The 72,089-nt window shown below is 38.3% G+C and overlaps 2 protein-coding genes across 5 annotated transcripts; one reads left to right on the top strand and one right to left on the bottom strand.

Annotated features, from left to right (window-relative positions):
• Positions 1-3,364: 3,364 nt before the first annotated feature.
• On the bottom strand, positions 3,365-10,848 carry ATP23 (ATP23 metallopeptidase and ATP synthase assembly factor homolog). Of its 2 annotated transcripts, none has more exons than XM_030960968.1 (6): positions 10,623-10,848; positions 9,356-9,401; positions 9,167-9,248; positions 8,754-8,891; positions 6,354-6,437; positions 3,365-5,398 (listed from the first exon to the last, which is right to left on the bottom strand). In XM_030960968.1, the coding sequence occupies exons 1-6, from the start codon at positions 10,804-10,806 to the stop codon at positions 5,195-5,197; spliced, it is 738 nt and encodes a 245-aa protein (XP_030816828.1). In that variant the 5' UTR covers positions 10,807-10,848; the 3' UTR covers positions 3,365-5,194. The 2 variants fall into 2 exon arrangements, with proteins under 2 accessions (XP_030816828.1, XP_030816829.1); XM_030960969.1 differs by having other exon boundaries at positions 9,356-9,454; positions 10,623-10,805.
• An 87-nt stretch (positions 10,849-10,935) lies between these two features.
• RPAP3 (RNA polymerase II associated protein 3) lies at positions 10,936-29,784 on the top strand. Of its 3 annotated transcripts, none has more exons than XM_030960622.1 (18): positions 10,937-10,993; positions 12,699-12,741; positions 12,835-12,993; positions 13,582-13,722; positions 14,124-14,246; positions 15,455-15,582; positions 16,125-16,246; positions 16,578-16,648; positions 17,655-17,786; positions 19,155-19,282; positions 20,903-21,024; positions 22,440-22,510; positions 22,674-22,790; positions 24,481-24,692; positions 25,818-26,013; positions 26,611-26,708; positions 28,109-28,209; positions 29,296-29,784. In XM_030960622.1, exons 3-18 carry the CDS (start codon positions 12,838-12,840, stop codon positions 29,385-29,387), a joined length of 2,010 nt encoding a protein of 669 aa, XP_030816482.1. In that variant the 5' UTR covers positions 10,937-10,993; positions 12,699-12,741; positions 12,835-12,837; the 3' UTR covers positions 29,388-29,784. The 3 variants fall into 3 exon arrangements, with proteins under 3 accessions (XP_030816483.1, XP_030816482.1, XP_030816484.1); XM_030960624.1 differs by having other exon boundaries at positions 10,941-10,993; positions 12,808-12,993; positions 29,296-29,576; XM_030960623.1 differs by lacking the exon at positions 12,699-12,741 and having other exon boundaries at positions 10,936-10,993; positions 29,296-29,576.
• The last annotated feature ends 42,305 nt before the right edge of the window (positions 29,785-72,089 follow it).

Below are 72,089 nucleotides of genomic sequence, written 5' to 3' on the forward strand. Positions count from 1 at the left end.
TCTCTAAGACAGTTTTAAAAAACTACTATCAATATATGAAGGCTCCTCTGGTAACTGACACACATCCATGCAACTGAGAGCTAGGTGCTACAAACTTCAAAAGAACTCTGCCAAGCAGCTATTGAGCGACGTATGTCACAGCTAGAACTTCCTCTCTAGCAGAAATAAAATAACTGAAGGTTCTTTATTAAACTACTCTTCTGGGCAAAATTATGTATCTTTACTATTTGGACAATGATGCCCTTTTCTTTTGGTCAAAACTTGAAAATCTTTCAGATTTGAGAAAAAATTGTAATATTCTGAAAAGTCAGGCATGAGGAATAAGGAATTAAGCTAATGTAATTTCATAATTGTTATTACCAATGATGGGTCTTTACAGCTTTAACGTTTTGGTCTGCCACATGCATCCCAGCATTTATCTAAGTATCCCTGTGAACACAATCACACTCCAAAACAGCACAGATGGCAAAAGTATTTCCATACATGTTTTGCAGTTTTCTTCTAATGGAAGCAAATATTCTTCAGAAACAGGGGAAAAAGAGGAATTGAAATATAGCTTAATTTTGAACCTCTTTTAATATTAAAGTTATGCAAGTTTGATTAAAATAGAAATTTTAACCAAGAGTGAACTGCTCACTGAAGAACAGCTGTGTATAGTCTGCAGCTGATTTTCCACAACAGCATGCTATTCCATAGTCCTTCAGCTCCCTCTGCTGCTTATTCGATTCACAAATTTTTCATATTTGCATGGAGTTTTTACTTGGTTTTTTAACCTCTTTTTTGATGAGAAAAAATGATGCAGGTTAAAATTGCACCTGAAGCAATGAAATGATTGCTCAAATTGATAAACAGTGTGTGCAAAGTTCCATGTAATTATTGTCCCTCCTTTTCTCAAGGAATGAGAAGAAGCCCATTAGACTGTCCTGATTATTTTCTGGTGACTTGCTGTGCATATATTCTGCCATTATAATTTGACTTGGTATAACTGACAAGTATCTGCTGCTTAAACTGACTTTTTCTGGATATGCAATTTTATTTCATAGAAATTATTACAGAGAATCAAAGAATCATTTGAGTTGGAAAGATCATTCAGTCTGACTGTTAAAATAAGAATGCCAAGTCCACCACTAAACATGTCTTCTAAACACTTTCAGGTATGGTGACTCAACCATTGCCCTGGACAACCTGTTCCAATGCTTGACAATCATTTCTATGAAGTATCTCCTAATATCTAATCCAAACCTCTCCGGGTACACCTTGAGGTTGTTTCCTTTTGTCCTGTCACTTGTTTGGGAAAAGAGACCAAGCCCCACCTGGCTACAACCTGCAGTAGTCATACAGAGAGATAAAGTTTCCCCCAGGCCCCCTTTTCTTCATGATAAAGAAGCCAAATTTCTTCACCTGCTTTTTATATGTCTTGTGCTCTAGATGCTTCATCAGCCCTATTTCCCTTTTCTGAATATGCTCCAGCACTTGAAGTGAGGGGCTCAAAACTGAGCACAGGATTCAAGGTGTGGCCTCACTAGTGCTGAATATAAGGGGATGATCATTGCCCTGGTCCTGCTGGCCTCACTATTTCTGATACACACCAGGATGCCATTGACCTTCTTGGCCACCTGGGTACACACTGGCTCATGTTCAGACAACTCTCAACCAACACCCCCAAGTGCATCTTTCCAGACACTCTCCCCCCAGCCTGTAGTGCTGCACAGGGTTGTTGTGACCCACCAGCAGGACCTGGCTATTCGCCTTCACGAACCTCATGCCGTTGACCTTGACCCATCAATCCAGCCTGACCAGATCCCTCTACAGAGCCTTCCTACCCTCCAGTAAATCAACACTGCTGCCCAGCTTGGTGTCATCTGCAAACTTGCTGAGGGTGCACTTGATCCCCTCATCCAGGTCCTCAAAAAAGATATTACACAGGACTAGCCCCAATACTGAACCTTGGGGAACATCATGACTGTCCTGCAGCCAGCTGGGTGTAGCACCATTCACCCAACTCTCTGGGTGCAGCCACCCAGGTGAACAGTGCACCTATCCAAGCCAAGAGCAGCCAGTTTCTCCAGGAGAACATTGTGAGACAGTGTGAAAGGCTTTACCAAAGACCAGGTAGACTGCATCCAGTAGGTCACCTTGTCACAGAAGGAGATCAGGTTAGTCAAGAGGGACCTGCCTTTCATAAACCATGCTGGCTGGGCCTGACCCCTCATTGTGGCCACATATATGCCACATTGTGGCCACATATATGCCACATCATGGCACTCAAGATGATCTGCTCCATGACCTTCCCCACCTCAAAGACAAGTCCAACAAGTCTCTAGTTCCCTGGATCCTTTCAACCCTACTTGTAACTGGGCATCACATTTGCTAACCTCCAGTCAACTGTGGCCTTCCCATTAGGCCATGAATGCTGATAAATGATGGAAGATATTTCAGTGAGCACTTCTGCCTGCTCCCTCAGTATGCATGGCTGGATTCCATCCAGTCCCAGGGAATTGTGTCTAAATGGTGTTGCAGGTCACTGACTGTTTCCCCTTTGATCATGAGGGCTTCATTCTGTTCCATGCTCCTGTCTCCCAGATCAGGGGGGTGGGATCTCAGAGAACAACTGGTCTTACTACTAAAGACTGAGGCAAAAAAGGCATTGAGTACCTCAGCCTTTTCCTCACTGTTACTGTGTTTCCCCTCCCATCCAATAAAGCATCAAGTTTCCTTAGCCCCCCTTTTGTCACAAAGGTATTGATTGAAACACTTTTATTTTACACAATAGCCGATTAAGTTCTAGCTGGGCTTTGGCCCTTCTAATTTGCTCACTGCAAGACCTCATGACATCCTTGTAGTCCTCCTGAGAGGCCTGGCCCTTCTTCTAACTCTCCTGTTTTCCCCAATTTCCAGCAAAAGCTCCCTGTTCAGTCAGTCTGGCCTGCTCCAGCCCCTTGACAATTTCCTTCTTGAAGAATGTCCAGCCTTCTTGGACTCCTTTGCCCTTCAGGACTGCCCCCCAAGGTACCCTGCCGACCAACCTCCTAAACAGGATGAAGTCTGCCCTCTGGAAGTCGAAGGTAGCAGTTCTGCTGAGTCCCCTCTTTACTTCTCCAAGAATTGCACAAAATCAAACATTTTGTGGTTACAGTGCCCAACATGGTCTCCAACTGTTTCACAGTGATATACTATGAAACACACTATATGTTAAGATACACTATGAAACATACAATACCTTAAGAATTGTGCCTTTCTATAGCTCCATGTCCTCTTTACTAGCAATATTTCCTGTAGCTATGTCTGGAATACTTTCTTTCCAAGATTTTCATAATGTTCACCTATCAAAAATATTAAAAAAAAAAAAAGGCAGCTTGTATACTTGCCTTTTCTAGTTTTTATTGGTATATTTTTCATTTCTAAGTAGACTTCATAAAGCTTATCCCAGATAGAAGACAAATGTATATATACAAAATATGTATTGGTCAAAATACAATATAAATGCAAACACACACACATTCATTACAGCAGAACTTTGGTTAATAAGGTATAATGAAGGGAAGGCATTATCTGCCAAAATATGGCAGAACTATAAAAAAACACAGCATCATACATCATACTGACTAAAACAGTGACTTGAAGAGCAGTAAAGGTTAAGGGAATATCAACACATATTATTATGCAGTTTTCAAGGCATCTCTGATCCTCAGAGGATTTTGGAAACTGCAGGTCTATAGAGACTGCATGGATAATGGGAAGCCTAGAACTCAATGTGTAATTTTCTCCAGAGGTATCTAGGTTATTATACCCATTTTTTTCTGTTCAGATATTCAGCCATAAGATTATGTCAGTCACTGATGAATTACCCCAGAAAAATAAGATTATGAAATTTCCATTTGAAATTCTGAAAACTGAAAGCACAGGTTTGAAGAATCTTAGTCAAGACCTAACTTCCTCCAGTACAATGGGGATGACTTTGTGAGGGATCTACATCAATGCTTAGCCCCAGAAGCAATGGTTCCTGTAGGTATGAATTATGCTACACCTGGAAATAAATGCAACCCACACACAGTCCAACACAAACAGAACTCAGGCAATTCAGGTTTGATCTGCTCTCTCAGGCACTTTGTGTCTGTTCTGCTCTGTGCTTTGTGAGGACTGTGCTTACATTTTAATCTTCTCAAAGTGATGCTGCTGATCAGGAAAAGGCTGTATTCACTGTTGTCACCTTCAGGCACCTTGTTCCTGAGTGACACCTTAGAAGCAGGACCAGTGGGGTTGGAGACTTATTACGTGACTGAATATTTCCCGGGAGGGAATTACAGAATGATGGTCAAATCCAAAACGTTGTAGGCATGTGAAATAAATAGGTGGATTGCAGGAGCCCAAGTCTACAGTCAAAGACTGTAGGCCCTGTCAAAGGCTGCCAAATTCTGGAGGTACTTGGGATTACTTCCCCATTTTGGCTGCAGCATGTCAGGCTCTTGAAATTGATGCATGTGCTGACATTTCCCTTCCTGAGCAGTTCAGTGACTCATTGCAGCTCCAGCTCAAGTCTCACTAGAGTCTCCTGCACCACTACAGTCAAATTATGTATTGCCCAAAAAAGCTTCATACATTGACAGTCCTGTTGTCACAAAACATTTTGGAAGACAGAACAAGAGAAGGCAACACTGATCATCATGCCTGGTCCTCCAATACCAGACAATAAGGACATGAGCAGCAAATGTGGCAGTTCCTAAATTTTGGGTTTACCCATAGTTATTAAATCTAGAGCACAGAGCTGTAGTTCAGGTGCCCATCTTTTAAAATAAAGTGATGAAGATTATCAAGTTCATTACTGTGTATCGAAGACAGGAAAAACATGAAGATTTTATGGAAAGATTTATTCAGTGGCAACAAAATTTTAGAAACCAAGTCCTAGTCAGTCAGAGTGAAAAAATTTAAAGCACATTGAATTGTATTTGACGAGTCATTTGGCATACTAAATTATCTTTCTGGAATAACAGGTGAGCAAGCACCGTTTTTAGTCTTGTTCATTTACCCCATTTACTTCCATGGAAGTTGGCTCACGAAAAATGTCTAAAAAATTAATTAATATGCTTGATAGATTTGCCCTTTCCTTGTGCACTGTGGGCATAGACTACAACTCCAGATGTTATTGAACAATCAGATATTAATGTAATTTCTCATGTGGCTTTCGCCCCCACCCTTACAAATTAGCAGTATAGCGATCTCTGTTCTGAAAGTCTCTGTAAGCACGTTTTGCATCTGCCTTGCTGTGTGGGATTCTTCCAAAAGGTTCCAGATCATTGAAGCAGGCATCAAAAACTTCATCCACAGCTTTTTCTGCTGTTTCTTTGCTAACTTTTCTAACAGCCAGAATGGAACGAATTGCTCTGTCTCGTACACAAGTCTAAAACGAAAAAAAAAAAATCTGTCATTAGCGTAACTTTTTTCCAGATTTTGTCAAGTATTAACTCCTATTATATAGGCAACAATTTTGTATGAAAGAAGAGTCAAACAGTGCCTGTAGTAAGCATTAAAGTACATTTTAGTTCCATCCTGTGTAAAATATGCACTTTAGTTTTCCATGTACACATAAACCATGAAATAATTAAAAGACATTTAAACCATGAAATAATTAAAAGACATTCCTTAGAACAGGAATTAAAATACAATTTGGAATTTTTGTAGGTATTAACTATTTGTAAAACTTACCTGGACACAAAAAAAAGGTTAGAAAGAAACAGACACAAATACAAGTTAGGTTCTTTACAAACTGAAATGCTGTAAAGCAATGGAATTACTTCTCTACTGGCCTTCATTTTGGTATTTCTCCTCATGGTAACTTTTTCTTACCGTTTATTTGCCAAAAGACCAAAACATATGGAAACATCACCTACAAGCTAACTGCCACTCTAAAATGAGCAACTACTTGGGTCTCAATCTGTAGACTTCATTACTATTCACAAAAATAATTCCTACAAGACTTAATACACATGATTATTTAGAAATCTTCTTATTTTGCTTCCTTCAGTTTTCAATAACTTTTTAAGAGTGTCAACCACTTAAAGCGGATAAGGTATTTCCACTACATTTCCTACAAGTCCTGCTTTTTGTTTGGTTATATTAGCCATCCATTGTCAGTGGTAATGCTTTAAAACATGACTAAATGTTCAGGGACTTCAATAAAAATAACAAGGTGGGGAAAAAAATCTCACACTGATCATTAAGGGTTAGTTAAGAGGAAACGGCAACTCCATGGCATCTATTTCTTTTTCTAAAGTTTTCAGCTATGAAAGCTCAGAAGGCTAAGACCAAGTAGGTAACATAACAAATTATTAGATTTCAATAGCCACAGTTTTTACCTGATGGTGCCCTTTCAATCCAAATTTAAACCTGGCTATTTCATTCATCAAAGTACAGTCTCCACTGAGATTAGCAGCTCGAATCTATTGAGAAAAATAAACAATCACAAGATCAGAGAAACACATGAAAACACAAAGTCAAAGAAATTGTAATAAACATTTTTCTTCAGTATATTTCTGGTGACTGTTGGTAGGGGATATTCCCGAGGCCACTTTAACTTCTTAAGCACCTGTTACTACCATATCCTTTACATCCATCTCAGCCTCAGTGAACTACAACAACCTTCAGGTTTCCCCAGGAACTACCTCTCACACATCCCTAAAATTTAAATAAATGAGCAGTAGAGATTATATGTATGTATATAGATGAACTGCTAGAAGAATATGGAAATTAATATTCCCTCCAATCTATATCAGAATCTGTTACAGCAGTCAGGAAGAAAGGCGTAACTCATCTGTTTTGCAAAAAGCTACATTTAAATGAGCATGTATGCTTTAGCTTAACTGTCTTGTCCTGTACACTAGAATTTCTTTTTTCTGCTAAATATTTTATACCCTACACAGTCTGTTAGGAAATGTAAATAAATCCTGATTTCCTATAATTAAGTACCAGAGTGAAAATAAATGCATGGAAAATATGAAAAAGTAAGAATTTAAAAAGCCATCAACAAAAAAAGTAAATACCATAAAATTAAGTAATCAAAAGACCTGAAGTGAACAAATAATCCTGACAAGAGCAAGAACAGGCACAATCTTGATTTATATAAAACTTATGTTTGAGGTTTACGTGCTTTATTCTGCACTGTGGAAATGCTTGGACAAAAAAAAAATAAAATATATGACAGTTAATTATTAAGAATTACTGTATTGAGTTTACATAACAAAATGTTGGCAGTGAGGGGCCTCCCAGGGTGGCTTCTGTGAGACTAGAGAAGTGGCTGAGCCTATGTCAGACAGAGACTGTTTTAACTGGTTTTAAAACAGACCCACCATTACTGGTGCTGATTGTATCTCTATGATGATGCATTCAAGAAAAGTTTAAAAAACCTACAGGGCAGCTGTGAGACAGAGGAGTGATGAAAATGTGAGGGAAACAGCCCCTCTGACACTGAGGAAGGATGGGGAGAAGATGCTGCAGGCATCAGAGAAGACCATGGAGAGAGAGGTTGTCTCCCTGTTCCTGTGAAGGAACACAGCAGAGCAGATATCCACACTGCAGTCCAAGGAAGACATTGTGACATGAGAGACAAACATGCCCTGGAAAAAGCAGCAGCCCATAGAGAGCCCATGCAGGAGTACATTTTCTGTCAGGAACTGTGGGCCTTGGGGGACCAATGCTGGAGCAGTCCATTCTTGAAAGACTGTATGCTGTGGAAAGAACTCAAGGTGGAGCAGGTATTGAAGAACAGCAGCCCAAGCGAAAGACTAATGTTGAAGCAGCTCATGAAGGACTGTGTTTCGTGGGAAGGGCCTCAAGCTGGAGTAGGGAAAGAGTGCAAGGATGAAGGAGCAGCAGAGACAAAGCGTTATGAAACGACCACAGCTCACATTCCCTGGCTTCCTGTGCCACTTGGCAGGGAAGGAGATAGAAAAATCAGAAATGAAAGAGTGAAGCTAAGCCTGTGACAAACTCTTCTGTGACAAAATGATACGGATTACACCAGAAATCAAATAAAAACCTGCAGATTCATACACACAACACCTGTGTCACATACACAAGAGGAATCCCTCCCAGCCTGTGCTCCATTTAATTTCACCTCCTGAAGTGTCAAGTGTTAAGGCCCTTAATAGTCAAATGTCCTCTGAAACCACAGAATCATAGCATGGTTTGGGTTGTAAGGGGCCTTAAGGATCACCAAGTTCTTATCTCCCTGCCATGGGCAGGGACACCTTCCACTAGACCAAGTTACTCAGAACCTCACCCAAAGGTGATGGATTCATAACTACAGTGTACTAGCAGCAATACCACAATTACTCAAAAAATGAATGTTACAGGAAAAGACAAGTTTGTTGTTAATCAAAAAAACCTAAGCAAAACCACGGTTAATGTGATAACCACGCAACATACCATGACTTGCATGGGATAAAAAGAATTCTATAAGCATTTGATTACCATGTGAATGTGTTCTCACTTCTAACAACTCTCTTATTTGTCAATAACAATTTCTTACATTCACAGTGATCACATTCTACTTAGTATGACATTAACTTACTAATATTTGTGAAAACTAAGTATTTGTTTTCTGAACAAAACTATTTAGGCTGACCTGACAGAAAGGACAAAATGTATTAACAGGATTAAAACAAATTACTTGTGTGTAACAGACTATGTAACACAAAGCAGCCCTAATAACCAGCAGTAATTAATAAAATGACAACATTAGAAGCATTTTAACTTACCTCTGAACATGCTAAGTGTTTGACATTTTTAAACCAGTCAACATGCGCACGGCAGTGATCAAATGCATGAATCAATTCATGTGTGACCACCCGGTTCATATGGGATTGTTGGCGAATGTTGTTCTGACACAGAACAATCTGCAGAAGAAGAGATACAGGTAGTCTTTTCACTAAGTTTCAACCCCTCCCTTACTTCTAAGAGACACACCACAGGCAGCATTTAGGGTCCTTGGATTGATGTTTTTCAACATTAACAGCCTTATCATACTGAAGTGTACTAGTTCCAATGACATGGAACATCTTTCTCTTGCTTTCATGATCAACTCAGGTATCAGCATGGGTAGATTTAATCCTAGCCACAAAATACTAAAAAAATTGCAGTCATTTGAAAGGGTACTATGTCCAGCACCTACCTGAGATGTGGCAGCATCAAAACCCCCACTGACACAGCCATCACAGTTTTCACAAGAAAAGTGCCGGTCATTGAAGACAGTGCTGAAAGGCCCAAACAAACAAAATCACAGAAAAGAACTTGAAAAACTTCAGTCACTACTTATCACAGTGACATTACTACACAGAACAAGACAAATTAGTTTACATACCAACCAGATTGCTTCAGAGCCTCAAGAAGAAGTCGAGCATACGGATCTAGAAAAACATTGCTGCAATCAATTTCTCTAGACAAAAGTTTTGAAAATCATCTATAAACAAAATATAAAGACAGTCAAGGAAAAAAATCAAGAAAAGCTCTATACACACATTTATACTTTGCAATATTTAATCCTACTACAATGCAACTGGCATCTATCAGACTATGTGATATAGAATCATAGAACAGTTTGAGCTGGAAGGGAGCTTAGAGATAACTAGTTCCAATCCCCCTGCCTTGAGCAAGGACACATTCCACTCGACCAGGCTCCTCAGAGCCCTATCTAACTGGGCCTTGGAACACGCCCAGATGGTGCAACCACAGCTTTTCTGGGAAACTATCCCAGTGCCTCACCATCCTCACAGTAAAAAATTTCTTCTGTGTATCTAACCTAAATTTGCCCTGTTGCAGTTTGAACTCGTTAGTCTTTATCTTATCACTGCAGCTCTTGATGAGGAGTCTCTGTCTGGTTTCCACGTATGCCCCTTCAGACACTCTGGTTGCTCTGAGGTTTCCATGCAGCCTTCTCTTCTGTAGGCTGAACAGCCCCAGCTTTCTCAGCCTGTCTTTGCAGGGGAGGTGCTCCAGTCCCTTTCATAGCTCTGTTCTAGACTCACTCCAACAGTTCCATCTTCTTCTTATGCTGAGGGCACCAGACCTGCCTGCAGTACTACAGGTGGGGTCCCAGGAGAGCAAACAGAGGGGGAGAATGACCTCCATTGACCCGTTGGCCATGGTCTTTTTTATGTAGCCCAGAATACAGAGTAAAAGCTGTTCAAGAATCAAGTCATTCCTGACATTATTTTATTACTAATAAACATAAATACAGCGGCCTATAGTGACATCGTTGTTTGCTGTCAACACTCACAGTCCACATCAAACAGTGCAAGGGGCACGAACGCACAGACACTGACAAATCATCTCAATTTCTCAGGGAAAAAAAAAGTGCACGAGAACCTTCTTCTAAGTTGCTCTCTCAGCAACTTTCGAAATTGTATTTTGTCTTAACCAAAATCAGCGTGTTCCTAAATGAGCAGCCCCACCCCGCCACCGGCTCGGGCCCAGTCCGGCGGACGCGGGGGTGCTGCGGCAGGAGGGCAGGGCCCTCCCCGGGACCCGCGGCACAAGGTCACCGCCGCTGGCGGCCGCGGGCAGCCCGGGCACGGCCTGGCACCTCTCCTGCGCGCGGCCGGGCCCGCGGGAGGACGCGGAGCGCTTACTCGTTTCCAGGGTCAGCCTCAGCATCAGCTGGCACTTGTTGTGGAAGGTGAAGAGGCTGCGGACCAGGAAGCTCTGTGGCTTCTTATTCCGGTCCGGGAAGAGCCGGTAGCCAAAATCATCCTCCTCCTCCTCCGCCCCTTTCTTCTCTGCCGCCGGCGGCGAATCCGCCTCCCCTTGCCCCATGTCCGGCCGTGCGGGCCCGCGCCTGCCGGGGGCGGCGGGGCCCGGGGCCGCGCCAATCGCTGGCCGTGCTCCCGGCACGTGGGAGGGGGGCCGCGCGCGCAGGCGCAGTTGGCTCCCGGCGCCGGGGGCGCGCGCGGCAGCCTGGGAGCGGGCTGGGCAGCGCGGGAGGAGGCGCGGCGCGGCGCAGGTGAGGCCACGGGGGGACGGGGGGAGTGCGGCGTGCCGTGCTCGGGAGGCGCCGTCCCGCGGCCGCATCCCCACCCCTGTGGGTCCGCGGGCAGCTTGGCCGCGCGGGGTGGCGAGGCATGGCGTGGGGGAGCGCACCCTGATGGAGTCAAGGCCTCGCTTGCAGCTTGCGGGCGGTGCGGAGGCGGTGCTGGGGCTCGCCGGGGCTGCTCTGCCTCAGGGCCTCCTGCGGCGCGGCCTCGGGACCCGCTCCAGGGCCGGCCCGCGCTGCCCGCCGGGCCGCCGGCGAGGTGCGGCCGCTCCAGGGGAGTCGCTGGGAGCAGCAGCCTTCGGGTGCTGGGAGCGCTCAGCGTTGAGAGTCGAATAAAAGTGCCCTGAAGGGTGTAAGGGCTGTGCCGCCGAGGCTGCTGTTCAGTGCGTGGGTTAAAGTCGTCGCTAAGTTGTGTGCGGCTGCTGGGTAACGGAGCACTTTGACTTTATACACTTTAGCAGGATGCTTTAGAGTGACAGATAACAATCAGCCAGATTTCATGTTAGGTTTTTGCCTGCGTGAGAATATTGTTTTAGTCAGACATAGGAAAAAGAAAAGTTCAACAGATTATATGGTATTTTTTTGCATATTTTGGTACCTTGTTCTACCTACCTAGAAATGCTAAAGTGTATGGAATATTTGATGTGTCCCTGCCCAAGTTGCACGAAATTAACAGACTGAATATTACAGTGGTAGTTCGGCGTGGGACAGCAGTTGAAGGTGAACAGTAAGCTGCTGGACTGGAAACGTGATGAAAGCTATGTGTTTTTGGCTTCACTGAAAGTTTCTTTCTGTTTTGTTTCAAATAGACCTAATACATTGCTCAAGATAATTGTCACCTCCTGTGCATGAACCAGGGAGAAACAAACTGCTGCAGCAGGGCGTCTACTTAGCTGCTTATTCCTGAGCATGTAAAAACATTTCTGCTTTGGTAGCATCGGTTCAGTAGTAATCGTGCAGTGTGTTTTTCTCTCTCTTTGAGACCCTTGTTTGTAATTCTGGATGGCACATTGTACCACAGAAATCATTAGCTTTGTTTGGCTCATAAATTTTTATATTGTTGTGCTACTAGGTTATTGCACAGATGTGAAAAATAACGTTAAATAAAGCATGTGAAATAGCTTAGATCTTTTTCTTCCTTAAAAGCTTTATGTGTAGTATCTCTACAAATAGCCTATTTATATTTCAGTGAGGCTTATAACAGATCCTGAAGCTTGCCATCAAGAGGTTAAAGTTAGCAACCATTCATAACTCTCTTTGTCTAAGTTTGTATTTAGCTTATCGTCAGTTACTTAATCGTGATTGTTTTCAAAACATGTTTGCCTCATCCTTTCTGATTTTTGTGCTACAAATGGGAGGTTTCTTTTTTTCAGAATTGTAACCAAAATTTATAAGGTTACTTTTTAATTGTGAATTGATATTTTTGTGATAATAAAACTTCTTTCACTTAAGACAACAAAATCTATGAAGACAATCAAGTGTTAATAATTATACAACCATGTTTTAGGGACTTGTTTGCAGTTTCAGGATTACCATTGACTTGTTGGGTGCTTTACCTTATAGTTAGGAAAACATGAATTGCTGTTTGTTATTATATAGTTTGTTTTATCTGAATAATATGGCTTCACTTCATTTTTTCAAAGATATTTAAACTGTGTTTTTCTTTGTCTCTTAGTGTTTGATGTTCCTACTATGCTATTGGGAAGTCTGACTGGCATGTAAGTCAGGCTTGTTAATTTTGAAGTAGCTTCCTTCACTACATACTTCCAATATTTTTTTAGTAGAAGGCTATTTTCCTTGAATTTTGGCAGATTATGATGAGTGCACCAAGTAAAGCGGTAGAACTGCAGCTGCAAGTGAAGCAAAATGCTGAAGAGCTGCAGGATTTCATGAGAGAATTGGAGAGCTGGGAAAAAGATATTAAAGAAGTGGATTCTGAACTCAGGAAACAGAGTGGGGTCCCAGAAGAGGTAAGAAAACACAAGACCAGTGTCAACTCAGCTATTCATACTGTGATAGTGTTTATAATAATTGTGTTTTACATTAGCAAAATGACATTTTTTTACTTAAAATATCTGAATAGAGGGCATAAACTAATCCATGATGTGTTCTTACCTGAAGTAAATGAGAGATTCCTCTGTAAACTGCACCACCCACAGAGCCGTGGGCCAGTAGCCCCTGAAGGTGATGAGGCCAGTAAATTTTTTATCGGTTCTGGGTAGATCTATGGGAATATTTCTGTTTGCAGCATCAGTATTGGTAATTTACTGCTGACATTTAGCATATTTAAGTGATTCTTTAGTGATACTCTGAAGACAGTAGTCTTCTAAAACTCAGTTTTATATCATACATGTAATATTCACTATTAAGTCTTTAAAGATTTATGCTTGTAGTTCTTAGTGGTTTTGTAGAGCTCATGAGAACAGCTTGCTGGATGGATTTCTAAAATAAAACTAACCACTAGATAAATATTCTGTCTAGATACAGATGTTGTAGATTCTTCAGTGCAAGTGATTTCCACACATCTGTTTTATAATAAGTTACTTAATTCTATTTAGAATTTGCCACCAATTCGAAACAAGACTTTTAAGAAAAAGAAGAAAAGCAAAAATAAAGTCCCCTCAAAGATAACCTCTGAGGAAAACAAGAAAAACAAGATCAAGTCTTACGATTATGAAGCATGGGGAAAACTTGATGTGGTGAGTCTTAAGATTTGCTTTGTTGCTACTCTTGTCCCCAGTTGATTCTGTGTTAAATAAAATTTTGTTACAGCGCTGAGAATTCAGTCCACTAGTCAGTATCTTACTGTGCTGGGTACTGTATAGGGTGGCTTTCTCCCAAAAAGATTACAAATTTAATATTTGGAATATTGATAAATACTTGTTTTTTTATTGACTGTGCTTTCATCCAGCAGATTGAATTTTAGTTTGAGGGAAAAAAATCTGTTTTAACAATAAGCCTATTAAAAGGTCATAATTATAGTAGAATATAAGACTAAGCACAACTGTCAGTATTGACATTAATAAAATCTTACTTGTATTATTTTGTGCTGTTAAATTATAATGAAGATAACAATTTGACTTTTTGTTTCTGATTCCAGGATAAAATACTTGAAGAACTTGATAAAGAAGATAGTACTCATGATTCTGTATCTCCAGAATCAGACTCTGAAGAGGATGGAATTCATGTAGATGCTGAAAAGGCTCTTGCAGAGAAGGAAAAGGTTATAGAATTATAGATGTTTATTATTGGTAAAGAAGAAATTTAGGTATAGGAGTATTTGCAATTTTCTTTTAAAAGATCATCTACTGAGACCACATATCTAGTAAAAGAATTGCCAGTTTGGAAGTCTTTCTGTCTGCTTCCCTGCCCATTATTCCAAAATAGAAAATTCTCACTGCAGTTCCATTTCTTCTCATTGTCAGTAGCAGCAAGCTTGGCAGATTCTAATTAATGTATGCCTGTGATGACAAATGTATTGGTGATGTTTTGCTTTGAGAGGTTGAATGGCTGTATAGAATTGCTATATAGAGCAAACTGGTTTTTACCTGAGCACAACATCTGAATGCCCCAAACTAAATCTGCAAGAACTTAAAAATACTTCCTTTGTCAAGGCAGTAAATCTGGGAATGGTCGGTGAACATCATTGCTTTAATAACGGAAAGTTCATACCACTTCAGTTTTACCTAATAGAGTAGGATATAGAAAGAGATCTGTCTCAGGCTTCATTGCCATAAGAAGTAGCTGTGTAGCAGCTTCTGTGTTTTTGATAAACTTCTCTGTTTGTAAGCAATCACCTAACCCATCTGCCAGTCAATATTGACTTCAGTAGTTCTAGCTTTGGTTTGGGTTTTTGTGGGATGAGTTGATTGGTTTTTTGCTTGTTTTTAACTGTCTGTGTGGATGGTATTTGTGTTGTATTCCTGCTGCTGTGGGAATTCCTTCACATGCAGTCTGCACTGAGAAGCTGAGGTATCCTTTGGCCATTATTATCTTGGCTGCAGTGAGGTCATTGAGGGTGTGTGAGGTAAAAGTTGTGTCCCAGAGGAGGCAGAAATGAAAATGTTGACTTGGAAAGCAAAGATGACAAACCTAGTTACTGAAAACTTAACCTCATTTGGTAATTTAAGTAGGTATGTATATGCTTGTTACACGTTTCTAGAAATTACCTAGAGATACTGAAAATGAATATTTTATAGACCTCTGTTAGAGAATATATAATGAAAATTATTTAATATGGTGCACTTAGAATATGTTAGCATATTTCATAGTAAAGCAGTATTTTGTGAGGAATGTTGAACAAAAATATGTAAGCATTTCTAGAATACTTTGAATTTTTAGGGTTTTTAATTAGCATTGTAGCTGCCAATATATAGTAACTTGCTGAAAATTCTGAAAAATGCTGAAAAACTTGCTCTTTTCTATTCACAGGGGAATAAATACTTCAAACAAGGAAACTTTGATGAAGCTATAAAATGCTATACTAGAGGGATGCATTCTGATCCGTACAATCCAGTATTGCCCACAAACAGAGCATCAGCTTTTTATAGAATGAAAAAGTAAGACTTGCATTGTTAAATCTGTAATAGTTTTGTACTTGAAATGCTACCTTCAGATTTTTGGTCTAGTTTTAATTCTTGATTTATGCATCATGCTGTGTTGTTGCAACCTGCCTTCCAGTTTCAAAGTAAAATAGGAATCACCAGGAGAAATCATCTGGTAGTCTCCCTCATCAATTTTTCCTTAGCTTGCACACTAGCAGTTCACCATCTTCTGTGTTAACAGTGTAAGACTTCAAGAAAAAAGAGGACGAGAAAGTTAAATTGCCTTTCACATTCAGTGAGCTCTGTTTCTAAGACTTTGATTTGTTTTGGGTGAAGAAAGGGGACTTGGTTATTCTTCTGTGGCAGTAGAGATTCTTTTCTGTTGTTAATGTATTCAGAATCAAGAAACGTGTAAGTACTTGGTTTGTGCCCCTTCTGAAGCATGTAAGATTACCATCTTATCAAGAACCTGGTGACGCGTAGAGTAAGATGAACTGCTGAAATCTTGGGGTTTGAAACCTAGATGTGTCCAAACTACTCATTCATTTTTTTGATAGGTTTTCTGTTGCGGAATCTGACTGCAATTTAGCACTTGCTTTAGATAAAAATTACGTAAAGGCTTATGCGAGAAGAGGGGCCGCTCGCTTTGCTTTGAAAAATCTTCAGGGTGCTAAAGAAGGTGGGTCTTCTTAAAATTCTTTTGTTAAAATACATACAGACTTGTGTGATCTACTTCTTTAGTGTAGGAATTTAATTTTCATTTCCTATAAACAAAGAAATACCATGTTGCATATTCTTCTGGCAAGGTAAAATTCAAGTAGCAAGTCCAAATTATAGTGGTAGATGTTAGTAGTTATTGAATAATTCAGCTTTAACTGTTCTAGAATGATTTATTACTTGAAATATCCCAGGCTTCTTGGGTAATTACAAAAAAGGTTTATCTTAAAAAAATGCTCTTCTTACTGGTCTGTGCTTGCTCCCTGAAACATAGTTTTCTGGTCTTCTGATAGATTATGAAAAAGTTTTGGAGCTGGATGCCAACAACTTTGAAGCAAAAAATGAACTGAAGAAAATTGATCAGGTAAAAAGGTTAATAGACTCTACCATAAATTAATACACCCTGTTCCATTTATGTCTGTGCCAATTTTTATAACAAGAACTGATTCAATAAATTACCAATAAAGATGCTTTTTCTGGCATCTGAAGTTCTTTGAGGTCAAAATCTTTAATGGAGTTTCTTTTGGAGAAACTCACACATCTGCAAATATCAGTGTAGTATTGGATCCCAGATTAAGACTACATGTGTGCACCATGTGGTGTCTTTCGGACTTTTTTGTTGTTTTGGACTTTTTTTTGTTGTTGGTTGGGTTTTGGTGGGCTGGTTGATTGGTTTATTTTTTAATTTTCCCCAATTTTCTACCTCCTATGTTAATGCTTTTTTCAGTCATGCGTAGTATTTTAGTATAAGGAAGCACAGCACATGAGAGGTCTTCTGTGTTCTCTTGGCCATAAAACTGCATTGCTAGCCTGCTTGTAGTCCACTGATTGCTGTGGTCAACCAAACCAGAAAGTTGTTCTAAGAACAGAACGAAATACTTCTAGTGCGAGTTAGATTCTTTGCATGACAGGGAGAATGTTAATTATGATGACCTTTGTAAATATAAGCTCACCTGTCACTTCTGTATGAATTTACTTACACCTCTTCAACTGTGTTTTTGACAGTGGTTGAAAAATTTATTTTCAGAATGAAGATGCAAAGTCTCCTGTAATTGGAGAAATAAAAGATATGTGAATTGGATTGTATAGAAAGGTTCCATGAGTCATTCCACGCTGTGCTTCAGAAGTTACATACTTCTAATTTACCAAGCATTATTCTGACTTGCAGTCCCTCAAAGAAATACATTTTCAAGAAACAAATTGTTTTTAAATTGTCTCTTCAATTTGTATTTAATTTAAAACACAGGCACTTCTGTTAAAAAGCTTGGCAGATTTTCCTATCTTAAAAGTTTAGAAGTTACTGTAATTTATGTTCTAAAAATGTTTAGGTGAGAAAATACTTACTGAAGGGAAAAATTATGTTTTTACAGGCTCTGTCATTAAAAGAAAATTCAGAACAGAAAGAGTTTGAAGATGGAGTCAGAACAGGATTAACAGATGAAGAGAAGCAGCGCATTGAAGACCAACAGCTTAAGCAGAAGGCAATTGCAGAAAAAGATCTGGTAGGTCACAGGTTCTGGTGGAACAGGAGAAACCTAGTAAAGAAAAAGGTGCTGTTAGTTACGCTGCTTTTAGTTATGCAAATGTATAAATTAAACCTGATACCACCTTGAACTTCATACATGGAATGTCCTTGATGTTACCTCAAGTGTTTCCCATTTTGCCTCTAAGAAGGTGAATGGAACAGTGAGTTCTGTTTGGATTTGTCTGGAGGAATACTTAAAAAGGGTAGCTTTTATAGCCCAAACTGTATATGCAAAATTTCAAAGTCATGGTAAGACAGGTAGAACTTAAACTGCATTTTACAAAGATTCTATTTCTCCATTATTATAAGTCTTGATGCTTTCTTGCCCAAGGGGACTTGTGGACTATTTCTTGTTTTCAAACCTCTGATTACATGATGAATAGTAGTTATGAAAAGGACTTTGGGGGTGCAGGCAACAATGACAATGAAAATGTATCTCTGGATGCATAGTCTTGACTCACAGTTGGCTTATTGATTTGTCCCTCTCACCACTCTTTCAATAAATAAATAGCATTAATTAAACCTTAATTTTTCTGCTCGCTTACCTAGCTATGTAACTCCTAATTTGTTGCCATTATTCATGTTTGCTGTACTGGTTGTAAGAAGTAATTAGTCAGATAAGAATGAAAATATGCATTAAGGAGCAAGAGTTTGATTAGGTCTCAGAAGAGAAGTTTCAGTCCAGTGCAATAGTTCATTGGCAGCAGAGCTGACTCACTGCAGGCCTTGTTCCTGGTTACATGGATCAAGTCTGAACTGTGGCCTTTCTGGTTTTTTGTCAGTCAGTAGAGAAGTAGCAGAGATGTGCAGCTTCAAATCAGTATCGAGAAGCAAGAGGTAATGTTAGTTCCCTAGAAACAAACGAAAAAGTAATGTAATTTTCTTGTATGGAGCATTATTTAAAAAACAGCAACAACATTTGGACCAAGGTGATATTTGAGGATAAGTTTTATGGAGCAGGATAAATATGAATTTGTGAAGTGCATAAAATCATCTTGAAAGGGGAATTGTAAACGTTCAGCTTGTGTTTAAATTCATGAGGTACAGGGTAGGTTATCCTGCACATCAAGCATAAAGTTAAATAACAAGTTGAACTATGGATGTAGCAAAGGCTTTTTTTATCCTTGAAGTATTAGAAAGTATTAAGATAGTTTTTGTGTTCTGCCTCCAAACTTAGGTAGGAAGAAATGCACTGTAACTGTCTGCTCTGATGTGGGTGTTCTTTGCAGTTCATCTTCATAATGTGGTCACCCTCTCTGGAAAAAAGGATAAGAAAAAGTTCATTGCACTGGATTTTCTCAAGGCTGGTTTGTTTTTTTTTTTCGTTTGGACCTAAATATTCCAGGGTAACGGTTATTTCAAAGAAGGAAAGTATGAGGCTGCAATAGAGTGTTACACCCGCGGTATCGCAGCAGATGGCACCAATGCACTACTGCCAGCTAACAGAGCCATGGCCTACCTAAAGATAGAGAAGTAAGTGGAATTGCACATGCTGTACTGTTTGTTGTAAATCAGGAGGAATAATGATCCAGCAGATTTTCACTCAAGTTGAGTTATTGTCACTCCTCATTTTTGTTAGAATTCAGTATAGAATAAATCAAATTGAAAGCAGTAAAGGAGAGGGAACAAATCTGTATGTGTAATCTCAAAATGCAATTTGTAGGAAGCAAGTTCTGAGAGAATAAAATAGCACCAGTATGAAATAATGGTTTCTGAAGTTGAATTTTCATTCTTTTTCATGTGTGCAAAATCCAGATATTCACCTTTCTGAAAGGAACTGCCCAAAGCTTTGTGTTTGACTATGAAACCAGTTTCAATGTTTCTAAACATTGCTCTGTAAAAAGAAGTGAATTATAACTTCTGACTTTGGAGAGAATGAATAACAGCTTTTTCTGGAAATTTTTACATTTTAAATTTTTTTTTAACTCCACTGATAGAGGCGTGTGTGTGTTGCTTGTTTATTTTAAATTAAGTTTTATCCAAATAACCCAGAAACTGTATGGAAATTCATGCTTTTCAGCAAATTAGATAAGTTCCATATGGCCAGTTTTTAGGTGTGAGCTTCGTTTGTGATGGTGTGGTAATTTAAAATTTGTAAGCTGGTAGCATGAAGAGCAGAGGGCTATGTTGGTCATCTGTTTTAACATGACACGGCTGAGTATCTCTAGAGACAGTAGATTGATCTCAAATTAGGATAAGATGAGTTGCATGGATACTATTTCTGACACAACACTTGTAATTTAAAGGACATCAGAATACAAATAATCTTCTGTGAGATTCAGAGGAAGCAATACTTAATTGAATGACCAAGCAAGAAAATTGTTTCCCTATGATGAATCATGTATCATAAGTCTTTACATTTCAAAGAGGACCAAACATAAATGCAACAAAAGCGCATTGGTATTCTTACAGACCGCTAGTGCTGATGACAACAGCAAATAAAAATTAATTTGCATAAATTTAATGATAGTTTGAACATGGAGAAGAGGGATGAATGAAAATATTTTATTAAGCACGTAGTGGAATCATGATCTAATGTAACAATATAAATGGGATGAGGAAATTTAATCTTAAAATGAAGCAAATTACATTAATGCAAGGATATTCTGAGTTCTCATTCTGAAATAGTGAAGGACACAGAATTCCAAATGTAGAGAAATTTATTCTCATGTATACTTGCTTCTCCTCTCTGGTATGTTTTCTTTGTTTGTAATGGTATTTCTGGTTTTCAGAAGTACAAAGCCACGGTACTAACTTGGATTTTAAGGCTGTTGTTGAATTTTTAAAGTGGACTCTGCTCTGACAAGCTTTAATATGGTTTTTTTTTCTTTACAGAAGATGTGAATTTTTGTAATGCTGAAAAAAGTCAGCACTCTGTTTTGAGATACCAAAAGATACAGCTTAAATTTCAAGGTGCTGAGAAACCATATTTTATGCGAGTTTTTTTTAATTCACATTTTAGCTCAGTGATATGTTTATGTATGTAGGTAATGAAGATCTGCCTTTATATTTTAGTTGGTTTGGGCAGTTCTGTCATCTCATGAAACTGCCTCTTGAAACTGATTTTTAATTTTGTGCTATGCTTTTGCTGAGGTACAAAGAGGCAGAAGATGACTGCACACAAGCTCTGCGCTTAGATGCTTCCTATTCTAAAGCTTTTGCCAGAAGAGGAGCTGCCAGAGTTGCTCTTGGGAAGCTAAAGGAAGCTATTCAAGGTATGATTTTGAATTAGCCTTAATGTGGTAGGTAAGAGATCAGTATTAGGATATGCTGGTCTTTTTTTGTTCTGACTTCTGAGATTGTCAGTGCAGAAGTTAAGAATGAAGTGGTTTCTCTTGGATTTCACTGAATATATGTTAAAACTCTGGTGTTGGTGCCCACATAATGGGAAGACAGTTTTGTGTGAAATTGCAGCTGTTGCTGTTTATAAGTGGTAAGAAATAGTTTGGAAAGTTCATTTAAAGTAGGTAATTATGTAGACATTAGGATGACTTATAAGGGGACGGTGAGGTAGATTGAGAACTGACTGAACAGCAGATCCTGGAGGGTCTTAATCAGTGACACAGGGTCTAGTTGGAGGCCTGTCACTGGTGGTGTCTCTCAAGGTTCAATACTGAGCCCATTGTGGTTTAACTTGTTCATCAGTGACTTGATGAAGGTGCAGGTGCCTCCTCAGCAAGTTAGGTGATGATACAAAGCTTGGAGGAGCAGCTGATACCCCAGGGTGCTGTGAGCCTTCCAGAAGGACCTTGACAGATTGGAGAGATGGGCAGAGAGGTACCTTCAGAAATCCAAAAGGGAAATGTAGGGTCCTGCAGCTGAGGAAGAACAACCTCTGCACCAGCACAGACTCTGGCTGACCTGCTGGGAGGAGGACCTGGCGGACAACAAGCTGTCGATGAGCCAGCAGCGCCCTTGTGGCTAGGAAGGCCAATGGAATCCTGGGCTGCATTGGGAAGAGCACTGCCAGCAGGTCCAGGGAGGTGATCCTGCCCCTCCACTCAGCCCTGCTGAGGCACATCTGGAGTGCTGTGCCCGGTTCTGGGCTCCTCAGTGCAAGACGGACATGGAGCTCCTGAAGTGGGTCCCACAGAGGGTGACAAAGATGATCAGGGGAATGGAACATCTCTCTTATGAGGAAAGGCTGAGGGGGCTGTGCCTGTTCAGTCTGGAGAAGAGATGACTGAGGGATGACCTCACCAATGTCTATCAGTATCTGAAGGGAAGGTGTCAAAAGGATGGAGCCAGGCTCTGCTGGGTGGTTCCAAGCAATAGGACAAGAGGCAACAGGCGGAAACTGATGCACAGGGAGTTGTACTTGAATATGAGAAAGAAATTCTTACTGTGCAGATGATCAAGCACTGGAGCAGATTGCCCAGAGATGTTGTGGAGTCTCCTTCACTGGAGATATTCAAGAACTCTCTGGGTGCCATCCTGTGCATTGCACTCCAGGGTGACCCTGCTTGAGTAGGGTGGTTGGACCACTGGTCCTTTCCAAACTTGGCCATTCTGTCACTTACCTGCCTTTAATTATTTTTAGAGCTATGAAAGGAAAATAGAAGGTTAAAAATCTACCACGTGTACATTGTAACTTGAAATATCTCCAGTTTCTATGTTGTTTTTCACTCAGATTTTGAAGCTGTTCTGAAGCTGGAACCTGGAAATAAACAAGCAATAAATGAACTCACGAAAATAAGAAATGTATGTATGCTTATTTGGGTATAGTGGGGGTTTGTTTGTTTAGGAGTTTTTTATAAGGCTATAGTACTATAAGGTTTTTATTCTTTATTACATTATTTTTAACATATCTTGTATTTACTCATGGAACACCTGATCTTTTGGACAACTTGGCATTCTTTTTCAGGAATTAGCTGAGAAAGAGCAGCAGACTCACCAAGAATATCCTGCAGTATTGATAAAAGAAGCAGAAATCAAAAATATAGTGAAAATGATTGATAATCCATTACAGATTAAATCAACAGTAAGTTGTTACATTAATTGCTTTCTATAATGGTGGGAAAAGTAGAGTTTGGGGTTAAAATCTGCTTTCTATATTGTAGACTAACCCCTGATAGATATCCTTGCCTGTGGAAAGCCAAAGATACATAAATTTGCTCTTTTGATATTTTCAAGAACATATACACGCATGGAAATGCTGATGTTCACAGCAGTGGTGGGGTAAGCATTCAGCCTGCAGTACCATCCTCAGCAAACATGGCGTATGCATACATTTATAATGTGGAATAGGCAGGCAGCCCCAAACCCCTGGCTTGTGCCCATAGGTAACATTGCAGTTGAGAGTAAATGAGAGAAAGTTGTGAACCTCTGGGTAAACTTTTCTTCATTTCTACTGCTGTTCACAGTTTTTACAGCAGCCATAGTGGTTATAAGACAAGTTGCCTCCTTGTGCCATATGCTGCTGTCACCTAGGGCTGCTTTCCAAGGAGCTTTGAGCGTGCATTTTCATCCATGTGAACCGCAGGACAGCTGGATATTGGTTTTCAATAAGCAATGTATTTGGACTATGATTTATCAGTGGTTATAGTCAGATGAATGAGTTGTAGATGAAAAAATGTAATACCAGGTTTCTTTATGTATTAGGCTTCCTCTTTTAGTTCATTTAATTTTTATACATTCAGCAATGAGTTGTGTAAATACAAAGAGTGCTTGTACTTTGTACGTGTATGCACTCATTCTATTTGAAAACCTTTGTTTACCCTTATAAGTAATGTAATTCAGATGGATAGTTTTAATAGAAAGTGTGTGATTATTTTGATCCTTTGGGAGAGAGGAGTGTTATTTCCTCTCTATAACTAGAAACATTATTTCTTTAAACCTAAATGAAGTAGCTGAAATACTATAGGCAGTTATATTTATTAAGTGTTCACTTCAGCTGCTAAATTAAATGAAGATGCTAGATTGGTTGTATTCCTCTTGTTATTTTGTTAAGGTAGAAAAAGTATAGATGAAACATCTGTGCTTTTAGTACTGCCATTTCCTAGAAGTCTGAATTTTGAGTGTGTTTAAGCATGTGCATTTGCATCAGTATTTCTAGAGCAATACATACTATGTTCATGTTCAGGAATGAAGTTCTAAAGTAAGAAGTGATGAGAGCTTTTTTTCTAAGACCTGTGATGGTGGTGCTAGGTGATGGTCAAAAATTATGGGGTTCATGAAGCATTTTAGCACATGATGGAATTCATTACCTTGGGATGTATGTAATTTGGTCAGTCAGCAGGGTTGAGTTCCAGATATTTATTATATGAAAATTTGAAGTTGTGGGCCTCTGTTGTTGGATTTTTTTTGTTCTGCTAAATTACAAAGCTGTACCACGTAATGGGACAAAGTATATGATAGATCCTGCCTATTCAACCTTGTGTGAAACAATATACATTTTTAATTATTACTGGGAAAACAGATTACACATGGAGATCCATAAGGATATACTGGTTTATGAGGGTAAAGCAATAAAATTATCATATCAGGCTTCACGTAGATTTTTATGGTTTCCTGGTTTTGCCATTTACCTTTATGCAGTGTCTTCTCTGTGCACCACTGCAGAGGTAACTGGTTATCATACAATTATTTTAAGTTACACACAGCTGTGTCTGGAGTCTGTTTAAACACTTGTGTTGAGTCCACATGTGACATGAGGACTGTGCTCTGTTTAGAAGCCATTGCGAAGAATAGATATTGAAGAAGTTGATGATGATGATACATCAGATGGGGACTTGCCCAGCACTACTTTAGTCAATAACTGGAGGAATTCAGTGAGTGTTGAAGCAACAGAAGCTCTAGATCAGGATGATCTGTTGACTACAGTTGATATTCCAAAAGCGAAGCACTTGAAAATAGAAGAAATCAGTGATACATCACTATCACAGTAAGTATAATAATTCTGATCCTCTTTTAGAAAGGTAAATGTAGTTGAAATATAATCTTAATTTTCAGATGTCTGCATGTGGTGAGGTATTGAAGGTATTTTGGAGAATCTGAATTGAAAAAGCAGTGTTGAAATAAACATGCGGTTCTTGCACATTTACCTTTTTGACCACTCAGTGGTTCAGACAAATATGGTCCATTTAGTGTCAGGTGGAAAACTCAGAATTACATTGCAAATATAAAGGCATTCATATTTTTCTGCATGCTGTACTCTTTCTTGCTTGGGCACTCCGTCTTCCCTAGCTGTTTTTACAACTTTTATTTGTTGTTTTTAGAAGATATTTTGAGCAGAGTTCAAGCATTCTTTGTACCCCAGTTATGTGAGAGGAGCAGATGAGTGTCACCACCCTTTCCTTTGCTGAGGCAGGTGGTAGCTTCAGATGTGCTCAGTTTCTAAGTCGCACTGTTAGTTAGGCAAACTGAAGTCTGTCTTGCTGAAACTAGGCTGAAGTACAGAAGCTTTATCCTTGCTCAGTCTTAGAATTCATTGTCCACTGCATCGGCACTGCCTCATTCTGTTGATACAAAGAATCCTTACCAAAGAACTTCTGTGAGAAGCACTGGCCCCACACACTTTTCTAGCTCAGTTAGATGGATTTACTGTGAAGAGTTGAAGAAAAAAGTATATTCCTAGCCATTTCTTAATTTCTAAAAAATCAGTGGATTTAAATGAGAAATTATAGGACAAAAAATAGATCTGCTGCTGTCAGTGTTGAAACTAGTTTATCCATTTGACATTGTTACTGCTTTGCATTATGAAATTACAGAAAATATGATTTTTTTGGTTTTGGCAGGTATATATGGGAGAAACCTACTATAAAATGCAGTTATTTCCAGAAAAAAAGTAGAGAGAGGCTGAGTAAATTTAAGTATTTGCAGATGTGGGTTTTTTTTATAAAAGGTGAAGAAAAGGAATTTTAAAATATCTGCTTAAACTAAAACACAATCTTTTCTAAAAAGTTTTCAGTATTTTCGCTTTTATTTTATAGAGGGATCTCCAATTAGGTCTCACTGTAGAATTTCCTTAAAAGTTGATTTGATTGTATGTTTCAAAATACCTTTGCAGGCTGCCTGTAAATGTGAAAAGAATTTCATCAACATTGCATCCATCTTCTCCTGCAAGCCAACAGAGAGAAAAAGAAATCAGAAGGTCATTTATGTCTGCTTCTCCAGTTCCTCCCATTCCTGCAAATTCTTTCCAGCTTGAATCTGACTTTAGAAAGTTGAAAGACTGCCCTGAAAACATGTACTTGTACCTGAAGGTATGAAACATGGAATATCAACAGTGTTTGGACAATTTCTTCAACATCAGTTGAAGAAACAGTACCCTTAGGTGGAAGGGATAGATATGTTCAGACTGCCTCCAGTATACAATAATCCCTTTACTTAATTGTCTTCACATAACAATAAGCAATCTGATGCACATTTGAGTTTTTGCTCCTTTTTATTTGCTTTAAGTACAGTCTCTGCGTTTTTTTCAAATATAGGCCCTTCTTTAAAGACTTTACATTAGTAACTATTAAATTACAATTTTCTAATGAGTGCTTCTAGGATAATTAGACATGGCAACATTTTTAAACTGAGCAAATGCTTGAAACAGCAATCTGCTCAATGTGTACTTTTACTCACATATATTTTGAAAAAAAAACACTTAACATTTTTTTAAGTTAGAAATTACTATTAGTAAAAAAACCCAAGCAAACAAGCAAAAATAGTTGTTTCATGTTAAATTCTGTGGTTTGATTTTTTTGCTTTCATGCACTTCAGCATTGTCCATGACCTTCTAAAAATGCACATGTAGTTCTCATGACTCAGTTGTATTTTTTTGTCTAAAATTAACTTTTAAAATTTTTCTATAGCAAATAGAGCCCTCGCTTTATGCAAAGCTGTTTCAGAAGTCCTTAGATCCAGACTTGTTTAACCAGATCCTGAAAATTCTACATGACTTCTATATTGAGTAAGTTTAACTCCTCCTTTGTTTTACATTGCTTATTGCTGTTTTGAAAGGTTTGGTGGTTTTGTGGTGGAGAAAGGTTGTTTTCTTGTTTTGTGTTTGGGAGTTTTTTATTTTCTCTCTAGGCCCAACCTCGGGCTTACAAAATTGTTTCCAGCACACAGCATTACATAAGCATAATGAAATAATTTGAATTACTTAGTAGTTGCTTCTTAAGGAGTGAAACTCATAATGAAAAAACAGGCAGAAAAGAAGTGAAAAAAATACTTTTACTGAGTGTTGTTGAATTGTGCTTTGCTAAAGAGCACCAGAAACTTGCATTAATTTGTATGAAATAACTTTTGCTCATATTATTGCGTGTGTATTCTGAGAGCACATAGAATTGCCCGTTGTCCTCTATTTTAACTTTCTGAAGCTGAGAAATTCAGAGAGTTTTGGTTTTATGCCACGCTTACTGTGATGCATTCAGACCTAATTATCTGCTAGCATTTTACAGTTGCCTGTAGCAAATGTGTATTGGAGACTGAGGTTCTGATAAGACAGGACCTGACAAGTTATTTTTGAAATTTCTATCCATGCTACCATTTGAGTCCTAAAGTTCATTTCGTCTGTCAGAGGCACTGTACTGCTTTTCTGAATTACACTGTCTGAGAAGCACACACTGGATGTTTTTTGGTGTTGTTTTATGGAGATAAGCAAGCATAAATCAATGTTTGCCTTTCCCTTGGTTTCCTTAGAAAGTAAAATGTCCATCAAATGGGTGAAAAATGCTGTCTTAGAGATACAGTCCTGCATTTGGTAATACAACATAAAAAGGCTAGGAAGCTGAAATTGTTTGCTGTTAGGTAAGAGTCCTGTCTCCCTCCAAAAGAAATGTGAAATTATGAAAGAAAGATACTATTTGTTAGTATTTGTAAGAAAGGCAGTGCCTGTTTACTGTTGACCAAAAAAATGTAAAATGAACACAGTCTAGGAATTTTCTGTATGGATGAAAGTTAAGGCAGCTGTAATTGGCTCAGCTTTTCAATGAGCTTCCTAAGGCCACAGGTGCTGCTTCCTTTCACACTACCTGATACATATAAAAATAGTGATGTTATGGCCAGGTGTAAGCTTTAAATCATGTAGCAGGTATTCTGTACATGACCAGCAGCCAGTTTGCATCAGTCTAGGTTTTTGTATTTCTTCAATCTTGCTCAGTAGAACAATAATACCTACATAAAGGTTTCTGGATATTGACTTTTTGCTTTGTGAATGGACAAATGGAAAGACAAAGATAGTGAATATGAAAGGGGAATTTTATTTGTCCTTTAATTTCTTGTGCCTGAATGCTTCAATATTGCTTGCAGCTACTGAATATTTCTAATCGCCAGTGGTTATTTTTTATTTGTAATAATCTTCTTCAGGAAAGAGAAGCCATCACTCATCCTTGAAATCCTCCAGAGGCTCTCTGAATTAAAAAGATTTGATATGGCAGTAATGTTTATGTCAGGTTCAGAAAAAAAAAGTAAGTAATTTGGTAATGTCTTTGTGATACTGTAGAATCTGACAAAAATACGTAAAACTTAGCATTACTCTTGTTTATTCTATGTAATAATCATTTTAGTTGTCTAGTTTTTTATTGTTTTAGAAGTTAATATGAATGTCATGTAATTTTTCTTAATCCTTTGACTCTTTATTTATTGTTTAGACTAGAAAACTAAAGCTAAATCCTCTTATTTTAATCAGTAATACCACTGCATTTTATTCTGATAAAATAAGCTTTGCCATCTTGTCAGTTTGTAGCTGGTAATGTTACAAATTTATGAATTTGTATGAAATCCTACATCTGAGATCCAAGATATCCAGATTATACAGTTTCCACAATTTACAACTATTTCTTGGCAAATCCTGACTTTTCTGTTGGCAAAAGAATGAAAACAGAATCTCTAAAGCGCTCAGCCTAGTTGTCTGTCCTGTTCCGGAAGCCTCAGTCATGTTAGTTTGCAATTTGTGTTGACATTGGCTTGAATTCATGGTTTCTAAAAGTGGGTTTTGTCTCAAACTTTTTCTTTATTTAGAGCACCAGACAGACTATGTAATAGTGAAACTCTTAAAAGAAAAACATTTCTCTTGGACCATGTAAATTTAAATTCACTATCTACAGCTGAGTTTCGCTAATTACCATATACTTCAAAATTTTGAAATGTGAATCTCCTTAAAATAAAATAACTTGACTTAGTGAAGTGCAGTGCATCTTATGAATGGCATTCATGCCTTTTCCCGATGTAAGCTTTATTTGCTATTGGCATTAATGTTTGTCTTCTGCATGTAGCGGCATAGTGTCAAGTTACTAAAGAAACTAAAAGCTCTCTGTTGCCTGAATTATACACCTGTTCAAGGAAGTGTTGCTAGGCAGCTCCTGGGCATTGAAACAAAGTGAGAGTTTTGCTTTGCTACTTGTGTTCTTCCTCCCAGTAGTTCAAAAATGAATTTGTATTTCGGCTGTATAATCTATATGCCCCTTACTCTCACCATGGAAAGAATTGGACTAACTTACTTTAAGAATGTGAATTACAAAAATAAGAATTCATGTTGGGATTTTCTTTTTCAGTTACACAGGTATTATTCAATCATGTGAACCACATGGGATTAAAAGATGCTTCTGTTGAAGAATTGGAGAAGAAATACGGCATTTTCTCTTAGCAAGATGGCTGATGTAAATGTCCAGATTTGCACCTTTTTCATGTGGAAATTAGCTAAGAAGGCTGTAAAGACTGCAATTTTGTTGCTTTTTATAAATAATGAAACTCTTAAGCTTGGGTTAGCCAAATGGCAAGTGCCTGAAGAGATCATTATTTAGTTCTGAAGTACACTTGTTTTCCAGTACCTGAAACAATACGGATCTACATTTTCTTCAGTGGAATCTGTTTTCCTGAAAAACAGTTGGGCAGATTGACATTCAGGATCTGGACTGTAGATAGAGATCTTTATTAAAAGGAAAAAATATTTATAAACATGTCTTTGTTTATCAAATGCTGTATATTAGAATAATGCATGGGGTTTTTACTTTAGAAAATAAACTGAATGTTGAATTGAAGATACTATATTTTTAAGGGTTTTTTTTAATTAAGATGCCTAAATCACTCTTCTGTAAAGATCCATCACATCGGAACTTCTACTGTGCAAAGTGAATCTGAAGCATGATGGCAAGAAAATTCCAGAATTTTTGCTTGAGTTTATCTAAAAGTGAAGTTTTAGCATTGGTAGCTGAGAACCTCTGAAGCTATTTCTGTGAACCTCAACTGTAATTGCAGAATAGAAGGAAGACAAATACTGTAGAATTAAACAAAAAGTTTAAAGAAAAACACTTTGTCTTCTTTCAAGAGTACTTTTAAAACAATCTGGTGAAACTTAATCCTTGTGGGTCAGTTGTTCCTGAGTGGGTAAACCCCTTAAGATGACTCAGGAGGCTAAGCAAAATACCTCAACAGTAGAAGAAGGCAAAAGCATGAAATTAACTGAAATTCTTAGATAAGATTGAGCATGAGGCATGATAAATTACTGCTCACATGACCAGAAGGAAATAACAGCACTTGTCAAGTATACTATACCAAGTATACACTCACCAAGTGGTGGTGTAAGCTTACCTGTTGCCTCTTCCATCCTGCACATGGTAATATCCTGCCAGTTTGCTTTCATCCTGAATCAGCCCTTGTGCTGTGCTGATGTTTTTCTGAAAGTTTTGGTTTGGTAGTTGTGCTTTTTTCAGAGAAATTATTAAATAGCTGTAGCATTCAAAAAGATGTCAAACTCACAACATGAATTAGTAGGAAAAAGTGTAAATGTTGTCTTCTATGCGGTCAGTATTACAAAAATAATTTTAAAACATTTGCAGCTATGTTATGTCCTAGTTCATATATAATCTTTAAAAAAGATTAAAAAAGTTAAAAAAGTTAAAAAAAAAAAAACCAAACAAACTGAGCTGCATGCTCAGGCCTGGTAGCAGTTGACAGGAATGACATTAGTGCTGGACCCCTAAGGTAGCTTCAGATTAGCTGTGGACCTGAGCACTAGAGCAGGCAGTGCTACTGGGGGAATGGAAGAACCTTTATATGGCACTGCTTACAGGCTCCCTACAGTAAGAATTGTCACTGCTGGGTGTGTCCCAAGTTATTGATAACGGGCTATTTATTCCTCTTATTGTAAAGCACTTTGGATAAGGTATTGGTCATACTGCTGTAACTAGTACATGGTAGGGGATGCAGTAGTTACCTGATTTGTAGATACAGATGTATCTTCCTATGGACTGTTGCAAGTTGTTCAGTGTAGACCAGAGGTGTTTGCTTGACTACATTATACTAATAAACCATTTGGTATCTTCTCAAAGGCTGTTTTTTGAAAGCTGTTGTATGAAAACTGGTGCTTGGCATAGGGACCTTCAAAAGTAAAAGCAAGATCATGGCAGAAGGATTTGAAACTGTAAGCCAAGCACACTGTGGTGTGCTCTTAAAGAAAGTAAACTGTCATTGCTGGGTTTTGTCCAAACTGCTACTTTTACAGATTCCTGTTAAGGATTTGTGCATGTTGGAGAGGGCTGATGAAGTTTTCCAATCATGTAGAACTTCGTGAGGTGGATGAGTAGACCTCATTTTATGTTGGTATTGAATTTAGACTGCCAAGATTAATCTTGCAGATGATATGCTACGGTAGACTTTTGCTTTTATTTCTAAATGCAACACCTGAAGTTACTTTTCAGGCATAGAAAACAGTGCAAGATGGAGAGCAGAATGCTGGTATTCAGGGAACTGTCAGCTCCACCTGCTCCAGGAGATGGCACTGTTTTTCCCTTTTAAATTGTTGAAGACTGCCAAGTTTCTGAATTGGTAGGGTTTGGTAAAACATGGAGAGGATTCACAGATGTGAAGCAAGTAAAAAATCCTTTCTGGGGAGAGAAGTGAATTTTTTATTTTCTTTTTTAGTCCAACACACTCTACAGTGGTTATAGCCCTGTTGTGTTGGAGAAAAAAAGGGTTACATAAATAGTGTGAAGCAGTTAAAATGTGAAATACTCACAGTCCTTTGCTGTGTTAGAGCATTTGTGGTGTCAAAAATATGAGATCGTGTTTGCTGCCATGATGGATTCAGGCTTGACTTTTGAATGATTCTTTTACTTACCAGTATTAAATTATGTTTTTCTAGATAACTTTTTAGTTCATCAAGATGAGTTTTAAATTTGGATATTGTCCTCTGGTAGATCTCCAAGACACTCAAACTCCATAGTGTCTTTTAATTCCATACCCCAAGTTGTTAGAATATTGAGGGAACTTATCCTAGGACTTAATTCTGTAGAACATCCTTACAGCTTTCCCTGTTGACAGTAGACTGACTTTATTTTCTTTTTTTGCTTTCCAGCAACTCTGAGTAGCTCTGCATTCATAAAGTAATTGTTTAATCTGAGCTGTGTTTTTCTTGCTTATAAGGATGTCTGGTGACAATCACACATCAAGACACTTGACTTACTGCTTTTTCATTACACTGCTCTCAAAAAAAAGGTTTTAACATAATTTGTTCTTGGCAATACTTGTGTCAGTTACTGTGGAAAGCAAAATGAATATAGTTTGAGTACTTGTTCCCAAAGATTTTTAGGAGTTTTTTCTGGGATTGAAAATTAATGTTTGTGACACTGCTCAAGAAGTTCTTGCTGCTTTTCTTCTTCCTTTTCCTTTTATTTAAAAATAATCATTTCAGTTTGCCAATTCTCATATCAACAACTACTGTTGCTTTTGAAGCTCCTTTTAAATAATTTTATTTATATAAATTTATATATCATTTTAATAACTTTAATATTAGTATAAGGTTAACATTTTGATATTTGGAGTATAAGTCTTCAGGGTCCAGAGAATCTGTGAACATCAGTTTCAGGAAATTTAGGTTCTAGCTCTTCTCCTTTACTAGGCAGAGATCTTTCTTTGTCAGTAATGTGAATGCAATTGCTTGTAGGTGCCATCACTAGGGAACACTGAAATGGAAACAGATACTGAACAGCTCATTACCAGTGTCATCGGCTGTCACTTGTTTTCTTCCATCTTCCATGACTAACATTTCCATTGTTCAGGGCAGTTTTTTGTTTTGATGCTGGTGCACTTGACAGTGCAGTCTCTTCTTACTCCTGTCAACTACTGCTTATTTTGTTTTCCTCTTGTAGATCTATGTTTTCTTGTTACTGCTACTTAATAATTATTAAACAATCTCTCCTCATTTCTATTACATGCTTTTCTCTTTTGAGATCATTGAAGAGCCCTTTGTTGTTCAGGATGATCCCTTTTCACACTTCTATCCTTTCTTCTCATTGCCATAATTTGAGCTTGTTATCTTGATATTATTTGGTAGCTGCCAACTCTGGTGTACTCTTTTCAGCCCTTTTATTTTTCTCCCATTAAACCTTAATGAGTGATGTTACAGCAGAGGAAGTAGAGAGAAGATGAAGGAAATTAAGTTTTTTAAGTTGTGTTTAGGTGCTGTGGTGTCTAGGCAGCTTGGGATTGCTCTACTGTCAGTGTTAGAATCCAAGAGTGTGCAGTGTTAAATATACATCCCCTTTTCTCTCCTTCACCTGTGTCCCACGTAGGGGCAACTGTGAGGCAAGGAGTCTGTGCCAGTCCCTTCTGCCACTAGGGTTTGTTTGTTTGTTTGTTTTCAGTAAATCCATGCTCTTCTAGGAACAGCAAAAAAGGCCTTAATAATAGCATAGGGCTGCACATTTTTTGTCTTACTTCTCCCTAGGTAAGATTCACCCTGTAGCTTTTCTTTTGGAGCAGCTGTCAAGCCACTCTTTCTCATGTCTTAGAGAGCAGTTAGTGCTTTGAATTGCATTCTATCTTTGCTATTTTTGCATGATGCTTTTTTGACTTCCTTAAGGTGTATTTCTAAGGGTTGTATTATTCAGAGGACACTATTGCTCTGCAAAATCCTTTGTTAGTGATTATCCTTGAGAGAGCAGGAAACTAGCCTGACCTCTAAGGAATGCATTCTAAACTGGAATCTAGTCTTCATGCAAATCTGTCAAATGACCTGGAATTACATTAGTGATTGATCTGACTTTTCTTGCTGGTTAGGCTTAGGGAAGGTACAGCTTTTATGATAAAAGGTGGAAGTGTATTTTTCACTGTTGTATCTTCTCTTAAGCATGCAGTTCAGACTGATTGAAATAGTAAAGCTTTATGGGTTTCATGCATCTGTCACTTTTTTCTTTGTACCATTTCACGTAAACCATTTGTATCAGATCTTTCTTGTTACATCTGTCTCTATGTGCTGATTCCCTCTCTGAATGTCTTCATTTTCACTGTGCCTTTTCTGTTCAAAACATTGTATTCTTCACTGCTTTCTCTTTCCTGTCATTAGTTACAAGCAACTCAGCTTATGAAAGTGTAATTAGAAGGCCCCTTCTAGTTTTTAAATATTTCTGCTCAAAGCTCTTTGTTTCTGAACACTCCTTCTAGTAACCTTGCTTCTTCAGGCTCCATTTTGTAGAAATACTCCACTCTAAAGTCTGACTTTATAAACTGAAGCAAATACAGCATAAAACCCTTTTTATTCTTTTTTCTTTTGCTTTTTGTTCAAGTGATTGCTCAGTTCAGTTGTGGTTGAATACTTCAAAGTCTCTTGCTTTCTTAATAATAGCAGAAAGTAGTGCTTTCTTCAAACTTCAGACCTTCCAGTCTCTCTTCTGGCAGTTGTTGCATTAATGAAGTTTAAGATAACAGTATAAAAGATAGACTTGGTTCCTTGTCCCAAGTAAGTCTACCTCATTTTTAAAGCAAGAAATGTACCATGAAGCCTGAATAGTGTTACATTAACCAACAATTGAATATACAAAAGTCTTCCTTGTCCTGATGCTTGATAAGATAGGTTAATGCTCTGTATAAACTATTTAAGTCCTGTTTGTGGCCCCTTATTTAGACAGGTCTTCCACAATGAGCTGAGCATCAGATCAGTCCAAGTCAGGAGATCCACAGAAACCCCTTTGAGAGACTGAAATGTTACTGGTTAATGGTTCAAACAATTGGCCAGTTGCTAGGGTGCTTAGCTGAGGCCAGGTTTGCATCCCACAACTGAAGGGGAGGAGGAGGGGGTTTTGTGTGTGGTGGAGAAACCTCTGACCTACAACAGACCAAGAGGGTGAGAATGGTGACCAGGACAAACCAACTTCTGTTCAGCAACAAGCTGGATTTTGAGCCAGATAAAGACTGATGAGAAACTGATGTGAGAGGCAGCTTTCATGTCTTATAAAGTGTCATAAAACCATCAAAGACCCTTGAAGTGTCCCCAGACACATTTCTGGGCTTCTCTACCAGAGAATGATCTACAGTGTTGAAACAGATAGTGGTTTCTAATGAATTGCTATCACTTCTGGAAGAATCAGTAAACACCTTACTGACTTGAGAAAAATGTACTCCAGAGCCTTCACTGGAAAGTGAAAAAGCTGCTAACTCTTTCTAAAATAGCCTGAAGTTCAGATGTTTAAAATAAAAGGTAATGAGCTACTGCTGTACACCAGAGCCTGTGTGTAACACCATGTAGCCTGTGAGGCTTGAGGAGTCCAATTCTGCCTTAATGTTCAGATTTCTTTGCTTTTTCTGTGAAAATTAGCCAGGCTATTACAGGTTATATCATATTAAATGCAGTATGCGTGTGTGGTTTTATTCCAAAAGATGGGTAAAAACATTATGCAGGACACCCCCTGAGCTAAGAGGGGCAAGATGATGGACATCTCTCTGAGCTCTCATGGAGGCAGGTCCATCATCTGACACATCACATCATCTGGGACGCAGATGTAGAGTCCCCCATGTAATCCAAGAACTCAGTGACTGGCAGCTGAAGGAGAAGTGAATTTCCCTTTCACAAGACTCAAGATCAGCATATTTTTTCAAGCTTTCAGAATTTCAGTCTCAACATTTCCCTCTACTTCAGTAAAATCTAAAAATTGATGAATGTTTTTAACACAGGATTTGCAGAAGCTATGAACTGGAGAACAAACTCCACTAACCCTTTTTTAGTAACTTCCACTAGCTTTCCTCTCAGAATTACATTTTGTCCTGGTCTTTGTCCTTTTGTGCTTGTGCCTTCCACATACTGGGTTTATGTGAAGCCTGCTGTACTGAGGAGAGATTCCTGCAGTCAGTGCTCCCATTACTGGACTTTATCAGGACAGCTCTGCTGCTTCAGATGCAAAGAAATTTGGCTCAATAAGAATGCCCACATGCTGCATATAACACAGCCAGGCTTTGATTGTACTCCTACCTGGTTTGTGCTGGTAAAGACAGGAAACCATGGTACCACACAGCCAGAGCTCCTTTCATAAGGCTCCTTCCTCCAACTGCAGTAATGCCAGTGCAAAATATCACGGGGATCAGCTGCTGTGCTCAGGGGCTGATGAGGGGGATTGTTTGTTCCTGTTCAGCTACCTGCGGTTACAATATATGGCTCTTCATCTTCAGACCTCAGGCTTAAAAAGGTTGATAAAGGATGTTTGTTTATTTATTCATTTCCAGTTGCCTAATGCACAAAACAGAGTTTGTTCTGGTCTTCATTACTTTCCCCTGCTAATTCCCTGTGCTGATAATTTGCCATCCTTCAGCCTGCCTGTGCTCTCTTGTCACTGCCAGTTCCTGACTGAATACATTATGTGTTTGTCAGAGCAAGGAGGATGTTTTGAATGGGTGGAATTAAATCAAAATAATAGTCCAAAGAGTATTTTCAGGCACCTCAATGTATTCAATATCCTTGTGTACAAGATTCCCCCACAAACAGTAATGCACAACGACAAATTTCAAAACTTAACAAGATAGATATTTCCAAACTGATGAGCATCTGTTGGGACATTGCCAAAGACATGTGACAATTAAATGTCCATGTGCCTCTAAAACTCAGGAAAAAACAGTTGCATTATGGACCCTATGGGAGCAATGCTGCGTCCAGTTTTACAGTTTTATTTCAGGCCACAGGCACACTTGTACTAATTAGTCCTTGGAAAAAGAAGGGAAATGGAGCAATGAAATGAGTGATGAGACCAAACCACCCATCACTGTATTCCGTGATTTTAGGGAATTGCCTCATTTTGAGAATTGTCCCACTTTTGTGCATAGCCTCATGTCTCAGGGAAGTTCCTCCCTGGAAATCATTTGTCCTGCAAGTCCAAGACCTGGATTTTTTTTTTTTATTTGTCACCATAACTGTGCTTGTGTGCTATCAGTGCTGCATTAGAAGCAGATTGTCACCTGTGAAATTTATCATACGATCACAGTCTGAGTTAGAAGGGACCCAGAAGGATCATGAAGTCAGCTCTTAAGCAAATGGCCACTATGGGGATTGAGCCCAAGACCCTGCTGTTATCAGCATCATGCTCTGACCAGCTCAGGTGGAACATCTGAGGCTTTCAGAGATAATTAGGAGACTGTTGCTCAAGTGTAGAGATGAAATTCTCCTCTCTGGCAAGAGAAGGTAAAAATGTTTTCTTCTGATGGGAAAGGCAGCTCTGGGTCTGCAGGAGACTCAGGGCAAAAGCAGGTACACTGAACTTCTCGGTGGGGGAGGGTTCTGGCCTCTGAGAATAAGAAGGAAAAACCTTAGAGCAACTTTGGTCTCATGTTACAGCTAAGAGGGCTACTCATTGAAGGTTGTATTTGATGAAATTTACATGAAATACCCTTTTTGGACTATTTTGGACTATTTGTGAAGGGAAAGCTATGAGCTATATTTGATTTGTTTAATTTATTTGACAAGCTCTGAATCTGACACAGCTTGGGAGAAAGGAAATGCTAAGAGGGAAAGAAAGCACAAGGCCTCTATCTTCACTGAATTATTTCTGGCAGTGAAGAAAACCTTTGGCTCTTCAATTATTTCAGTCCCATCCCAGAGTTTGTTTCCTATCACCCAGTCTTGGATCATCTGACTTGTCATATAAGACCATGGCTCCTTTTCCCTCTTCTATCTAATGCTTAACATGAGAATCTTGAGTCCCCTTCTTACTTAACAGCCTACCAGCAAGACATATTGTGACAGTAAATTTTGAAACTTCACAGAATTTCATAAAATCCAGTGTCAGAGAAACTGATACCAGACAGCTAGGGTACAAACTGGAAATTATTTTCCAGAGATAACATGTCTTGGGACACGGCTGTTGGTATTAAAGAGCAGCACAAGAGGGTTAGGCATGTAGGGAGAGTGTGAATGCAGGATAAACAGATAGAAAGACAGAATAGGAGTGTCCAGCTGTTGGCTCAAGGGAAGATTTTCTTCCGTGAAATGGCTAACTGGTGCTATTCAAAGGCAATAAAAAAAGTCAGAAGAGAGCCACAGCTTTCTGCTCTGACAGAAAGAGCAAAGTTTGCCACAGCTCCTCGTTCTTTCTGCCCTGATTTATCCCAGAATCCTTAAGATGCCACACTAGCTGATGCAGATTTCTTCTGGTCACTGATTCGTTCCCTCAATGTAAAGTGTGTTGACTTACGGATAAATAGAATGCATTGGCTGTACTGAGCCTACTGATCATGTTTGAGCACAGTCATGGAAAAAATGCTTCTTCTTAAAAGAATAGAAGTAGAATGCTAAAGTCAAGCACTCAAAAGGCTCAAATTGCCAGTAATGCCAAAGTGATACTTAGCTTTATACAGCCCATTTCTAGTGTCATTATATTGCAGAAGTTCTATTGCCATTACATTGCAAAGGTTCCACGTTGCTAGAGTTTCATACCTCCTTGATGTTTCTCATAGGCAGCTCCTCTAAGCACTGACTCTTCCTTGTCCTCACAGCAGCCAACTGACTCCAGTTCCCTTCAAGCAACCAATCCACTTTTTATAACACTCTTCTTATTGGCTACAGCTGTGGCCTGTTAAAGTCAGGCCTGCTCCTAATCTTTAATAATTAACCCAGCTGCAACTCTTTAGAGGATTAGATTACTTTCTATACTACCTTTATTTACTTATATTCTATCCCCCTGCTCATTTGTGTATATTTCATATGATGGTATAACTACATGCTTCACCAAATTTCTTACCTTCTAGCAGCCATGCTTAGAATGTATTTATGTTACAAACATGGATGGTTTGTGTGAAACACTAGCTTTGTTCCAGGGAGATTTTTTGGTGCCTGAATTTAACCATCAAGAGGTCAGCCTCTCTGCAGCACAGTTCATGCTTTTAAATGTTTCATAATACAGTTGTTCAAAAACATCAAGCTGAGTTGCAGCCACAGGGAGCAAAGTAAAATGAATCTAGTGGTCCTTCCTCAGCTGGGTTTTATAAGTTTCTTGGTAGCATCAGTGACAGCCGTGCACAGTTGCCCTGTTCTCCCTATTTAGTACTCCTCTGTTTCCTGGCTGTTTGACACCAGAGAATCACCTGACAGACAGACATGCATACAGTTATGTGTGCGTGCTAGTTCAGCTGAACCACATGCCAATGTGTATTTGCTTTATGTTAGACTTGAAATGAAAAATCACTGTAAAATCTACAACACCATTATATTTTTTATTAATTTTTGAGCGCCTTGCTCCAATAGACCTTCATTGTTTTGTGTTTTTTGCTTTTTAAATTTATTTTTTGTTGTTCTAACTGGTCTAATTTTCCTTCCTACTTTTCTTTTATTCATAAGTACTAATTAACTGCGTCTATGAGCCATAACGCTTTTCTAATGAACAAGCCATGAGCTTTGTGAAAGCACCTTAAGAGACATGGAAAAAAAGCCACTTCCAGCTCGGCCAAATGCAGCACATCTCCTTGTGTCAGTCAGGTTGAGAGCAGCTCCACTGAGTTGCCCTTTGGAGAGTTTCTGGAGCTGTGCAATTAAAATCAAGCCGGGAAGCAGCCAGAGCAGCAGTGCTCAGGCACGGCAGCCACGGGTGAGTACCATGCTAGGAGAAACACAGGGCAGACTGTGACAGGAGGAGAGGGGCTTCCTGGGGGCCTCCTGAGGCTGTGCCTGCTCTGACTTGTGGCATGGCCCTCCAAACTCCCCTAAAAATTCACCACATTTAAGAAAAAAGAAAAGCGTCTGAGGACAGAGTAAAGGGAAAATGTTTCAGGGAAGAACCAGCTCAGCAGGAAGATGTGGAGCTAGTGTAATTGGAGGGGCATGGGAGGTTCATGCAGCTTCACAGGAAAATCACTGTAAATGGAGAGGAAGGATCAGTCCTTTCTGGAAAAGGCAAAATGGGAGAAATGGGTTGATTTGATTCCTCTGCAATAACAGAAAATGAGATGCATCTGTATCTCCATCCCTTCTTTGTAGGCAGATACAAAAACAAAATAGCTCTTCAGTGCTTTTATGTTCTGCAACGTAATGGGCAAAAGAGAGCATTGTGAAAAAATAATTTAATTCACACTATTTCCTTATGTTTTATGCATTTTCAGTGAAAGATCCCACGCTGAACTCTTTACAGTGTTAACATAAAAGGAACGGGAAAGAAAGAATAGAAATGGACTTCCATTTGGAGAAACTAAAATCTTTGATTATAATACCAATTGTTGTTGTGAGTCATTGTGTAGCAGAGACAAAAAAAAATGGATATTTGATTTGCAGGAGTCCCTACTTGATTTGCAGAAGTTCCTGCTTTTCATTCAAGGCAAATTAAGCAAATGCAGGTCTATTGCACAAAGGAGTTTTCTTCAAGTGGTTTCAGCTATTATGCACTTCATTTAGACCAGACATGCCACAGGAATGAATGTTATGTAAAAATAGGCAAATCCTGGTGGAAAGCTGCAAGAATGAAGCTGCGTGGGGCTGAAAAATGTCTTCCCTAAATTTCTGCACTTCTTGCACATTGTCCATGGAACAGAGCCTGGAAGGAAGCCATAAACAGCATTTCTCAGGCTGTGCTTGCTCTTCTGTATGGAGAGCATCTCATGCAGCAGTGAGAACAGAAGGCAAAGGATGGTGGGGGATAAAGAAAGGATCAGGACCCTCTCTTTGACAGTCAGACCAGTGTCCAACCTTTTCTACACCCCACAACTTGTTGAAATCGTAGCAATTCTTCCTATGCCAAGGTGACTTTGTGAAACACTGGATGAAAACCTGCTTTCAGGCACAAAGCCGTGTCACCCATTCCCCTCACCAGCTGAGAGTTTCCAATAGCATATGCAACACACATATTTTCCTGCTGGCTGTAACATCACTTTTCCTCAGTTAAAGACACCATGTGAAAACATGACAAAAATGAATATTTCATGATTCTTTGGTGCTTCTTTGGACTTCACACTACAGTCTTATTCATGACACAAAGGAAAACAAGGTTAGAGCAACACTGATTTTTTCTCATAATGCTCTTTTATGTGTGAACATTAATGGAAGAAAAGCAAAGCAATGAATAGCTTTATAGAAAAGCTTCTACCAAAGGGAAATTTAAAAAGGAAGATGAGATTAAGTCTGTGTAATCACACCAAGTGCATTGTGACTTTCTATTTGGTTGTTATGCTATGCTGGAATAGCCAACATTAAACCTAGTGTAGAAAATAAACATACAGAGGGGAATGTCCAGTCAGAACAACCTGACTGCCAGCCTCATAATTACATTTGTAGCTTGTAACATTTTTCTAAATCTTCTTCAAGAAATAGGTAAAAAGATAAATAGAATAAATTAAAATTTCAAATAAAAGCTGCTCTTGAAAAAAAAGGAAAAACAAAAAAGCGCCAGCAGAAAATCTGGCATAATGATAACAGCAATAATACCAATAAATCAGGCTGAGCACAGTACAGGCTCCCCAAAAGCCCAGACTTTGAATGCAAATTAAGGTAAAAATAAAGTCTGGCATTTTCCTTTTCAAACTGTTCTACACTCTTGACTTGTGGAACTTGCATTCATGAGTACAACTCTTGCTATTTCGCATTCTTATTTAAGAGGACTTTTTATCCTGATGCATTAAAATTCCTGCTGGAGTATCTCAAGTTATTTAATAATTCTGTAGTTTAATTATTGAAATGATTGCAATTTACATCCAGCAAGTCCAGCAGCAGGTTGGAGATTTGAAGGGTACGATATATGTATATTCTCAGCAGTAGAAGAAATACAAACAGTTTTCAGTCTTGTTGGGTTTTCCACATAAAATTATGATGGGAAGAGAGGCTTTTTGGAGGTTAAACAACACAAAGAGGATTTGGAACCCAAATTACTGTAGCAGATCTTCTCTTCTAACCTATCAGGTAAAATGTCTTCAGCACATCAGTTTCACTGCTGCATTTTCACATTCAGCTGAAGTTCCTCACAGTGGGTACATGCTGACCACCAAAACCCAGAGAGGATAGAGCTGCAAAACCCCTAGCAGACACTGAAACCAGTTTGGGGTATATCTTCTCTACCAGCAGGGCTTAAGTCTTTAGTTTAACCATACTTCAAGAGAAAACTTGGTACCCCTACACACTCCCTAAGATCACAGTGGATGAACATCAGAGGGAAAAATCCTGGTTCAAATGCCTTTCTCATCCTTACAGCACAAGCCAGTGCCCTAGAATATCCTGGGCAGGATATTCTGAAAATTCAGCTTTGAATGACCTGATTAGATCATTGGATAAATGTCTGCTTTGGAAAAAATATGGAAGAATATGGTAGAATACAAACATACAAAACTTGACCTCTCTTCAGCTACTGGGAAGAAGTTTTATAACTAGTTTATAACTGCATAAATACTGGATTGATTACTACAAGAGCAATATCCAGCAGGTAGGCCACATATCTTGTGTAAAGTCCCATGCTAAAACTGAGGAAAACAAAACATGGTGTTATTTGCAGAACATTCCCTTGCCTCAATATTAGTTGTACTTGTAGCAGTCAGTTTTGGTGTGCATATTGGCCTTTTGAATTAGGTGTCTATCACAATCTTTCCCTCTCATCTTACTCCTTCCTAGTGTGAAAATAAAACCCAGATTCAGGGGAAAAGGAACATGCATTAGCTTCCAGGCAGACCTCCAATCTGGATGCTCAAATCCCAAATTACTAGGTGTGGTGGTCCTCTGCTGGAAAACCTCTTAAATAATTTTCTCACAGAAATCACTGAGGTCTCCATTTGCATTGTAGCATGAAGTCCACATTCTCAGGGTAGATTCCCCCATCTATCTCTGAAAAAAGTGAAGAAAGAGGATTGATGAAAAACTGAAAGATGCTGGAGAGAAAGAGTATGGGTTGTCCAATGTGTTTGTAGGCACAGTAGGAATCCATGCATAGACATAAACTATCAGAGAGAGAAAATACCTCAGCATCAAAGCCATGTTCAATGTGTGGGAGAGCCTCAATATAGCTCAAATATAACACAGTGAGCAGATGTCTTTACTACTATAAGTGTACTTAGACCTCCCTGCATTTACAGCAACAGCAGAGAATCACAGTCTCCTTCATTCAAAAATTATAGCAAAAATCTATGTTGCCAGTCACCTTTTATATCAGGCTATGAGGCAACAACACTCACCTACAGTAAGAGATGTGCACTGAAGGCAAAAAGAAACAGGAGAAATTAATGGAGAGAAGATGAAATTTCCATTTCTCCTCGTGAAGCCAGATTTCCTTATGTGGAGAAAGCAAAATTCCTTGTAGCCAGACTCAGGAGGTGTAGTCTGAATGGTGAGGCCACAATAAGGGGATGTGCCTCAAAAGTGAGATGAGCCTCAAAAGTAGATATAACTCACTTGAACTCATCAGGACAATTTTTTTTTTCACTGAAAGGGTGATTAAGCATTGGAAAAGGATACCCATTGGAAAAGAAGTGGTAAAGTGACCATCCTGGAGGTATTCAAGAAATGACTGTATGTGGTACTTAGTGCTGTGCTTTAGTTTACATGGTGATGTTCTGTCTAAGGTTGGACTTGTCTTGGGCTTCTTTTCCAACCATAATAATTCTATGATTGTATGACTCTGTATCAAATTTCTGGAAAGTATAGCCTCACATCTACCCCTCGGGCTTTGAAAAGCTCTCCAGAGTCAGAGATGGTAAATACATAGCAGCAATAAAACAAGGTGGCAGGAGAAACAGCTATCCCTCCCAGCACCTTTCCTCTCAAACATTGTAGGAGAACTTGTTTATGGTGAATAGTTTACTTCAAGTTTTGTTGAAAATATTATCTAAAATCTCACTGAGTATGGCTATGGTGGACACAGTATTGAGCTTTTTCTCTTTGCCTCAATTCACTGTACCCTTGGATAGACAAATGTAATGGAAAAAGTTTCAAATAAAACCCATGGGTGATTTAGTATCCAAAACTACTATCAATGAACTCTTAAGAACAGGACTAACATGAATTCTTTATGATGATGTCTTTTAAAACTATTTTATTTCCTATTTTAAAGCTGAATTTCTGGAAAACAATATTGAGGTATGAAATGTTCCCATTTATGACGATTCTAGAGTTATATAATAAGATTTTTCTGGCAGATTTACTGTTTTTAATTAGAATCAAAAGTGCAGACAAAATTCATAGTTATAAGAAAATGTTATATTTTCATTAATATTTTAATAGAGACATGTGAAGCAGTCATTTTACAGAAGAATAAGTCAAGTCTTCGAATATTTGATTTCAAATGTAAGTGGAACAAAAATATTGATTTAAATACAAAGTATTAAGTATATGAACCAGGTACTGCCTTGAGGAAATAAACTGGTGTGAAACAACAGCAAAAAAAAAAGAACCAATTTTGATCTTTTTATTAGACTGTTGGCAACAAATATACGAAATTCTGACTGCCTGAAGTCAGGTCTCAGACAATTTTTTTTTGTAATGTAAATAAAAATACATGATTAACATAGGATTTCCTGAATGCATGCTAGAATTGCTTAATCTTTTTGATGAATCTCTTAGGCATACACTGTAGTTCGCATTGGAAAATAAAAAATCACATACAAATGTATTGAGGCAAGAATACATTCCTCCTAGTTAAAATGAATGCTCTGCTCCATATTTATCCATTGTGAAGAGGGGAGAATGGTTCTAAACAGCACTGGTAGCACAAACACCCAGCCTCTTTCTCCTCTTGCCCACCATTACTTGTCACACCTCAAAAAATGCATATAGGATTGTGGATGAAATTTAGTCTCCAGCTGAGTATGAAAAAGAAGCGGAGGACTTTCACTTACTGCTACATAAATAGGTTTTCTAATCTCTGTTTACATGTGATAAACAATATAAATTCAAGATTAAGCTTTTTTTTTTTTGCGCAATAAGGGGAATTTTAAGAGCTTTTTAAAGAAGCCAGTCACCAGGCACACAAGTACTTTCCAAAAGTGCTACCCTGACTCCTGAAGCTGTGTAAGTACAGCACTCTGACCCAGGGAGTTGGAGGCAGCTGCCAAATTTCTCTCAGCAAGTCTGACTGTAGGCTTGAGTGTCTGTCTCTGTGTTGTGCACCATTACATAACCATGCCCATCATCACACCTGGCTGGAGTTGCTTCTCAGTTTCCTCCCACGATTGCACCTCATTCCAGTAAATCTCAGCCATGGAGGCTGCAGCTGTGTGCCTCAGAACTGCTCTTGTTTTTCCTATCACACCGTGAGACATCCCATACACAGGAAACTTGATTTTCTTTCCTGTCTCTGTATTAAGACCAATAATTACATTCAGACAGAGCAGATGACAGCATCTGGCTGTGATCTGGAGATGGCAGGAGAGGGAGAACTGCCTGCTCTTTGGTTGTGGTTTCTAAATTCCAGTTCATTATTAAAATTACTTCCTAAGTTCTAGCAGTACTTAACCTCTTGCTGGAGTACAGCTTAACTTCCAGATATTAGTTTTGATTATGGGTAGGTTCATGAACTCTTAAGTGCTTGTTATTTTCATCTCCCCAAAGTGTTTATTGGTGATTTTTAAACTATCTTGGCAAGTTTGGAGGGCTTCACAGCACTCTACAGTGTTTCCATACAACAGTTTTTTCACTACAATATTTTTATATTTAACATATGGATTTACTTGAAAGGGAGCATGGAATCACAGAATCATTTAGGTTGAAAAAACCATTGAGATAATTGAGTTTATTGTATGAGAATATAAGATGAGAAATTAAGTAAGGTATAAAGTTTAAAGCATATTTGATTGCATTCAATCTTAAAAGCCTCAGGACCAATGTGAGACCTGTCTTTTAAACTCCTCTCTTGGTTCACAACATGTGCAGCTGACGTATGTCATGGGACAGTATGCCTTTAATCTAAATTGTGTTGAGCTTTTCTCCACACTAAGAGCCATCACTGTGTCTCTTCAGGTGGGGTTAGCTCCCAGCACCCCCTCTTGGTGTCCTCGCCCACACCAAGCTGTAGGGCAGGACAGCAGACCATGCGTTAGCAGAGACCAGACAAACACCAAAAATGTGTAGCACTGGCTCTGCATCCCAGACCATCATCTTCACTGGCAAGAACAGCCAGCTGGCATGGGCACAGTCTTCTGACTCAAATCTATCTGACTGCACAGTGCCACACTGGTGTGGATGTGGATGTGGATGTGGATGTGTTGAACTGGGCTGGGGCTGGCTGGGCTGTTTCTGAATAGCTGCTCCCGGATTCAGGAGATGGTCCATAGCAGCAGCTATGCTCAGGCAAGAGCTCAGTTTGGAGTGCTCTTGGCAAGTGGAAGTGTAAGTTGTTACAAGTAATCCATTATCACCCTTGACTTGTTTGGCTCCTTTCTGTATCTTTCCTGGGGGCGCTGCAAAAGCCAAAGTTGTGTTTACATAGCTGTGCTCCTCCTTGGCAGTCTCCTTAATCTTTTGGAAGCTAAGTGTGGCACAAAAATGACACACTGCAGGCACAGGTCTAGTAACCCTAACTCTGCCTATCCGTAAAAAAAGCAGTATAACAAAAAGTTTTGTTTTCAGTCTATTTTTTTGAAAAATAGTACTGGAAAGACACACACATTTTGTTTCAATTAAACAACATGCCATGAGTCAACCCAGAAAAAGACAGTACTTTACTGGGGTTCTCTGCTAGCATCAGAAAAACTAGGTTTTTTCCAGTCAGGGTTTGTTGTTCAGTACCTTGCAAAGGGTTGGTAGGGACCCTCAGGAACCACAGAAAAGACCAAGAGAACTTTTCTGTCCTCACTCCTTCTCCTCCCATTTGAAGGTTTGGTCTCCTCACCATGAGCCTCGTTCAGACTTGGATGCCCACAGCAGTTTTCCCACAGGGCATGCCAAAGACAAGCACACAACCTTCTATGGATGGAGTGTAGAGAAGATGCTAGAATCTTTCCTCTGGCCTGGAAAGTAGGGATTGAAAATAGTTTCTCATAATTTCCAGGTCAATATCGTATTTGTTGTCTAACTGTTATCTCCTCCTTCCATTTAATAAAGCTTCAATTACTCTGAAATGAGATGCAGTTAACAGAAGAGACGAGGAACCTCCTTCCCTGCCCTGTTTGTCAGGGTGGTTCATAGTTCAGTGACCAGATGAGGTATGGAAACCGAATTTCCTCAGAAGAAACAGGGAGTAGTCTAGAGATTTCATATGACGTGGGACTCTTTTCACTTCAGAAAAACTGAGTAAAAGGAAAAAAAAAAAGAAGAAAAGGTCATCTTTGCATACTTCCCACCCTGGCTAGAGCTTTTCTCCAGTCAGATGATTCATTACCCCCTGACCAGACCTGAAACTGAATATATTTGTTCAACTCTTTTTCACAAGAGCAAATTTCTCACTAAGACATCTCCATATGCTTAGGGCTGTAATATAGTAATTATTGAAAATCTCACTGAAGAAAAGTCATTCATAAGAGTATTTTTAGAAGAGCATCCTGCTGTCCTCATGGTATCCTCAATTATTTTGGGTTGAGGACTTTGAGACAGGCTAAGAACCCTCTGCTTTCTAACAGAACGGTCCTACTTAATTAAAGTAACATAATTTGGAAGCACAGACACAGATAAAATGATATAAAACTAAACCAGAGCACAAAACAAGAAAGTAGGCTCATATTTGTCACCAGATCTGATTTTTACCTCTTACCCTTCATCAGCACATAGTTTACCCATTTGAAGTGTTTTTGCATTTCTGTTATATGTGATGTTATCAGATCACTTCATGAGCAATTTTCACATAACAGAGTAAAATAAACAGCTCCCAAAACATATCAGACACCTTCTCTGCATATTATTTTAATGTCAAAATTCTTGCAAAAATAAATTGTGAAGAGAGCCTTACAGAAATTATTCTGAAATATTATGCTGAAATATTCTGAAATATTAAAACTGAAACCTTGTTTCCTTAAACTATCTGCAAGCTCAGTATTTTTTCTAGATGGAGAATCTGCAACATTGACCAAAAAACCCTAAGCAACTCTATAGCCATTTCTTTGACTTTTTGAAACTTATTTTCAGTCCTGATATTGCAACTTCTTTAGCATACTATTGAAGGAGTAAATGTCATTCATGACTTATTCCCCACAACTCACAATTTTTAATGGTCTCAGTGGGAGCAGGTTTGCTCTCAAGTAATGTATTGCTGTGCCAACACAAAATATATTTGGATATCCGTCTTGTAAAATGTGAGAAATGAAGCCAGAAAACTTATATGTGCTACCAAACTTCTTCCAGTCAGATCACCAGACCTGACAAACTGTTAAACAAATATCACCAACATTTGTGATACCCCTGTGAGTATCAATAGGATGGAGAGCTTGTTTCTAAAGGACTTCAGATAATGCTGGGGGGCTTGAAGCTGTCCAGGAGCTATTAGAGGAAGTTATCTTTCAGCAGAAGCATCTACTCTTATGCAGAACAGGTCCTGAAGCTCTTCAGCCTATGGAATGGCATGTTCACAGAGCCCATGAGAAGCTCTGCTTTGCTGTGTGGGCTGACACACCCGGTTTGCTTGTTGCCATAGAGGTGGCACGGCCCCCAGAGGGGCTGGTGAGTAAAGAGACACAGTACACAGCCACATCATTTTAACCTGCTTGAGTATGTGCAAATCACCACCCACGCTCAGGGAGTGAAGGGAAAAAGAAGACAAATAGCAGTGAGATCCCGAGTTACTTCCCATCTGGTAGGAAATGCCTGGCACCATGGTAGACCTGGTGGCAGCAGAGGAGGAGGAAACCCTCCATCACACTCCAGTGCAACTTGCTGTTCGCTCTTACAGCGAGTTAAATCAGCACGCAGGTTGGACTGAATTTACTGTGGTATATCATGACTTAAACTACTGAAAAAAGCAATCAAGAGCCATTACATAATAGAGGGATTGATCTAATGGAAGATTCTTTGTCTAAAATTGTGGTTATTAATTCTTGTACTCCCACAATGTGTATCAGATATGCAAGATAGGCTCATTCAAAATCCCAGTACTATGCAGCCAAAGATATGGCCATCACCTGTGATTTATTTTAGCTGCTTTGTCTCAGTATTAAACAAGATTCTTGTTTAAAACTGTTGGAGCAAGTGAAGATAAAGAGAATGCTAGTTTTCCCCTAATAAGCTGTCATTACCTAAAAGATTATAAATGTTGGGCTATTGCTTTCACACAATATGAGATACTGTAACATAGACATTATTTCATTAGGCAGTATTTAAATCTTCCTCTACCTTCTATAAATGCATTTGTCAGGTTGAAATTTACAAACTCTATTTATTGTGAAGTCAGTTCATTGCAGTTCACTGAACTCTTTAATGTAATGGAGTCACTCTTCTGAAACTTTCCTACTTAACAAAGCATTTGTCTTTATTCATGAAGCCTGTGGATACCCAGGTAATTTTATTTTTAAACCTTCAAACTCTGAAAATGAGTAATTTCATACTCCCTCTTCTGTCTCATGCAAGACATATTAGCTTCTTAAGGGAATAATCCTGAAAACATCTCCTTAAATCACCCAGAATACATTTCTCACATTTGTTTATGCCAATGTTGTCAGAATCAAATTTTTAATGTGGGATATGTGTCTAGTCTAAACATGACTAAGAAGTAGCACATATTTCCATAGCCACAAGGTACATAACATATTTCCTCTTTGCCATACAAAAACATGCCTGAGAAATTACTGCCATGAAATACCAAATGCAAAGTTCACAGACCCAAAAGTTAGATGGCTACACTATTTTTTTTGAAAGAGTAAGTTACATTAGCTAGTAATGAGAAGTTACCCTTGAGCTGACAGCTGCTAGTCAGTACAAAACTAATATTATTTTCCCTTTTTTTATGTTTTTAAGAAAGGACACAAGGCTCTATCTTCTATACCCTTAAAAATAGCAGATTTATATGATTTGGTTTCACAATAATACTTCTGTTGTTAGAACTCCAATGGGGACTTCTAACACTGAAAGGGAATGAAATGTACTTTCCATCCATTTTCTTCATGGCTGGAGAGGGTAATCAAGCACACCATTTCTAAAGTGGGTTGGTTTTTTGTTTTGTTTGGTTTGGGGTTCTTGTTCATTTGTTTGTTTGGGTTTTTTTTTGGAGGGGCATTGTGGCTTTTTTTGTGGTAGTACTGGTATCTTTGTTGTTTTTGCTGTGGTTGTTTGTTTGTTTGTTTGTTTCCCTTTATGGGTTTTGTTCTGCCCTTTGAGAACTGTATACCTCTTCAGGTGAAAATAAAACAAGATTCACTTTGCTGTGTTTGAGTGATGGTGAGGGATAAAAAATGTCCATTTATATTGAGTAGGATTCAGAAGCTTAAATGGGAGCTGGGCAGAGCCTATCACTTTAAACTCCAGGTGCATACTGGGGGTGAAAGTTATGGTTATGTTGCTGCAGTATAGCCTGAAGCAAACTGTTGTTTGCTGTGCAGCCAGATGATACTGGAATGTGACTGCTAAATTTGCTTCCTCCCCAGTAGCCTGGCTACTGGCAGGCTGCCATTGCCAGTTCTATCTGATGGTGTCCTGGGGCAATATATGTACCATGTCTACTCCAAAACCATGCCAGGAGCACTGTTCAACAGCACTTCCTCCCTGCTGGTATTTTACTAAAGCAGATTTTTAGGTATAGTCCTACAGACCCAAGCTGCAGGACTGGCACCACCAAGTTCTTGTTGGGGTAATTCAAACCCTACAGTCTGGAACCAGCACAGCATCTTACTGGGAATTCTATTAGGTGATAGGGTGGGAAAATGTCAAGTAACAAGACTTGTTGTCAGACCTCTTTGTTTTCTATTCTAATTTCTTTTTGCAAATAAGTCTTATCTCTTGACAAAATGTCACCTATCCTGTCCAATACGCATAAGAATCACACAACAGAAGAAGGATGGGGTGTGTCTGGAAAAGTTATTTCTGCCACAGAAACAGTAGGATTTGGAGACACATGATTTATTCAGAAACTATTTCTTTCCACTTTTTCAATTTCCTATCTCAGTCCACAATTCAAGTTGCTAGCAAAAGAGGCATCAATGATATTTCACAGAAAAAAAGAAGATTGACTTTCAATTTCTCTTTCTTTTGTGGTCTACAAACAACATGTTTCCTTTAAAAGAAGCTTATTTTTACTTGAGCTCCTTGAATCACATAAACTGCCTTCTTACAAAGGAAACCACAAACACTTTTGATCATGAAAGGTAGTTATTTGTGTGAAGATCAATATAAACACAAAAGTTACATTTTGAGAGGCCCAGGTTACAGTCATTGTTGGACATCTGTGGTAAGCAATTTGGCCAAGTGCAGAAAATGTTTTTACAGCCTTACTGAAGAGGTGATGGCATGTGACACTGAGGGACCACTTCTAGAAGAATAACAGATGTGAGAATTAGCTATTTTTAAAAGTATTGCAGATTATGAACTGGCAAAATTCACTAGACAAACTGCCTGGTACAATACAACAGACATCAAAATTTGAGTTCTCTTAATCCACAGAAAAAAATTAGAGTCAAAACATTTTATTCAATGCTTTTGATACTGCATTTAAAAATCATGTTTAATTAAATATAATTAGATACAACCATAAAAATTCAAAAGGTATTTTGATTAATCTACCATGGACAACTAATTTTTAAAGTGATCATCATTTTTCAAGGAGTAGAGAGAAAAGATATATATATATACATATATATATAAGCAAAAGAGAAGAAACCTCTTTATGTTAAAGGATTGTTCTTCTGTTTTGCCATTGATTAAAATGAAAATAAAATTTTACAATACTGGGATTAATAATGAGCCTAAATCTGTCTCCCATAGTCATGATATTTCCCAGAATAAAGAAGGAAAGCAACACGTGGTACTTAATCAAGACCTACCTTGTTTTATTCATGCAAATCTGCATTTACTCAGATCTGTGTTAAAAATAATTAAAAATCACATCCTGGGATATATTTGTAATATCACCTACTTTAAAGTAAGTGTAAAGAAACATATAATTTTTATTTATGTATATTTTTAATATATCCATGTACTTATTTAAATCATGCAGTCTTAATTTGAGTTCCTTAAAAATGAAAGAATTAGGATCTTTTGACCATGAATGCAAGTTGCAAAATAAAGCAAGAGGGTAAATAAATTAGTATTTAGATAAACATCTTGATTAAATGAATCTTGCTAAAAGCACCAGATGCAAAAAAAGACAAAAGACTAATTGCCAGCTTCAGTGATACTGAGTGATTGACTTGCTGATTACAATGAACCACTGCTGTTAGACTTCTGTGAGAATTGTTTACTCTTCAATTATTCTCACATATAGAAAATGCTGTTTGGTGGGGTGTTATATATGCAATTATTTTGTCTATTCATATAGAACATATTTGCCCCAGGAAAACATCTCTTATTGTTGGGATTTTTGTAGTATGCAAATATTTTTTCTATAAACAATATTGGCTAGACTAATATTGGTGGGTTTTATTTTTAAAACTCTACATAATGTCTAATTTGTCTACATTTGTCATCATTTTTGATCCATGAGCTTCCTCTAATTGACACTGAATGTCATTTGCAATCTCATAGAAGTTTATAAATAATAAGTGAAAAATCAGAAGCTCTTCAGCTAGTGGAAGTTGAGAAATGTTCAAGACATAGCAGAGGTTCACCAAATGACATGTAACTGAATACTCATTACAGAAAACCCTCTAATTAGACCTAACTGAGCTGTGGGAATATAATCAACAACCTCCCATTGCTAACAATACTTAATTTGAAAGACCTTCCAAATATGTGACTTTGTCATGTCATGCGTTTAATTTATGTAATTGGAACAGCAAAAAAATGAATAATTAGCAAGAGATTTTCTGGATGCAGCTGCCATATTCTTAATGGTACTAAAAAAAATTGAAAAGCCATGAATATTTTCAATAATTGGAAAACAGCATGCCTTTGCTTGCAGATTTTGCCTTGTCTTCTTTGTTGGTGCTGTGCAAATACCTAGGAGTACTCCTGAAGAGAAAGAGAGAGGGGAGATAGCTGCTTTACTGCCTCTGTGCTTCTGAAATCCATTTTGTCACCTCTTTGTGTATAAGGATTTTTGTGCTCTGTTAATCTCACACTGGCAGGTGTCTGCTGTGTAAGAACTAGATGGACAATCAGGAGGAGACTGAAGTCTCTAAGCCCCAGTCAAAACAGTAGCAAACTGACTTGACATTTTGTCCTGTAGCATTTTTACACCTACATTCACAAGAGTTCCTAGTTCTCCAATTTAAATTACCACACCATTACCAGGTCTTATAGCTTAATTCATTCTTATGCACATCTGGGGGGAGAAAAATGTTTGAACCAAACATTTTTGAGGAGCAGTCAATCATAATGAAGAGGCAAGGAGTAATGGCAGAAACCTGAAGCAACCTATTATCCCAAAGATGTTTGTCTTCTCTCTGTATACATCCTTTCAAGTGATGAGATTTGATGGACTTAGTTCAAGGTTTCACTTTGCACCTCTGCAACTCTCACTTGGGTAGCTTTGCTCAGGCTCACAGGATTCTGAAGAAGCCAATTAAAGAGATGTATGCAAAGAGACCCAGCAAGCAAGACTCGCAAAAATTCAGAGTGCATTTTGTCACTGGAGAAAGCCACAGTTACTTGTTTTATAGGGACAAAAGTGCTAGTGCATTTTCTTATTCAGGCTAATCACAGGGCTTTGTGTCAGTTATGGAAGACTGCTTGAGGTGGATCCAAAAATAACACCTTCCCACCTACTCAGCATTTAAGTTTACTGTGTGCTGTGCATAGGAGTAGGGAATAAACTACTGTTAAAGGTTAGCATTTTAATGACTCTGGGATCTCTAACAGACAGGAAGCAAAGGAATCCATCACTGTCTTTCATGTGGTGTCACATTATGTGCCAAACAGAATCACTCTGCAGTCATCAAAATGTTCATTCCTTTTTATGTAACTGAATGAGCTGAGGTAATTTCCTCAAAAGTAATATTTAGGAGAAGGTGCTAATTGTTATGTCGACATGAGAAATTTTCAATATTATACAAAAATGTTGATTTAATAGCCACACTATTCATCACTCACAAAAGGGTCTGATGAGTTTACTGACATGCATAGAAAGATTTCCATTTTCTTCCAAGAGCTAAGCATTATTATTGCTAAGCTAATGACTACTTTGAGGAAATGGCTACCAATGACAAGTGGAGAATTTCTGAAGCTGACGTCTGTTCTTGACAGAAATCAATTACTTGTAAGGTAATTATGGTAAATAAAAAATCCTGAATTCAGAAAATGGAGGTATTGTTAGCCTGATGTGGCCCACACAACTGGAACATTTGATTCAAGGAAGTAATACACAATAAAAAAAATTACCCTTCTGTGAAACCATTGTTACTATGTGTACAGTTTCTACAATGCTAATCAATTGCTAAGGAACTGAGTGAAAAATACTGTGCATTTTACAAAGGAATACCTTCATCAGTATTCCAGCAAAGACTTTCTGGAATAACTAGGTGGGTCTGAATCAAAGCCTAGCTGTGAATATCACCAAATTTTGGCTGAAGATATTGTGAATTTTCTCTCTTCTCCTCTGGGAACAATCATGTCTGTCTTTGCATTTTGGAGCTATCTTCTCTGTCTTCAAGTTAGTTTAATAAGCTTCCACAAACTGAAGATAAAATGGGTTGCAGAGCTGTCTCATCAAGAAGCAACCTTGGTCAATTTAGTTCATTAAGACCCTATCAAACTTTCATTATTGCCATTCTCAGATTCTAGATATTAAGGGAGCAGGAGGAATTGTTTGAACATTAACTTAGAGATTAAAAAATAATGCTTTAGATCAATGAAATGAATCCACATGAACAGAAATATAACATCTTTCATCATCTGGAGACTGAAATGAAGTTTCTAGACTCCTTGTGCTATCACACAGATAAAATCAGGGTACCAAGAATGGTTGTCAATATATTCCTTACAAAACATTGCAAGACTCCTATCTGGTTTGTATGTGAGGCTTTTCATTTGATTTTTGATGTTAGCTTGATCCTTCCCTGCAGAGCATTTTTATTCCAGATTGTGCAGGACTTGACCACAGAGGAGTAACAGCCAGAGAAACATAGAATAATTTAGATCTAGAAGTAGCAGAGCTGTAGCCAAGCAGCTAAACTGCATTACACAGTGTGTGCCATGCATGAAGAGCTGGGCCTAGTAAAAGTGAGTCTTAAGAAACATTAGACTAGACAGTTAACTTTTAGATGGCTAAAGTTAAGGTAGAATTTATAGCAACTTGGATATCAACTCCAAAGGTCCAGTTCAGTGCGAAAGAGTAAGTGCCAGGCACATCATGTTACAAGGTCTTTCTTTCCAAAATACTGCAGTTCCACTAATAATAAGAACAAAATGTCACGGTTTCCAGGTCTGCTTGTTGTTATGCAAGAGTGTTTTTTATGGGAAATAAATGTCAGGTTTTGTCAAGTGAAGGCTGAAAAGCACTTGTCAGTGACAGAGTATGCTTTGTATTATGTTCTCAGTATAATAAAGAAATAGGAAAAGTTGATTCAGGAAGCTTGTAGTGGCTGCTAGATCTATTAATGGGAGAGAGAATAGATGCAGATGCCGCCTCCTTCTAGAAGCACCTATCTGGCAGTGCTGCATCAGTGAATCATGAGTAGATCTGAAAATTTGAAACCCTGATATGGAGAATATTTGGACTTCAACACTGTGTTTCAGAACATTTTCCTTCACAAGCTAATGAACTTGCTGTATCACTGCAATTTCCCTTCCTCTGTCCACAGTGTAGCTGCATCCAGCTCCTGCTTCAAAGGGATTTTGACATCAGCCAATTCTCTGATCCTTGCAGGGGATGGAAGAATGATCTTTTCACTGTTTGGGTTTAATGTTGGAGCAGAGGGGATCCTGCTGAACATGTCTTGTCACTAAATCAGAGAGGTAAAGTGAATTGTCTGGGGAGAATTTGCCCTGGACATTGTGAAAGCCTGGGATTAGCCTTGCAGGCTTTTGAGACTCTGTTTAATTTGAATTTTGATTGTGTTTTATGTTCAGGCAAAACATTGGAACAAAGGCAATCCATCTGTAAGAGCTCAAGGCTTATCTGACTGTTTTGGTTACACCACTGGGTGCACTTGATTTTCCCTCAAAACAAAAATCAGCCAAGTCCTGCTCAGTCTCAACCCTTGGTCAGGATGAAAGTTTAGAAACTTGAAAGATCCCCACTAGACCCATCCTGAGTTTCTGTTTCTTTCTATCCTACATTTTTTGATGGCTTTGGCAGCCTTGTCTTCCTAATGACCTCATCTCTTCTTTCATCTTGATAAAGAGTACATTTGCTTTCTCTCTCTCCCACTGGTGCACACGGTAGCCCAGCCACCTCGTTTGCTGCTGTAGGAGCCTCCTGTGCTTCCTCCTGTCCTGGATGCTCAGCCTTAGGGCAGCCCTGCCCATCCAGCCCCTGCTCTCCAGAGCTTCTCCTCAGTCCGCAGTCCCTGCATATCCCTCAATTTGTCAGTCTTACTGAGAGCCCAACCATCCCAAAACTGGGCTCCATAATCATCTGTTCATGTCTGTCCTCAGTCCCACCATTTTCTCACCCTTACATTTTGCCAGTCACCAAAAGATGGGACATCTTGTCATCTGAGGTGGAGAGGAGACTTGTGGGGCAGGTGTGATGTCAGAGCTGTCCTCTACTTGCACCTCAGGCCATGGGTGGTACATACAGCAATTTCCTTCATAGGTGGGTGGCCATGGGCACATCCCCCTCTCCATGGACTCATGAGCCTTCTGGGGCAGAAGGTAGACCATGACAGACTCGTAGCCCAAGTGCTCCAGGTCCTCTTGCTGAGACTTTGGCTGCACATGTCTGCTCACCTCTTTTTCCCTCTGCCAAAGGCCCAACTAACACAATCCATCTTCTCATCCTGGATCTCTCTATGCTGTCCATTCCTGCCACCTGAAGGAGGAAACACAATGCAGAAGGAGGTTTTCTAGAAAAAAAATTCTTCTCCCTTGCTACTCATGCTTTCAAGGAGTGCAATGTCCCCACCTCCATGGATGCCTTCCAGGACAAGTGAGTGTTTTCAGATTAGTTTTGCTGAGTATCACTCACCAGTTCCTCTGGCATCCATGTGTGAGGCCCCAGCCCTCACACTCCTGGTTTTTTCATTCAATGTCCCTGTTAGCAGCTGTCTGCCTTTCTTGTGTTTCATTTTGCTTTGTTCTCTCCCTCACAGCATCACCTACAGGAATTACACAGCTCTTTGTTCACTGTTTTCACTCAGCTACAAACTCCCATTTTACTTCTACTTCTGCAAACACAACTTTGTTGGCATTTCTACTTGTCTTCAACAGAAAAGGTTATTACAGAGAATTCAGAAAAAAACCATGAGAAATAATTTCATCCCGGAGTTAAATTATGTAACTGCAATAATAGACACTACTAAAATAAGGAAAAACCCTCCACAAACACGTCTGCAGGAAAATCCTTTGTCTGTGCTTGGGTGGTTTGAATAGGAACATGCACCTTTGTGGTTTTGATTCATGTTTCTTTTAATTTAATTTCATAAAGAAACATAACTGGTTTTAATATAACACAGTGTTGCATAAATGATGTTAAACATAGTGAATTTACTAAAGTTGACTTAATCTGTATTTTTAATAAGCACAAGAAATCTCTAACATCACATTTTTATTATAATTAATACTTTAAAATGGAAGTTTCACACAGTTCAGATAAAATAAATCATTCCATTTTCTCCCCTTCTTTTTTCTTCCTTTTTCCAGTTTAATAGTCATATATTTGAATTATTAAGTAGACTATATAAAACTTACAATAAAATTTAGGAATCTATTATGAAATAAAAGAAAATAATTACACATATTACATTGTCTTTTAAAAATATTGTCCCATATTTCATATTTAGTAAGTTCTTGAGTCTACAGTACTTATCAACACTTCAAAGGTAATTAAATTAGATTAAATTCTTGTTTTGTTCTTTTATAACACTTCATATCCAAAAGGTCTAGAAATTTCTAATTTCTAGACCTCAACAGTTAAGAATGTAAGAAAGCAAACTCCATTCATTTCTGATCTTTTGGCCTATTTTTTTGAATTGCAATTTCTATTTTGATGAATTAGAAGCACATTTGAATTGCATCTTTTTCTTCTTTAAAATCTCGTCTGTTCTGAGTTCCCACATCTTGTACTTCTGCCATCTCTGGCTTTTGAACTTCCCTTCATGACATTTTGCTTTTAAGGAATTCTGAAAGGAAGATGCAAAAACTTATGTGTGGCTTGAATGCTAACACTGACTTGATATCAACTTTTTAGTTACATTTTTCATTAATTTAGCATGAGATAAGAATTTGACACATATTATATAGAGCAGCTTATCATAAGTATGGAAAACTATAGGTTTACAAATGGTTCTGTCCTACAGATAAACTCTTCTGTATTCCTGAAAGGTACTACATTAAAAATAGCAGTTCACCCACCTGTGAGGCAGATGCCAAAAGCAGACAGCAGATCTCTGCACTAAAAGAATAGGAACAAAAATATGAAAAAATAAAAGAAAGTGTCTGTGTGAGAGAGTACATGGATTTCTAAATCTGAGGAGGGGAAAGTTTGAAGAGTAGAAGCACCAGGTAGCTTTTCATGAAGCCAGACACTGAAGGCCACAATCCCTCGGCTGATGAGCCAGATGCTCCAGAGGGAGAGGAAGGCAGACCTCAGGTAGGACAATCGTCAATGTTTTTATACAGAAGGAAGTTCATGTGATGAAGTTATATTGATAAGAATAGTTTAACCACAGTTAAATTACATCCCTAGTCTTACCTTTCTTCCCTTTTTCCAACAACCTTTTATTAAAACCCAACACTGAGAAGCTAATTTGTCTGTGATTCATGCAGATCTTTTATTCTTTGCCTCTCATTTTTATTCCCACACAGACAGGCACAATACTGCTCACAGTGATATAATTGAAAACACTGCCACTGAATTCAGTGGGAGCAGCATAACACAGGTTGGTTACTCAGTTTCTATGGTTTATCCATTGTCTCTATTCACTGCCAAAATCATGCAGGAGCACAAAGTACCATATGACAATTATAGTGTTAAAGACCCATACACTGTAATCACATCCAAATTGTCAGCCCTGGAGTACAGCAGTGCTTAAAGCAAGAACTGCTTTGCTGCAGATTAATGCTTGGAGAATAAAGTAACTGTTGTACAAGAATGTATGAAATGGCCGATTTTCTATAGGAGAGCATCATCAGGAATTATCTGAATCATCATGTTCATTCCTATTAGGGCTTCATGCAGTTCAAATTCATATAATTCTTTGAAGCTACCATGTGAATTCCATAAACTCACAAGGCAACAATTCTTGGCTTTCAAAGCATTTTCATAAAAAGCTGTATATAGTCCATTTCAAGCCACAGAAATGAATGGTTATTTTGACAGCCAAGGCAGTGATGCTGAGATACTAAGAACTACTTTCCACATCATTAAACATAGCCTTTACCCCTTGCTAGAGTAGCTGGTAGAAAAAGGGCAGGGTGCTTTTTGTCATGACAGCTTTTCAACTGTTCATTTTGTAGGGTATTAATCATGAATAGTTTTTCACCTTTGAAAAAAATTGGATTTGTTTCCATAATGGACCAGGCATAATTTTTGTCAAATTGGAATACTATGATAGACACCTGAATTACTGAAGTTTTTTTGAATTTGAGAGTGGGTATTCTAACCTTCCAAAAACTTTAGCCAGTCTAAAATGTATTCACTTTCTCAGGCAGAATCTCGCTATAACACTACTCAGCAATCAGTGGGGACTCCCCAGCATATCTCTTCTTAATAAGAAAGGTCAGTTTAACAGTCCTCATGAATGATTTACCTTCAGTAGCATCACTAAAATTATCATGAGAGCTTTCCAAGCAGATGATTCAAACCTGTAATTCCTGACAAAGAATGAAAATCATTCTCTGAATCTAAGACCTTGATGTGCAAAATTCCCTTGTTTTGTCTTGTCATAATAGAGGGAGGAGTGCTGAATATCAAGACCTTTATATTCAATCATGTTTTGAAGCACTGACTGCACTCACAAGTTGGCCTTATCTGCACGAAATTAAAAACAGTCATGGGAGTGTAACACTGTCTCCCAGTCATTTTCCATCTCTGTTATTACCTGTTTGCTGGAATTGATTTTCAGTATATTTGGCTTAGGAAAACCCCAGGACAGGATAGGTGCTCCAGGATAAATCTGTGTGTGTTTCTCTCCACTGGTAAGTGACCTGATCCGAGTGACCTGCTCCCTGAACAGGCCCTTGGACCTACACTAGGACACCAGGGGCAATCAGAGCTAAGACTGAATCTTCACCATGTACATCTAAAATAGAGATGGAATATAAAGAAATAACTCGACAGCAAACTTTGGCTCATCAAAGAGCAGTCCTTAGTGCTTTCAGTCCTTAGAGCTTTTTTTCTTTGGAGGAAACATCATGTTTGTCTATAGAGCTCAGCACTGGATAACAATGAAGACAGACAAGGCTCAGTCAGCGTGCAAGCTGCGCTATGTGCTCAGAAAAACAATTGTATTATGGAAGCACTGGCATGAAACAAATGAATTTGGCTGTATTTATTAATATAGGAAACTTGGTTGCTACAAAGAAATCTCAGAGGATGATAAATAGGTTGTCTTTTTTGTATTATTATTGAGTATGGTACAGTTAATATTGTAGGCTTAGAAGATGAACATAGGAGATCTGAATTCCATTAATTTCCTGCCTATTGTAATGGTTCAAATAAACAGAATTTTCTACACCAGGGAACACACTTGGCAGAAGGGCCAAATCTATCAGGATATGTAGGTACTGATAAAGAAGATATAAAACCTGTTTATCTACATCCAGGCTGAAAAAAAGATCCAAAGAAAAGAAAATTTAGTACCATTTTAAACATTAACTTTAAAAGGTGCCAGAAAGTGCTGATGCTTTTGAGGAATATAAAATAAAGGCTTACTGTTACAAAGAGTTTGGGATTTATTTCACATCTGCAGAAATTCAAAATTTTCTCATGGGGAAGATTTTTTTCCTTTAAAAAAAAAAAGAGTAAGATTTAAACAGACAATATTTCATCAAGAACATTCCATGGAGAATTACATGATATAAGATTGTAGGAGCATAACCATAATTATCACAAATATACAGGCTAGAATTGTATTATTTGTGCAGCTACACTCCTGGCAGAACTCCTAAACGCCTCAACCCCAACATTCATTTCTATTAAAGGCAAACCACTTATTCACAGTATTTTTAAGGATGATAAGTATGCACTAAGTAGAAACTAAACAAAAATACTGAAATTCTTATGTACAAAATAAAGTATTCAGATATCCAGGACAGAAATGTCATCCAGCCACGTGCTGATCCTCTGAATTCTGAAGCACAAGCTGCTATTGTCTTCTGGTACAGCTACTCTGTCATAATCTGACTCAGGAACCCTTACTGAGGGGCTCATCACCGGAGTCAGTACCTCAGTGCTGTGCTGTGTCCGTGAGCACCCTTGGCCTCCTGGTGGAAAACTGTAGCTGGTGATCTTTGCAAGAATGCTTGGCTGCAGGGATACTGGAGCTGGTTACTTCACCTTGGAGTGACAGCACAAAAATCACATTGCAGGAGTGAAACAAATCTTTGATAAAAAATCACTTAGATTATTCTTTAGAATTTTCATGTAAATGAAATCCCGACAAGATTCATGGAACCATCTAGATGTATAAAAACTCCTAATATTTTCAATCTGGAGCTGCAAGCCTCAGCACGTTGTGAACAGTTGTGAGAGCTGTGAACCATCCCTCTGTCAGTAAAATGTGAAGTGTGGGAATGCTAACATTTTTCTACTCCCAGCCATCATAGTCCATTCACAAGCACAATGGTAGCAAGGTCATAGCTCCCTCAGTCCAGTCCCAAGTCTGTCCTGCCTTTTTCTACAATATAACTAGACAATGAATATTTCTGTTCCATCTGTCTGCTGAAAAGTGAGGTGAGAAAAACAGGGAAACACAGGGAGATGTTCAAAATATTTCTTTCCTTTTGTTTCCTGGCTACATAGACAGATTAAATATTTGAGGCAAATGAAAACCCTCTTGACTGGCAACTTCTAAAACTGCTGAGGATATGCACAGCAGGATAAACACTTGCCTGACTATGCATAGTATACATTGCAAGGCTTCTAATTCAAAGAAAGTAGATTAATATCATAAAACATCTCCCACTTAAATACAGATGATAATTCATGCTGTGTATGCTTGATGCATTTTAGTGGCATATCAGTGAAATACAGAAACCTGAATATAAATGTTTATTCATTCAAATAAAAAAAAATAAACACCACTTTTCTAGTAATTACAGCACATGACAAAACAAAACTGTATGCATGACTTTCACTTATATTTAAGTGATAGAGGAGCTCAGTCTAAGTATATATTCAGCATCTTTGAATACACATCTTAGCCAGACAAGCAGTAATAAAGGATAATATATTCTGGCTTTTACACAGTATTATGTCTGATTGACCTGGAAGATGTATTTCATTTGTCACAGAAGATTATGAAAACATCCTATACAGTTTTACATTAGGAAATAATTTTTGAGCTATACCTTTGAATTCACTAAAAATCATGTCTTTCTCAAAAACTCCATAAAGAAGTAAAATATCCCATATCTTTGTAATTAACTCATTATTTTAAAGCAATTTTAATGTACATCAACTATAGTTTTATAAATTGCATTAAACTAGATTAATTTGTGCATCTGGTTCCACAGCCTTATCTAGCACCAATGCTGGTTGCTTTCAGTCAGAGAAAGTGGCTGTGACACAGAAAATGTTGTGCCATGGTCAATCACAGATTTTCTGAAAGGTCTTCCTATATTAATTAAAAACATAGAAGTATATCACCTTTTAGTACATGGGGAATGGCTCTGTTTCCTTAACACAGACTGACAAATCTTGTGGGAAAGGTACAAATCTAGAAATGAAACTTAGCTCTCCCTAAAAAAATTTGCTTGGGAACTGAAAATTCAGGTGCAGCTGAAATAATTCAGTTCTGATTAGAAGAATTCCTGTGAAGGATATGAAGGCAGATGCTCTACAGGATTCACAGGGTAATAGAGTACCTTCAATTTTAGATTTAGGAGACGGAAAGAATTAAATTAATGGTGCATTTCTTTAGCTTTTATCCAACTCTTTCCTTCTTCCGAAAGTTTTTTTGCTTCTTGAGTCCTTTTTTTTACTTTTAATACATCATTTGTAATCATGCAAACTCTTCTGAGAGACCTTTTCAATTAATTAACCTCTTTCTCTGTCTTCATAGACAGTAGCCTTAAATGTAACTCTAGCAGCCTGTATTTTCCAATAATATTCATCAAACTCTATAGGTAGTAGAAACTAAACTACAAAAATTTCAGATTAACCTTGATTCTCATGAAGCTGTAAGGTGCATATTCTCTACAAGAGGTGCTTAGCATCTCCTTTCTCCCAGTATTTTGATTTTATTATTCTGGCCAGCAAATACAAACTTCCATTCGCCCACTATATCCTCTTTCTATTAAAATCATGCATGATACCAGAACTAGTTTGGACTTAGTGAATTATAACAAATCACAGTAAATTCCTATTGCAACATTCTCTGAAATGGTTATAAATCCCACACAAGGAAAATGTTTTCTCCATGAATCCTTTTGTTTTAGAGTAATTTCTAATAGAGCCTTATTTCAATTCCATGAAAGCTGAGAAACCTCTTTTATTCTTGCAGAATGAAACTTCAAGTTATTTGTGGTTTTTTCTAGCTTTTGCTAATAGTAAATCAAGTTTGCTCTCTTTCTTTCACTGAACACTCCTCTCTATATAGGTGTCTTGTATTGACTCATGGATCTTTCTACCTCTGACATGCCCACAGTAAGCAAAAGGTTCCCAGAAGGAGATTGTAATACATGTAATATTGTATTAATATTACAATATAGTACATTGTAATATGTAGTACATCAAAACTCACACAGCAGGGAAGAAGGGGAATAAAGATAATTTTATATACTTAGATTTAGCTGTAAATTGTAAAGAAAGTTTGAGATGAAAAAAATAGAGTGGAATTAACATGAATGGATTGTGTAAAAAAATCTGATGATTTTATTACCAATGAAATTACTTGCAAGTATGGGAATCATGCAACATGCTGCCGGAAGAAGGTAAACAAATTTCTGTGCTAACCTCAAATGCACTTCTTTTCAATGAGTTTACAGAGCACTGTATGCTCATTAGCTGTGATGCTCATTAGGTATGCTATAATCCAGCATGCATTTAAAATTTGTATTTTTTTAGAAGATCAATCAAAAAATGTAAAAGACAAATTTGTCTTTTGTAAAAAGGCTTTTTTTAAATAAAAAATCTTAATATCATTTTGACCCAAATTACACATTTGTTCAAGCTCATGCTTAGATATACTACAGAATAAGCTGCTGACACCTACTTTGAACTCTTTTAAGAATTGTTATAACTGAACTGAAAGTTCTTATCATTGAGGAATGGTAAATATAAGGTTACACATGGACATCAGCTCATATCTACCACTACCACTGTATGGCAATCCAGAGCATAACACTTATCACCTTCTCAAAGTTTATTTGTGAAACTTTCTGCCAATGAAGATGGGGATGATTTCCAGAGAAGAGATTTTGGGGTTTTTTTTGGTGCAGAGAGAAGGCAATAAATCATTTTGTAATACTTATTCAGACGTGTTGAAAACAATTTTCTATATGCAAAATAATCAGTGGGCAATGTTAATATTGAAGTTGCTCAAAGCAAGCACCAAATGCTCACCTATATTCTTCAGCATACAGTGTGAGAACTGGTACAATCAACCTTTATATCATTCTAATACTGAAAAGTACTTCCATCTAACATCTTAGAGATACTCAGCTGCTGTTATCTTCCAGAACAAGAGACTTGTGCTAGAAGTTATATTTGGTTTACTTGTCCTGGTGTTAGCAGGGGAGGAGGGTGGAGGAGAACAGCAGAAGTGGGTTTGGTGGAGACCAGTGGCTTCCTTCATGTCAGAGCCAATTCCAGGCATCTCCAAGATGGGCCCACTGCTGGCCAAAGCTGTCCATCAATAATGTTGGTGGCAACTCTGCAGTAGCATATTTAAGAAAGAATAAAATTGCTATGCAGCAGTTGTGAGAGAGAGGAATGAGAAAATGGAAGAGAAACAACTCTACAGGCACCAAGGTCAGTGAAGAAGGAGGTGCTCCAGGTGCCAGAGCAGAGATTCCCCTGCAGCCCATGGAGAAGACTGTGGATGATGCAGGCTGTCTTCCTGCAGCCCATGGAAGGCAACAGTATGGCTGATATCCCCATTGCAGCCTGTGGAGGATCCTACATTGCAGCAGGCAGATACACCCTAAAGGAAAATGCAGCCTATGGAGACAATCCCACACAAAAGTGGGAAACAAATCCGAAAACTTTTCAAAATAGAGACATCCTGTTGGATCATGAAAAAGTTAAAATAAGCTGGTTGAAAGGTAGGGTGATAACAGTTCAGCTTTTAAAGTAGTTGCCATGAGGGAATAACTCAAAATAAATGGTTTAGAAACCTGAATGGACACTAGCTGATGCCTGGAGGAGCAGTTCTATAAAAAAAAGCAGTAGGTGCTGACATGTGAATTTGCTTGTATCCGTTTAACTATGCATAACCCATAATGCTGAAGCTCTGAGAAAATCTGAGTTTAAGCTATGAGAAAATTGAAGGAATCTGTTTGAAATTTAATACCTCAGTAATTCCAGTGCCACCCTTTCAGTCTGCTGACTTGCATGCCAAACATAGACCCTGTATAATGCTGTAGTTCTAAAATTGAGTGGTCTAGGTTAAGACAGTCATACATGATCTGGAAAGTCTCCAGTTTAGAGAAACAGGCAACTCTTGAATAAAACTTAGCTCTTCTACATTGGGCCCTTGGGTGTAGGATGTGATGGGTTGCCTACTGAAAGTGTCTGTCTCTTCTCATTAACTAGTGATGGAAAGCAACTAGATAAGGTTTAATACCTTCCAATTAAAGAAATTTATTTAGGTGAGATGAATCTTAGACTGAAATGCAGTATTTTGGGATTGCTGACACTTGGAGAACTTGAAAAATAGAAGTTCCCCATGTGTGACCCATAGTCCTCTGACTAAGAGTCCAGTGAGGAAAGAGTACATTATAAACTATACATTATATTTATACATTATAAACTATAAAATTTTACAATAATGGTGGTAATGTTTTCTTATTTGTCTTCCAATTATATTTCTCACACATGCTTCTCCTTGTCTTTCTCTTCGCATTATTGAAAAATGTATTTGAGCACAGGCAAAATTTCTTCTGCCTCCCACTCTTTCAAAATTGTTTTGACATAGAGAAACTCCCTACACCAGCATGGGAAAAATTATCTGAAGTATCTATTCCAATTTTGGAGTGGCAGAAAGAGAGGACAGCCCTGACATGGATCCATCCCTTAATTAAGCAACAGTCCTACCAAAACCAAATAGAAAGCAATTTGAATATCAGAGGTGCAGACACATTTTACAAGTGTGATTATCAGATTATACAGATGTTTATTATCAGCCCTAAAGAACACACGAAGTCATTCCTTCACACACTATTTTTAAAGGATCCAGAATTACTAAACCAAGTAATTAATCTGAGTGTGTACTCAGATGGCTATTATTCTATGAGATTTTGGATCATTAATAATTAACTTAGCTTTAAAAAGCTGCTTTCTAATAGTGAAAGTGAATCAGATGTCCAAGTGGTTTAAATTTGACACAGATTCAGAAGCACAAAACCAGTAGACATGGAAAATACAAAGTGCATATGAAAGTCCCTGAAACCAAATCTCCCACATGTGTTTTTTTTCCTTTAAATTCTCAAGAATGTTTATGGAACCAAACCTTTTTGATCTTTACAGTTGTTTTTCCTAGAAGCAGGTTCCTGGAAAGACCACCGTCTCCCAATTATTATTAGTCTCTGGTGTACCAAAGTCTGATTTAGCAAGTTCCAGCTCAAGGGAAAGAAAATGCTGATTGAAATATCTTAATTGTTAGTCTTTATGTAAGAAAGTCAGCAAGTCACATCTGACGTTTCTTTCCAGATTGCTGCCTTTTCCCTGGGTAGACATGAAACAGGACATTCACTTAAACAGATGGTTGTTGCCTCTGAATTATTTAACAGTTAAATCAATGAGAAGCTTCTGCTGCCATGAGGGGAAACAGTGTGCTGGAAGCGTTCCTTCTCCTCCACCTTCTCCTGATAGAAGTGGCCAGGAAGAGAGTCTGCTGTTGGCAGCATCAAAGCCTGAAGGGGTGGAAGCAGAAGATGCAAAAGTGAAACTTGCATTCTAGAGCTATCAAAGGAGAGCTTTCTTACTTAAGAAATATGTTTATCCTCTTAAAATGGTATTGCATCCAGTTTGATGCACATCTAGAGCTACTAGATGGGTTTAATGGAACAGGGGGGTTAAAAAAAAAGAACAGAGATAAGAATAAAAACTAACACAACAGAAACCACAACCAAAACAAACAAATAAACAAAAAAAAAAACCACTAAAAAAACCCCAAAACAAAACCCCAAACTCTCTCAAACCCCCAACAGACAAAAAGGCTAGGTAGCCTGTACTGTATGTACTGTATAGTCTTATAGGTTTGCATTATATATAAGATTATTCAGATCTCATTTCTAAAACACTGTGAGATTATAGGCTAATTCCATTAAGCAATGCACTCAACACTGGCAATACCTCAGGAAAAACACTATAAGGCCAAATTTCTCCATGGTATTTTGCAATGCAAATGCACAATCCATTGCAATGCCTAGTTATTGTCCTACTGATGGTATAGGGATAAAATGTTTCTAAAATAATGAAATATTCAGGGGAGTTAGAAAGGAAGGATAAGCCTGGTAGGGCCTGGGAAAATGTTAGGCTGCACCTGTATAATCATTTAATGACTATGATAAATGATATGATTGTTAAATGCGATGATTGTTTCATAATTGGATATAATTATTGCTTAATCATAACAAGAATAATGAGAAACAATGTTGGGCGATTTGATAGAAATTACAAAAATCTGTGCTTGGATGAAATCAATGTATACGATAGAACAATGTAAATTTAATAATTAACATGTAGTTATATAACAATAAGGGTATAAAAACATGTTCATCCCGAACCCGTGTCAGAGTCAGATTTGGGTCTGTACCCCTGACACCCAGAGCTCTTCAATCAAAGCACCTGCATGTAATCATTCCGTGATTATGTGTTCCTGAATGCTAACAGTACCATCACAAGAAGGAATGGTCCTTGCTGACAGTGCCATCAGACTTACAAGAGCCTAATATCTATTTGAAAAATGGAATTTTCAGGGAAACTTTATGATCAGGAAGTCCAGTGTCCCTCAACGTCAAACCTCTAACCTTCTAATTTTGAAAACAAGCACAAATCCTTTATCGAAGAGACTCAGAGAGACAAGATTCTCTTTTTCTCGGCCCTCCAAATGTGTTTTCTTGGTCGAAGCCATGAACCAGAGTGGACAGTGATGGTCAGAGCTGGTGGCGAGGGGAAAGGACACCTCTCCAGGTTCAGATCCGCCCTCACAGCTGGCCAGCTGCGGCCCGGCGGGCGGAGCCGAGGCACGGGGCGCTGTCCCTGGTGCTGAACATCCTCTGAGCTTCCGGCGGCGTCCGGGGCTGCCGCGCCACCCACGGCCACAGCGCGCCCCAAAATCACAGTCCCCGCTCACGCCCCTCCGCAGCGTGAAGCAATTTACACAGCGAGGGGCTGGAATGGGCTGAAGTGGGAGGCAGGCAGGTTAGTTTAGCTAGTAATAAATCCTTATTTCTGTTTTTGCTTTAGGCAAACCACCCAAGCATCCATCAGCTGATAGACTGAGTGCTGAGCCAAGCAGGCTGTGCACAGCAATATATATTTAATAGTTCACAGCATAAACTAAAAAAAAAAAAAAAAAAAGAAGGAGAAAAAGAAAAGGGAAAAAAACAAAACAAAACAAAATAAGAAAAAAAAAAAGAGTCAAAAACAACATGATTGTCACCACCTGCAAGAGGAAAAATAAAAATTATATAGCTATTTGTGCCTTTTGAACTCAAAAGCCAAAAGCCACTTGGACAAAGATCTGACAGAGATAATTATAATAAGACCACGTTTAAATATTTGATAGTTAAAATAATTTTGTGAACATTTAGTACACCTAGGTTTAGGGGAGGTAGAACCTTAAGGCATCTCCGCGTAAACATAAGGAAATCTCAGCCTGTATTGTTACACTATCATAGAGATAAAAAATTCTTGTGCAAAGCTTATCTTCTGAATTAATAAATTCAGATAAAATGAATTCAGATAAAATGAAACAGAGCTCAAAACTTTTACCTGGCTAAACAGTGGCAACTCTTCCTTGTGGAATTTGTTGCATATATATCAAACAGACAGATAATGATCTTATTTTCTGCCATTCTGCAATATTTTGTACCTTAAATCCTAAACACAGAATGTGTTAGAGTGTGGGAAGATCTTGTGTGAAATACTAGAATGAGAGTTGCTCAGAAGTAGAAATAAACAGACTGGAGACATTCAGTTTCTGAGTATGGAAAGCATAAAGACAAAAATCTGAGTATCATGCTATTATTAATTCACCTGCCTGCAAATTAAGCCAGCCTACACAGTTACTCTTTTCTAATTGCAGAAAAATGAAGCTGCTTGCTTTCTCACAGTCATGACATATTTTTCGTAATGAACAACCAAGTAACAACAGAAATTTGGCATTAAGGAAAGGAAGCACCACAATCACAAATGGCTTTTTGGTACCCAGTTCCTGAATGTTTAAAACCATGAAAAATTTGCATGGTTTTAAACATTAGCATAAGGTACAACCATTACTATAAACTAAAGAAATTAAGTACATTCTGAATCTCACTGAACTCACACAAACGTAAGCTGTTTGGAGAATAAGGATGTATTGGTGTAGCTACTTATAATAGTTAAGTTTACACTGTGAAAAAGGATAAATGAGTAAATGGCATAGAGCTCACAGGCTCTCTGTAAATAAACTTCAGTTGGAAAACACGTGGAAAAAATGCAAGTGTGAATATGATCCACCAATTTTCTTAGCTACACATTTCCTTGTTAATTTGGTTTCATGTTATTTGTTAAAACTAACTGGTTATAAATCCAGGGGATCTGAGCTTTTAATTAACTCTAAAATGTATAATGAATGAAAATAGTTTGTGCTCCTATATTATCCTTTAATACTATCTAAACAACATTTACTAGGGTTTAATGGTTTTTTGTCCTGCAAATCTGGCTGAGGAAGAGAAATATTTGCCTTGTTTTACCTTTGATTATTCCATCAACTTTACAGGACTTTAGGATACTTCATTGACTGAAAGCTGTGAAAGTGAAACACACAACCTGAAGTTCCATACAAACTGCAACAGATGGGCAAAGATAAACCAAGCTTGTCTGAAGTTCAGTAGACAGCTACCCGCTAGATATGTGGACTGTCTGGAGGTTCCCTACATATTGTGCACAGAAGCCCAATATCTATGGCCATTTCTCTGGCAAGCAGCATTCCACAGAAATGGAGAGTCTCAGGTGCTCTTTTAGGGACTGCAAGCATAGCTACTAGATGGGAGGTACTAACTTCTCATTGTACAGGCACTAGGAAAGCTACTTATTCAGTTCCTCCTATTCTTTTTCTCTAAGATTCACTTACAGACCAAATATAATTAAGTGGCTTCAGGTCTTAAATGTGCAAGACTGTAGGCAGCCTTACTGCTGGAACCTCCACCAGCTATGAAAGAGGTAGGCTTGTGATATGTGTAGGTGTGAGCACATGCACATGCAGCTAATGATGAGCCGGATGCTCTTGAAAATAGAAAGTTTACCCTGAGAAATCATATAAAGTCATGGCAAAAGAAAACCAATGTGATCTTTCCTTTTCCCCTCTGAAATACATTCATTTTTAAGTCTGATGCATGATTTTTGAGCAGGTAGTCTCTGCAGAGTAGTAGAGAATATACAGAAAAAGAAGCAGACATTTTTTTAGGTTCCAAACAGTCTGAAAACAGCAAAGTTTACTGGAAGAACAAATAATTTCAATTTGAAGATATCTTTTTTAGTAGAGGAATAACAAGAAGAGGCCCAGAAGTATGGAGGGGCAAGAGTGATATATAAGAATAATGCAAGAGTCTGACCTGAATCAATCTGTTGTACCACTGATGAACTGAGAGCTAACATCCCTCACAGCCTTCATTCTGTTTTAAGTCACTAAATACAGATGGAAAATTTCAGAGTTCAGAGAGGGCAGCACATTTTTTGTGCTAATACAATAAGTAACCTTAAACTTATTCAAAAATAGAAGTACTTGTTTAGGAGCATCTATGAAATTAAAAAACCCCAAACTGTGGACTTCTAATTGTCCCCTCACCAAAGAAAATAAGTTCAGCAGCCTTCAAAGCAGTGGTGGTTACTTGACTCATGTGCAAGCTCGATGTGGCTGGGATGAATGCAAAAAAATATTTTAAAAAAATTTTAAAAATAGGACAATTGTGTGTAGGGAGAACTAATTTTAGACTATGGTCTGCCAGATTTACTCCTATCTCCACTAGGACAGCTGCCAATACTTTGACATTGTAACAAACATAACCGAGGAAAAAGCTCATACATATTCCATCATTCTTTCTCCCACGGAGTGGGAGCAGTCATCTTAAAGGCTTAAGAGGTGAACATCTGGGCTATGGTCCCACACATATATAGGAATGAGTCTGAGGATGACTATTTTGATGTATTCCACATACACATGCACGCACACATGCAAAAATAGGCCACTACACTCTATTTACCTCCCAGATATATACTGGCTCTTTTCCAAAGAAGAAATGGATGAAAATCAGCACACATCAGGGTTTCTACATTTCTGTTTTATTCACCAAATATGCATGCCATCTTCACACATATAGACATATACATGCACATTGTATATATATATATATATATATACACACATG

This window comes from Camarhynchus parvulus, chromosome 1A (assembly GCF_901933205.1).
Source record: "Camarhynchus parvulus chromosome 1A, STF_HiC, whole genome shotgun sequence".
In the NCBI taxonomy this organism is placed as follows: Eukaryota; Metazoa; Chordata; class Aves; order Passeriformes; family Thraupidae; genus Camarhynchus; species Camarhynchus parvulus.

Excerpts from the sequence above, each read along its gene's own strand:
- RPAP3 (XM_030960623.1), top strand. The coding sequence starts at position 12,838 with ATGATGAGTGCACCAAGTAAAGCGGTAGAACTGCAGCTGCAAGTGAAG. Across the intron at positions 13,723-14,123 it reads CATGGGGAAAACTTGATGTG|GATAAAATACTTGAAGAACT; the intron begins GTGAGTCTTAAG and ends TTCTGATTCCAG. Across the intron at positions 26,014-26,610 it reads ACATGTACTTGTACCTGAAG|CAAATAGAGCCCTCGCTTTA; the intron begins GTATGAAACATG and ends ATTTTTCTATAG.
- ATP23 (XM_030960968.1), bottom strand. The coding sequence starts at position 10,806 with ATGGGGCAAGGGGAGGCGGATTCGCCGCCGGCGGCAGAGAAGAAAGGG. Across the intron at positions 8,892-9,166 it reads TTGATGCTGCCACATCTCAG|ATTGTTCTGTGTCAGAACAA; the intron begins GTAGGTGCTGGA and ends CTTCTTCTGCAG. Across the intron at positions 6,438-8,753 it reads AACACTTAGCATGTTCAGAG|ATTCGAGCTGCTAATCTCAG; the intron begins GTAAGTTAAAAT and ends TTTTCTCAATAG.